This window comes from Physcomitrium patens, chromosome 19 (assembly GCF_059467195.1).
Source record: "Physcomitrium patens ecotype Gransden chromosome 19, ASM5946719v1, whole genome shotgun sequence".
Taxonomy (NCBI): Eukaryota; Viridiplantae; Streptophyta; class Bryopsida; order Funariales; family Funariaceae; genus Physcomitrium; species Physcomitrium patens.
Genome location: NC_143428.1, coordinates 8,086,774 through 8,158,862, shown reverse-complemented (window position 1 = coordinate 8,158,862; position 72,089 = coordinate 8,086,774). Strand labels below are relative to the sequence as shown.

The window sequence follows — 72,089 nt, the reverse complement described above, 5'->3', positions numbered from 1 at the left end:
TTTCTTGTCTTTTGGCAATAGCCATTCCAGTTTCTCTTTCAATATATATACTTGTTTATATATATTTTGTTACCTCTCTTTGAGTGATGGCTCACTTGTCTGAATTGTTTTTTCATCGAGTTCTTGTCCTTGACAGATTGACAAGAGTACACTTACAATATCAGAGCTTTGTCTTTTCTTGATTAAGAGTGGATTACCCCTTTTTCTTGATAAGACATAAGCGCATTAGAAGTTGCGGATTACCCTCTTTTAAACTGATATTGTTCTTAGTATTTTCTTTGTTATCAATTCCTCTCTTCTATTTGTTTTGAGCGTTATTAGACATCTTCTCTTTTCTAAGTGCTACTATGGCAGAGCTTGTTGAAATGAAGAGTGCAATGGCACAGATGCAAGAACAATTGAGGGAGTTAATGCTTGCGATGCATCAACTCAATTTACCACCACAAGGAGCAACAAGAATGGTAGGAAGTGAAGATATAGAGATGATTGGGGCTGCTTCAAAATCTGCACCAAACCATGTCCCTTCTCCCAGAATGGAACACCCTTCGAGTGTTAGAGAACCGAGAGTTGCCTTGCCCGAGAAGTTTGATGGTACCAGATCCAAGTTTCGAGGATTCATCAATCAGGTCCAACTAGTGATTGAACTTCAACCCCAGAGCTATCCAACTCCAGGGTCACAAGTTAGATTCTTTGGTACACTTCTTTCAGGTTCAACATTGTCATGGTTTTCATCTTTTCTTGAACGACGAAATCCAATATTGGATAATTTGGAGGCTTTTTTGGCGGAGTTTCGATCCATGTTTGGAGAACATGATGCAATTCGTGTTGCAACCAACAAGATCCGTATTTTGCGGCAAGGCAATCGATTAGTAACATTATATGCTTCGCAATTTCGACAACTTGCAACTGATATCAAGTGGAATGATGCCGCACTTGTGAGTCAATTTCTCTACGGATTACAATATGAGGTAAAGAAATTGATGCTTAATTTACCTGATCCTCAGACATTGAGTCAAGCAATTGACTTTGCTGTGAAATGCGACAATCAACTTTTTGAATTTCGATCCGAGAGTCGCACAAGTGGGCCTCAACGTTACTACAATTCAATGGCAACACCGACGTCTCCTCAACACATACCTTCAGAAGTAGAGGATATGCAAATTGATGCGGTACGTTTCAAACCTCTTACTGAGCAAGAAAAGTCTCATCGTCGACAAGAAGGATTGTGCTTATATTGTGGAGAACCTAAGCACACTGCTCAACATTGTCCAAAGAAGCGACGTAACTACAAAATGAGGAGTACGGCTGTCAAAGAAGACAGTATGTCGGAAAACGAGTACGTCCAGCTACAATAGGGACCGTGCAGCTGGAATCTTGTACAACTTCTAATGAAGGTCCTATCCTCTCCTCAGAACCATCTCCTTGTTTTATAATAGATGTGCATTTAGGACCTAATAATTACAAAGCCTCTGCCTTGATAGATTCAGGAGCCTCATCTTGTTTTTTAGATGAAGAATTTGCTAGATGTCATAGAATAGCATTAATACAAAAAACTAAACCTGTACACATAGAAGTCATAGATGGTCGTCCGTTGTCTTCTGGAGATGTAACTCACGAAACACTTCCTGTAGATGTACTAATAAATGGTCATAGTAGTTGCGTAATTTTTAATATAATTAGATCTCCCTCTAATCCAGTAATTTTAGGCTTATCATGGTTAGAAAAGTATAATCCTCGAATAGATTGGATTTCTCGTAAACTTGATTTTTCTCAGAGCATTAGTAACAGTTCTATTAATCAAGTAAAAAACCATGAGTCTAGTATAGTAAAACTCGCACTTATAGGTGCAAAAGCATTTATACACGCAGCAAAAGAAGGATCAACTTTTGCTATTTATGCTGCACCTATTTCTGAAAGCGTAAAGACTTCAAGTGGCATTCCAAGTCAATATCAGGATTATCAAGACGTTTTTGAGAAAAAGAATGCAGATATTCTTCCTGAGCATCGCCCATACGATTGTTCAATCGATCTCAAGGAAGGAACTCAGCCACCATTTGGACCAATTTACAGTTTATCGCAAGATGAGTTGGCTGAACTCAAGACATATATTAACGAGAATTTAGCGAAGAATTTCATACGCCATTCAAAATCTCCAGCAGGAGCTCCAATTTTATTCGTAAAGAAAAAAGATGGATCTTTACGAATGTGTGTTGACTATCGAGGACTCAACAAGATCACAATCAAGAACAGGTATCCATTACCTTTGATATCATGACTCCTTGACTAGTTGAATCAAGCTAAGATCTATACAAAAATAGATCTAAGAGGAGCATATAATCTAGTACGGATCAAAGAAAGAGATGAATGGAAGACTGCGTTTCGAACCAGGTACGGGCATTTTGAATATAATGTCATGCCTTTTGGACTCACGAATGCACCAGCTGCTTTTCAACATCTCATGAATGATGTATTTCGTGAATTCTTAGACAATTTTGTCGTCTGCTACCTAGACGATATCCTGATTTATTCTAAGAATGTTGAAGAACATGAAATACATGTTCGTCAAGTATTACAAAAACTCAGAGATGCAGGATTGTACGCCAAGATGGAAAAGTGTGTATTTCACACTACTCAAGTTGACTTTTTAGGATACATCATTTCAAATGATGGTCTTATGATGGATTCTAAGAAAGTCCAAACAATCATGGATTGGAAGATTCCAAAGACTGTAAGAGATGTCCAATGTTTCTTGGGATTTGCCAATTACTATCGGATCTTCATCAAAGACTTCTCACGAGTTGCAGCTCCACTTATACGCTTGACTAGTAAAGATAAATTCCAATGGAATCAAGAAGCGGAAGCAGCATTTGAAGCCTTGAAGACATCGTTTGTCTCTGCACCAGTCTTATATCGTGTTGACTTTTCCAAGGTATTTTTTATGGAAACAGACGCATCGGATTTTGCCTTGGGTGCAGTTTTATCACAAATGGGAACAGATGACAAACTTCATCCGATAGCTTTTCATTCAAGAAAATTCTCAGCAGCCGAGATCAATTATGAGATCCACGATAAAGAACTTCTTGCAATCGTGGATTCCTTTCAAGAATGGCGTCATTATCTAGAAGGTGCTTCTAGTCCAGTCACTGTGTATACAGATCACAAGAACCTCGAGTATTTCATGTCAGCATGCATGTTGAATCGTCGTCAAGCTCGTTGGAGTATGTCTTTGTCAAGATTCGACTTCATTATCACTTATCGGCCAGGAAAACAACAAGGTTTGTCCGATGCCCTGTCTAGACCTTCTTATTTTGCACCAAAAGAAGGAGATGCAGCTTTTGAGCAACAAAGAACGGTCCTCTTGAAACCGGAGCAATTTCATCTCCGAGCAGTGAAATCAACATTGACTGTTGATTCAACTTTTCTCAAGCAAATCCAGTCCAGTATGTCCTCAGACCCTCTTGTTCATGATATCGAGAATAATTCTTCCAAGTCTCATGATTCTTCTAAGTTTGAGTTCAAGAATAATCTATTATATTTTGAAGGACGCCTATATGTTCCAGAAGGAAAAGCACGTTTGTGTGTTCTTCAAGCACGTCATGACTTTCCAGCAGCAGGGCACTTTGGATATAATAAGACTCTGGAACTCATATCAAGAGATTTTTGGTGGCCACAAATGTGGAAGTCAGTCAAAGACTTTGTACAATCATGTGATATTTGTTCAAGATCAAAAATTCCTCGACATCGACCTTACGGACTTCTTCAGCCATTACCTATACCAGAACAACCATGGTCTTCTGTTTCTATGGATTTCATCACAGATCTTCCAAACTCAAGATCTTATGATTCTATATTTGTGATAGTAGATCGTTTCACCAAGATGGCACATTTTATGCCATGTACAAAATCTATCACAGGTGAAGAAACAGCTAAGCTTTTCATTGATAATATCTATCGCTATCATGGATTACCTAAAGATATCATATCGGATAGGGGAACTCAATTTGTGTCGAGATTCTGGAGGACTCTTTTCAAGATTTTAAAAGTGGACATAAAGCTATCTTCAGCTTTCCATCCTCAAACTGATGGACAAACAGAGCACGTAAACCAAGTCTTGGAACAGTATTTAAGGTGTACCATCAACTACCAACAAGATGATTGGACAAACCTTCTGCCATTGGCAGAGTTTGCTTATAATAATATGGTACATTCTTCCACGCAATAAACACCTTTCTTTGCCAATTATGGCTATCATCCACGACTTGATACTTTTGATTTTTCAAAAGTTGATAATCCTGCAGCAGAAGATATGGCAAATCGGTTGTCAGAGTTACATGCAATAATGAAGACACAATTGAAGGAAGCTCAAGAACGACAAAAGATAAACGCAGATCTATATCGTATGGAGCAACCACAGATCAACGTCGGTGATAAGGTATGGCTACTTCGTCGCAATATCAAGACTACTCGACCTTGTGACAAGTTGGACTATCGTAGGCTTGGTCTCTTTTCTGTTTCTGAACAGATCAACCCAGTTGCATATCGGTTACATCTACCAGAGTCAATGAAGATCCATCTTGTATTCCACGTATCTCTTCTTGAACCATATAAGACAGTGGATATACAAGGAAGAAGACAAATGCCACCGCCTCCTATAGAAGTAGATAATAATGAAGAATTTGAGGTGGAAGAGATATTAGACTCAAGGCGGCGCCGAAATAAGCTAGAATATCTTGTTCATTGGCGCGGATATGATATTAGTGAACGCACATGGGAGCCATCCAGGAATCTAACAAATGCATCAACTAAAGTCAAAGTTTTTCATCAACGACATCCATCGAAACCAAGATGAAAATCTCTCTTACAAAAGAGACAAGATTGAGACGAGACATTACGATTATCACAACCTTCAAGACGATGCAATCGAGATGAAGATCTTCAAGAATGACATGTTCTTCTTCGAATAGATGGTGAGATACAATGCATTTGGTATCACGATTTGGGAAGGGACTCTCGATGTCTGGTGATTTTGCTAGAGGTAGGAACAACTCCTGATGGTGTTCCGAATATTCTATTCGAAGAAAGTTACAAAGGCCTCAACAATGATCAAATAACTGGGTGGTCTTCCCGCCCTGGTATGGGACACTACCGATGGTTGAGAGGCCCTATCAATCATCTTCGAAGAGAACAGAGATCAAAGTATGTGGCGAATATAATTCGTCGCATCATAGATTTCCTCAACATATGATGACCGCTCCTCGTGGAACTCGTCTCTAGAAGGGGGGGTAATGTCACGGCCATAATCATGTAAGCTAATAATTACATATAGAAATAGGTAGAAGTAAGTAAAAGTAGATAAAAGTAAGTTAATTCTATAATATTTAATATAGAAGCTTCCTAGAAACTTCCTAGACGCTGCTTTGACTTCATAGGTGTCTTTAATTGACTTTTTGGATTAGAAACGTGGTCAACAAGTTGGCCATGTGCCACACATGTTGTTAGCTTGAAGATCAAGCTAACTATGTGGCCCACACGTAGAAAAACTTGCCTTGTAAGTCAAGGCATGTGTCCTACACAGTCAACACATATTGGAGGTCCTATAGAACGTCGCCACATAGCCCCTAGTTAGATAGTATATATAGAGACAAGAGTGAAGGCTTCTTCACTCTTGTCAACTCCTTTCTTGCTTCTAGTCTAGTTTCAAGGGTTTCTAGTTTTCTTGTCTTTTGGCAATAGCCATTCCAGTTTCTCTTTCAATATATATACTTGTTTATATATATTTTGTTACCTCTCTTTGAGTGATGGCTCACTTGTCTGAATTGTTTTTTTATCGAGTTCTTGTCCTTGACATTTTATCACAAAGCTTCCAATCTCAAATTTGTATGATTCTAAATTTATGATGGTAGATCATTTTATCAAGATGGCATAGTTTATACTATGTACAAAATATATCACAAGTGAAAAAATGACTAAGTTTTTTTTTAATAACATCTATCGCTATCATGGATTGCACAAAGTTATTATAGTAGATAAGGAGATTCAATTTGTATCAAGATTTTGGAGAACCCTTTTTAAGATTCTAAAGGTGGATATAAAGCTTTCTTTGGCTTTTTATATTTAAATTGATAGACAAATAAAATGGATGAATCAAGTTCAGGAGTAGTATTTGATGTGTTTCATTAATTAACATCAAAATGATTGAATAATTCTCTTGCCATTAGTAGAATTTGCATACAATAACTTAATATATTTTTTTATTCAACAAACACTTTTTTTTGCCAATTGTAGTTATCATCTATAATTTGATATTTTTGACTTTTCAAAAGTTGATAATCCTATGATAGAAAATTTGGAAAATTCTTTGTTAAAGCTACATACAGCAATAAAGGCATAATTAAAGAAAGCTCAAAAATCAAAAAAGATCAATATGAATGTCTATTGTAATAAATAATCACAATTTATCATAGATAACAAGGTATGGCTATTTTATTATAGTATCAAGACTATTTGTCATTTTGATAAGTTGGACTATTGTAGACTTAGAAATTTTTCTATTTCTAAATAAGTCAATCATGTTGCTTATGAATTACTTCCATCAAAGTCTATAAAGATCCATCTTGTATTTTATGTATCTTCTTTTGAGTCATATAAGATAATAAATATCTTAAGAAGAAGACAAATGTCACTTCTTCCTATAAAAGTAGATAATAATTAAAAATTTGAGATAGAAGAAACCTTAAATTTAAAGTAATGCCAAATAAATTAAAATATTTTGTTCATTGGCATGGATATAATCTTAATAAATGTATATAGGAGCTAGCAAAGAATCTTGTAAATATAATAAAGAAGGTTGAAGCTTTTTATTAATGATATCTATCAAAACCAAGATAAAGAATAGCAAATCTTTGATATAAAAGAAACAAGTTCTATGAAAGATAATATTCTACTTTCTAATCTTCTTTGTAACTTTTATTTATTTGTGATGCTAAAGAGATGAAAAACCAATAACTAGCAATTTTATCATAAGAACTATTACTTACTGACTTATCAGATGAGATATCATGATTGTCACAACTTTTAAGACAATGTACTTGAAATAAAATTCTTCAAAAAGGACATGTTCTTCTTTGAATAGATGGCAAGATACAACATGTTTGATATCACAAATTTGGAAGAGACTCTCAATATTTGGTGATTTTATTAGAAGTGAGAATGAGTCTTGACAATGTTTCAAATGGTTTATTTGAAAGAAATTACAAAGGCTTGAATAATGATCAAATAATAGGATAGTCTTCCGACCATGATATAAAATACTATTAATGGTTAAAAGGACCTATCAACCATCTTCAAAGAAAATAAGGATCAAAATAAGTAAAAAAATAAAAATGAAATACAAAATAAAAAATTGATTTCTATACGATCATTTATACAATTGTAAAAAAATAGTAGTAGATTTAATGTACTTAAATTAAACACTAAAATATTGTAGACATGGATTTAAAGTACATAAAGAAATATTTTAGAAGCATCATATTCTTCATTGAATAAGATTACTCAACCAATATGTTGACATTGGAATAATTTCTAGTATTTAAGTACATGTAAGCATTAGCTATAGTGCGCTAAGATACATACATCTATTTTGTATTCATGTAATACAGATGATATTTTAATATTTTTTAACATTTAAACATATAATATAAAAAACATATCTATAATACAAATAAAATATCTATTTAGGATGAAATATTTAATTATTTATAAAAATAATAATAAAAATAATTAATTTTGGCTTCTTCAAATTTATATATATTTTAAACTCAAAAATCATTTAACATTCATATATTTTGATTTATTTAATTTTCACATGATTGTGATTTTTAAATCAAATACATTAATCCTAGTAAAGAATTAATAGTAATTATTGATATGTTTATAAAATAATATCATTTTTTAAAATAAGATAATGAATTTGTTGTAATATTTTAGAAATAATTCAAGTTTAAAAAAATATTTTTATAAAATAATAACCAAATAAAAAAGACAAAAAAAACTAAACAAAAAAAAACAAAAGAAAAAAAACAAACAAAAAAAACTAAAGAAAAAAAAATAAAATAAAATAAAATAAAATAAAAAATCAAATATTTCATGTATGAGTGACTTGTAAAATGTGTGAATGGTACTTTTATAACAAGCTCAGATTTTGTCAAAGAATATGAAAAATTCCTTTTACTCTATACAAAGATTCATCAAATGTGAAGTGTTGTATTCTTAGAAAGAAAATACAAATAATCTTACAACACAATCTTTTTTTCTCAAGCAAATCTACTTATTTTAGAAAAACATGCATTTTCTTAAGAAATCTATTCAAGATCTTATGTCTCACTACTATATTCAATGGCCTCACCCAAATTTGACCAATTTTCTATTATATATAGATACATCTAAAAATGCATATAAACACAAATATCTACGGATTGTGTTGAGAGCATTAAATGTAGCCAGTGCTCTCCATAATATTTATTGTAGACTACAGTAAATACTATATCTATACTATTTAGAGTCTATTGGAGAAGAACTGTTTATCCTCTCTCATTTTTCTTCTTGTATACGAGACACAACTACATCAATAGATTTTTATAAGTGAAGTTCTCTCTGTTTAGAAACCCTCTTGTATATATGACCTACTACTACTCTTGTGTGTGTGTATTACTTACTACTATTCTTATCTCTTTCTAAATATTCTCAATACATTATCAGCATGACTCTCTTTTACACACTATCACAATTTTTTTTTTTTTTGCTCTAGTCTTAATTCTTCAAACCAATTGCTACTCTTGCTCAATTTCTGCCTCATGATCTTAATGATCTTCTTGCTAGTCCTTCACACATTAGCTGCTTACTTAGAGCACTTGTTCCACTCTCTGCCCAACTTGCTTAGAATACTTGCTTAGAATACTTGATCCAACTTAGCTCCAGCCCATGTAGCTTCCTGTTGTGCTTTGCGCCTGTGTCAAGGACAAGAACTCGATGAAAGCTAAAGAGTAAGTGAGACTATTCTCAAAAAGAAATAGGACAAAATAGAAATATGTATATTAAGAAAGAAACTGGAATGGCTATTGCCAAAATACAAGAAAACTAGAGACCCTTGAAACTAGACTAGAAGCAAGAAAGGAGTTGACAAGAGTGAAGAGGGCTTCACTCTTACCTCTATATATACTATCTAACTAGAAGCCACATGGCGATGTTCTATAAGACTTCCAATATATGTTGACTTTCTAGGCCACATGCCTTTGCTTGCAAGGCAAGTTTTCTATGGATGGACCACGTAGTTAGCTTGTTCTTTAAGCTTCCAATATGTGTGGCACATGGCTAACTTGTTGACCAAGTTTCTAACCTAAAAGTCAACTATAGACTCCTATAAAGTCAAAGCAGCGTCTATGAAGCTTCTAAGAAGCTTCTCTAGAAGATATTACATAATTAACCTACTTTTATCTACTTTTACATACTTTTATCTATTCATATAGGTAATTATATGTATGTCCGTGACATAACCCCCCCTTCTAGGGACGAGTTCGACGAGGAGCGGTGATTATATATTGAGAAAATCTAATATGCGGCGAATTATATTTGCTACATAATCTGATCTTTGTTCTCTTCGAAGCTAGTTGATGGGTCCTCTTAGCCATCGATAGTGTCCCATTCCAGGGCGAGAAGACCACCCTGTTATTTGATCACTGTTGAGGCCTTCATAACTTCCTTCAAATAATACATTTGAAACACCATCAGGAGTCGTTCCTATCTCCAATAATATCACCAAACATCGAGAATCTCTTCCAAGGTCATGATACCAAACGCGTTGTATCTCACCATCTATTCGAGGAAGAACATGTCGTTCTTGAGGGTCTTCATCTCGGTTGCGTCGTCTTGAAGGTTGTGACAATCGCAATATCTCATCCGGTAAGTCAGCAAACAAAGGTTCTTGAGTTGAATCCACTGGTTGTTGGCTCTCCATCTAATTAGCGTCACAAAATGCAAAGAAGTTACAAACAAGGATAGGAAATTGAATGTTATCTTGCCTCAATCTTGTATCTTTTATAAGAGAGGTTTTCATCTTGGTTTTGATGGATGTCGTTGATGAAAAACTTTGACTTTAGCTGATGCATTTGCTAGATTCCTGGATGGCTCCCATGTGCGCTCACTAATATCATATCCGCACCAATAAACAAGATATTCCAGCTTATTTCGGCGCCGCCTTGAGTCTAATATCTCTTCCACCTCAAATTCTTCATTATTATCTACTTCTATAGGAGGCGATGGCATTTGTCTTCTTCCTTGTATATCCACTGTCTTATATGGTTCAAGAAGAGACACGTGAAATACAGGATGGATCTTCATTGACTCCGGTAGATGTAACCGATATGCAACTGGGTTGATCTGTTCAGAAACAGAAAAGGGGCCAAACCTACGATAGTCCAATTTGTCACAAGGTCGAGTAGTCTTGATATTGCGACGAAGTAGCAATACCTTATCACCCACGTTGAGTTGTGGTTGCTCTTTACGATATACATCTGCATTTATCTTTTGTCGTTCTTGAGCTTTCTTCAACTGCGCCTTCATTATTGCATGTAACTCTGACAACTGATTTGCCATATCTTTTGCTGCAGGATTATCAACTTTTGAAAAATCAAAAGTATCAAGTCGTGGATGATAGCCATAATTGGCAAAGAAAGGTGTTTATTGCGTGGAAGAATGTACCATATTATTATAAGCAAACTCTGCCAATGGCAGAAGGTTTGTCCAATCATCTTGTTGGTAGTTGATGGTACACCTTAAATACTGTTCCAAGACTTGGTTTACGTGCTCTGTTTGTCCATCAGTTTGAGGATGGAAAGCTGAAGATAGCTTTATGTCCACTTTTAAAATCTTGAAAAGAGTCCTCCAGAATCTCGACACAAATTGAGTTCCCCTATCCGATATGATATCTTTAGGTAATCTATGATAGCGATAGATATTATCAATGAAAAGCTTAGCTGTTTCTTCACCTGTGATAGATTTTGTACATGGCATAAAATGTGCCATCTTGGTGAAACGATCTACTATCACAAATATAGAATCATAAGATCTTGAGTTTGGAAGATCTGTGATGAAATCCATAGAAACAGAAGACCATGGTTGTTCTGGTATAGGTAATGGCTGAAGAAGTCCGTAAGGTCGACGTCGAGGAATTTTTGATCTTGAACAAATATCACATGATTGTACAAAGTCTTTGACTGACTTCCACATTTGTGGCCACCAAAAATCTCTTGATATGAGTTCCAGAGTCTTATTATATCCAAAGTGCCCTGCTGCTGGAAAGTCATGACGTGCTTGAAGAACACACAAACGTGCTTTTCCTTCTGGAACATATAGGCGTCCTTCAAAATATAATAGATTATTCTTGAACTCAAACTTAGAAGAATCATGAGACTTGGAAGAATTATTCTCGATATCATGAACAAGAGGGTCTGAGGACATACTGGACTGGATTTGCTTGAGAAAAGTTGAATCAACAGTCAATGTTGATTTCACTGCTCGGAGATGAAATTGCTCCGGTTTCAAGAGGACCGTTCTTTGTTGCTCAAAAGCTGCATCTCCTTCTTTTGGTGCAAAATAAGAACGTCTAGACAGGGCATCGGACAAACCTTGTTGTTTTCCTGGCCGATAAGTGATAATGAAGTCGAATCTTGACAAAGACATACTCCAACGAGCTTGACGACGATTCAACATGCATGCTGACATGAAATACTCGAGGTTCTTGTGATCTGTATACACAGTGACTGGACTAGAAGCACCTTCTAGATAATGACGCCATTCTTGAAAGGAATCCACGATTGCAAGAAGTTCTTTATCGTGGATCTCATAATTGATCTCGGCTGCTGAGAATTTTCTTGAATGAAAAGCTATCGGATGAAGTTTGTCATCTGTTCCCATTTGTGATAAAACTGCACCCAAGGCAAAATCCGATGCGTCTGTTTCCATAAAAAATACCTTGGAAAAGTCAACACGATATAAGACTGGTGCAGAGACAAACGATGTCTTCAAGGCTTCAAATGCTGCTTCCGCTTCTTGATTCCATTGGAATTTATCTTTACTAGTCAAGCGTATAAGTGGAGCTGCAACTCGTGAGAAGTCTTTGATGAAGATCCGATAGTAATTGGCAAATCCCAAGAAACATTGGACATCTCTTACAGTCTTTGGAATCTTCCAATCCATGATTGTTTGGACTTTCTTAGAATCCATCATAAGACCATCATTTGAAATGATGTATCCTAAAAAGTCAACTTGAGTAGTGTGAAATACACACTTTTCCATCTTGGCGTACAATCCTGCATCTCTGAGTTTTTGTAATACTTGACGAACATGTATTTCATGTTCTTCAACATTCTTAGAATAAATCAGGATATCGTCTAGGTAGCAGACGACAAAATTGTCTAAGAATTCACGAAATACATCATTCATGAGATGTTGAAAAGCAGCTGGTGCATTCGTGAGTCCAAAAGGCATGACATTATATTCAAAATGCCCGTACCTGGTTCGAAACGCAGTCTTCCATTCATCTCTTTCTTTGATCCGTACTAGATTATATGCTCCTCTTAGATCTATTTTTGTATAGATCTTAGCTTGATTCAACTAGTCAAGGAGTCATGATATCAAAGGTAATGGATACCTGTTCTTGATTGTGATCTTGTTGAGTCCTCGATAGTCAACACACATTCGTAAAGATCCATCTTTTTTCTTTACGAATAAAATTGGAGCTCCTGCTGGAGATTTTGAATGGCGTATGAAATTCTTCGCTAAATTCTCGTTAATATATGTCTTGAGTTCAGCCAACTCATCTTGCGATAAACTGTAAATTGGTCCAAATGGTGGCTGAGTTCCTTCCTTGAGATCGATTGAACAATCGTATGGGCGATGCTCAGGAAGAATATCTGCATTCTTTTTCTCAAAAACGTCTTGATAATCCTGATATTGACTTGGAATGCCACTTGAAGTCTTTACGCTTTCAGAAATAGGTGCAGCATAAATAGCAAAAGTTGATCCTTCTTTTGCTGCGTGTATAAATGCTTTTGCACCTATAAGTGCGAGTTTTACTATACTAGACTCATGGTTTTTTACTTGATTAATAGAACTGTTACTAATGCTCTGAGAAAAATCAAGTTTACGAGAAATCCAATCTATTCGAGGATTATACTTTTCTAACCATGATAAGCCTAAAATTACTGGATTAGAGGGAGATCTAATTATATTAAAAATTACGCAACTACTATGACCATTTATTAGTACATCTACAGGAAGTGTTTCGTGAGTTACATCTCCAGAAGACAACGGACGACCATCTATGACTTCTATGTGTACAGGTTTAGTTTTTTGTATTAATGCTATTCTATGACATCTAGCAAATTCTTCATCTAAAAAACAAGATGAGGCTCCTGAATCTATCAAGGCAGAGGCTTTGTAATTATTAGGTCCTAAATGCACATCTATTATAAAACAAGGAGATGGTTCTGAGGAGAGGATAGGACCTTCATTAGAAGTTGTACAAGATTCCAGCTGCACGGTCCCTATTGTAGCTGGACGTACTCGTTTTCCGACATACTGTCTTCTTTGACAGCCGTACTCCTCATTTTGTAGTTACGTCGCTTCTTTGGACAATGTTGAGCAGTGTGCTTAGGTTCTCCACAATATAAGCACAATCCTTCTTGTCGACGATGAGACTTTTCTTGCTCAGTAAGAGGTTTGAAACGTACCGCATCAATTTGCATATCTTCTACTTCTGAAGGTATGTGTTGAGGAGACGTCGGTGTTGCCATTGAATTGTAGTAACGTTGAGGCCCACTTGTGCGACTCTCGGATCGAAATTCAAAAAGTTGATTGTCGCATTTCACAGCAAAGTCAATTGCTTGACTCAATGTCTGAGGATCAGGTAAATTAAGCATCAATTTCTTTACCTCATATTGTAATCCGTAGAGAAATTGACTCACAAGTGCGGCATCATCCCACTTGATATCAGTTGCAAGTTGTCGAAATTGCGAAGCATATAATGTTACTAATCGATTGCCTTGCCGCAAAATACGGATCTTGTTGGTTGCAACACGAATTGCATCATGTTCTCCAAACATGGATCGAAACTCCGCCAAAAAAGCCTCCAAATTATCCAATATTGGATTTCGTCGTTCAAGAAAAGATGAAAACCATGACAATGTTGAACCTGAAAGAAGTGTACCAAAGAATCTAACTTGTGACCCTGGAGTTGGATAGCTCTGGGGTTGAAGTTCAATCACTAGTTGGACCTGATTGATGAATCCTCGAAACTTGGATCTGGTACCATCAAACTTCTCGGGCAAGGCAACTCTCGGTTCTCTAACACTCGAAGGGTGTTCCATTCTGGGAGAAGGGACATGGTTTGGTGCAGATTTTGAAGCAGCCCCAATCATCTCTATATCTTCACTTCCTACCATTCTTGTTGCTCCTTGTGGTGGTAAATTGAGTTGATGCATCGCAAGCATTAACTCCCTCAATTGTTCTTGCATCTGTGCCATTGCACTCTTCATTTCAACAAGCTCTGCCATAGTAGCACTTAGAAAAGAGAAGATGTCTAATAACGCTCAAAACAAATAGAAGAGAGGAATTGATAACAAAGAAAATACTAAGAACAATATCAGTTTAAAAGAGGGTAATCCGTAACTTCTAATGCGCTTATGTCTTATCAAGAAAAAAGGGGTAATCCACTCTTAATCAAGAAAAGACAAAGCTCTGATATTGTAAGTGTACTCTTGTCAATCTGACAAGGACAAGAACTCGATGAAAGCTAAAGAGTAAGTGAGACTTTTCTCAAAAAGAAATAGGACAAAATAGAAATATGTATATTAAGAAAGAAACTGGAATGGCTATTGCCAAAATACAAGAAAACTAGAGACCCTTGAAACTAGACTAGAAGCAAGAAAGGAGTTGACAAGAGTGAAGAGGGCTTCACTCTTACCTCTATATATACTATCTAACTAGAAGCCACATGGCGATGTTCTATAAGACTTCCAATATATGTTGACTTTCTAGGCCACATGCCTTTGCTTGCAAGGCAAGTTTTCTATGGATGGACCACGTAGTTAGCTTGTTCTTTAAGCTTCCAACATGTGTGGCACATGGCTAACTTGTTGACCAAGTTTCTAACCTAAAAGTCAACTATAGACTCCTATAAAGTCAAAGCAGCGTCTATGAAGCTTCTAAGAAGCTTCTCTAAAAGATATTACACAATTAACCTACTTTTATCTACTTTTACATTCTTTTATCTATTCATATAGGTAATTATATGTATGTCCGTGACAGCGTGCCATCAAATTGTTGCCAACCCTATCATTGTTGCTGCCGCTACCACCTTGCTACCCACCTTGCCGCCGCTGCCACTCTATTGCTCCCTATCATTGCTGCTGCCATCCTACTATTATTTTGTTACCTTAATCTACAACATTGTTAAAAAAAACTTTAAAAATAATAATAATAATAATAATATTTTTGATTTTCAAATTCAAGTTAATCATTTAATTTGACTTTATATTTTAAGATACATTTTATTCAACTTTTCTACTTGATCTTATATTTTCTTTATAGATTTATTTATAATGAAAGCTTCAACATCTTCAACTACTTCTACTATGGTTTCAACTATTACCAGTGCATCACAACATTTTCAAGCTCTTTTATTTCCACCATTGATTGTGGATGGAAACAATTATCTATTATGGGCAAAAATGGCAAAAACAAATTTATTTGCAGAACAACTCTCAAATGTCATTATGTTTAAAGAATCTCTTACAATAAATATTTCTAATCTTCTTGCTATTTGTTGGAAAGCACTTCTTTTCCTTTGTCGTCATCTTGTATCGCATTACAACATCAAAATTTGAAAATAGAAGATCCTGCAAAACTTTGGAAGAATCTTAAATCTAGTTTTGATCATCAAAAGACCATTTTCCTTCCACGTGCATGTCATAATTGGATACATTTATGTGTCTTGGATTTTCTAAATAAAAATGAAATATATAGTATTGTTTCATAATTATAATTATATGGACAAAGCATCTCTAAAGAAAAAATGATTGTGAAAACTCTCTCTACATTTCTTCTTGTATCTCCTATGCTTGCATAACAATAGAAGAACATGACATTTCAGAGTTATTCTGATCTTATGTCTTATCTACTTCTTACAGAGAAGCAAAATGAGCTACTCTTATACAATATAGAAGCTTATCCTATTAGAACTACAGTTCGAGAATCTCATGAACTTAATATTTCAAAGTCTAAGAAAAAATTATATAAACATGGAAAACGTTGTCATGATATAACATGACTAATAGGTGAAAGAGTGTGGAGATTATTGTAATTTAAGAGATCTTAGTTCAAAGTATTAGAACAAATTATCTTAGAAATATAGTTAATAGTCAAAGGAGTAGAAAAATTAAAAGGTACCAATGCTACCTTTTAGAGAAGTAACTTCTACTTACTTTGTAGCACCATAAGTAAGGCAAAATAAGGTAGATTAGAAAAATAAATGATATAGACATCTTTATGATGAAATTAAGAATAAATTCTAGAAAAAAATTACTTAGAAAAACTAGATATTGATACCCGGAGAGGGCCGGTTATGAACCAGGGTCGAAATCAGACCCTGAGGAACAAAACCGAGTCTCGATGACAACTTTGGGACTCTTTGGTAGATCGGAGAGTGGGGTTTGATAGAAGATTGGATAAGGTTTCTATGGGCATTGATTTTGGGTGATTTGGAGTTGTTATAACTTTTTAAGAGCTTTGCAAAGTAAAAGTTTGTTTTGGATGACTTGGATTTTATGAAATTAAATAGGATTTACATTTTGGATAATTTTAAGAGTTTTGTAATAGATATATGGGTGAAATTTTGTAGGTTTTTGGTTATAGTTGTGTTTAATATTTTTTGTGAATTTTAGCTCGATCTAACGATTGAATTAAGGAATATTGAAGTTTAAGTGGGTCAAGGTCTCAAAAAGTAGAATTTTAGATCTAGTGAGGATTTTAAAGATTTCTTACAATCTACTAAATGGATTGGAGTGAAACTTATGTGAGAGGATATTAGACTTATTTTTTTATGTACTAGAGAATTTTGATATCAATCGAATAGTGCAATAGAGAGATATCGGCTCTGGAAAATTAGCATTAAGATTGGAGAAGGAGGCCGGCCAATACCTAAGCACATTTTTGAAGTTAACATCAATTTGGTAACTCCGATCCTTTTCAATTTTTTAGTGCTTGTTTTTAACCTAATTTTTAAGAAGTATAAAAAATTTGAGTTAAGATCAACGGTTTATTCATTAGTTATTAAAGTTTAAATCTGTTATAGGAATAACTAGGGTTTGGTTTAGGATTTGGTTAGAATTTGGTTTAGGGTTTAGGATTTGGATTAGGGTTTATTTTAGGATTTAGGATTTGGTTAGGATTTGGTTTAGGATTTAGGGTTTAGTTAGGATTTGATTTAGGATTTAAGGTTTGTATTAGGATTTGATTTAGAATTTAATTAGGGTTTTATTTAGGACTTGGATTAGAATTTGATTTAGGATTTGGTTTAGGATTTGGGGTTTGGATTAGGGTTTGGTTTAGGATTTGATTAGGATTTCATTTGGGATTTAGGATTTGGTTAAGGTTTTATTTAGGATTTAGGGTTTGATTAGGGTTTGGTTTAAGGTTTAGGATTTGGATTAGGATTTGGTTAGGATTTGATTTAGGGTTTAGGATTTGATTTAGGGTTTGGTTAGGATTTGGTTGAGGATTTGATTGGGATTTGATTTAAGGTTTGTTTAGGGTTTGATTCAAGGTTTAGGATTTTATTAGGATTTAAGATTCAATTAGTTTTGGCCTAAAATTTGAATGAAGTTCAATAGAATTTTAACTAAAATTAAATTGAGATTGAATTGAGATGTATTTGAGTGATAATTGTGATCATTCTAATATTTCTTTAAGAATTCTTATTATTTGTTTGAAATTTCTTTGAGGTTTTTTTGAATTTGATTAAGCTTGCTTAGTATTATTATAGTCTAATTAGAGCATTGTTAGTATTCTATTAGAATTAGGATTTTGTTATTGTAATTTCCATTCTTCCTTCTACAGTTAGGTGCGCGGAGCATTCTCAAGCAAGACTTCACATATTACAACAACGTGCTTATAGGTATTAGAGTAGTCTTAGTCATGACTATTTCTATCCATATAGAAAGAATAAATGTTCTATTATTAATTATAATAGAAAACAAAAATTAGAGATGCATTCTTGTCATAAGTGTAGAATGATTGGACATTTAGCACATGCGTGCCGTACTTCAGAATATTTTATTAAAATATGCCAAGAAAATAAGAAACTACGAGTTGAGGCTAGTGAAGTTCATACCATGGATGCGTCCATGGATTCAATTGGTGTTGATGACTTAGAGGCTTATATGAATGAAAAAACCTCTAATGATGAATCAAATGATGTGCTCATTGATTCTGCAACAACACATACTATCTTACAAGATAGACGATTTTTTATTAAAAAATCTTCAACTTGATAAACTAAAAATATGATAACGGTTGGAGCAAATACATTTTGTTTCCAAGTGGGCATAGCGATGGTAAAATTACATGCATATTCTATCATAAAAACATAAACATGCAATATTTATACCTTCAGCACCTCGAAATCTGATCAGCTACTAAGATGTGCATAGTAATGGTTATCACCTCTTAACCACCATTTTAAATAGAAAAGAAGTTTTGATTCTTGCGAAGAACCATAAAATTATTGAAAAAGCTTTTGTATAGAAAATAGTTTATATCGAATTGTGATTCAGTCTTCTATTATATATAATTTTACATCATCTATCACAGAGAGTCATGTTTCTCTCTGGCATGGACGATTGGTACATCTACGATCTATATTATTTAGAAAGATCATTCCATGTATAACTGGGTTTAATTTAAAGCCTACAGATGTAGACTCTATAGAATTATATCATGCATGTGTGCAAGGTAAGATGATTACTCGACCTTCAATTTAGAAATTCCCATAAGAATTACTACCAATGCTTGAAAGATTGCATGGTGATATTTGTGGTCCTATCAATCCAATATCGAGACTATTTCATTATTTTTTGGTCCTTGTTGATGCATCAGAAAAATAATCATATGTTTCATTATTATCAAATCGAAATATGGTGTTTGCCAATCTTATATCTATGCTTATTTGTTTTTAGGCATATTTTCCTAATTAACCTATAAAAACATTACGTATAGATAATACAAAAGAATTCACATCAAAGTCTTTTGAAGATTATTTTTTTGCAATAGAAATTGAGTTGACATATTGTATTCCATATGAACATGCTCAAAATGGACTTGCAGAGTCATTTATAAAGCGTATACAACTTATTACCCAGCCACTCTTCCTTCATGCAAATTTACTTGCATCTATGTGGGGTCATGCAGTTTTATATGCTACAACATTAATACACCTTTTCCTTCTTTTCTTGAAATTGTTTCACCACATTAACTCATTTTGGGTCATGTTCCAAATGTATCTCACTTACGAATATTTTGTTGCTGTGCTTAGATTCCAGTACTAGAACTTCAATAGCATACCAGTGGAGCTCATCGAAAAGAAGGCATATATGTTGGTTTTGATTCACCAAGCATTATTCGTATTGTTGATCCATCAACTGGCACATTATTACATGCACGTTTGTAAAATTTCTATTTTGAAGAAAATGTATTTTCATCTCTTCAAGGAGGAGTATCTAATCAACAAAGAAATAAAGTACTTGTATTTGAAGCACCAGAAATATTTACAATGAATCCGAATCCTAAGACATCTTTGGCAGAAACTGAAGTTGTTAAAATTTTTCATTTAAAACAGATTACAGATGAAATACATGATGGCTTCAATGATGCACTTAGAATTACAAGAATTCCTATTAATGAGGCTCAGCATGTACTTGCTCAGATTGTAGTGCCATTGACTACAATACCTTAAGTTATAATAATAACAACTAAAAGAACTCGTGGACCAGATAAGCAACCACGTAAAAAGAAAGCTATAATATTGACTAATCTTGGTATTATTTCTCAAGAAATTGCCATTCATCCTAGAGGACTACCAATTCATGATGATATATCCATGCATAATGTATCTTCAATTCCTATGAAAAACAATCTTGGAATTGGAAGGAATAAGAACAAATTGAATAAAGAATTATCTATTATGTATTGAGCTACAAATGATATTTGGGACAGACCATCTATTATGGTAGATGAATCATTTGCATGTATGATTATAGAAGCCCTTTCTTGTGAGAAAGATGATCTTGAACCTCAAACCATTGAGGAGACAATGTATCGCTCTGATTAGTCAAATTAAAAAACTGCTATTGAGGAGGAGTATGCATCTTTGCGTAAGAGGAAAGTCTTTGGTCTAATTGTAGACACTCGTACATCTCACCCTATGGGATATAAGATGGTATTAATATGCAAGCAAGATGTTGAAGGTCAAATAACATGCTATAAAGCTCGTCTTCTTGCTCAAGGATTTATTCAACGACTTAGCATTGATTATAAATCCACATATTCTCCAGTCATGGATTCAATTATATTTTGATATATTATTGGAATGACAGTTCATGCCACCCTTGAGATGCATCTAATGGATGTGATAACTGCATATCTATATGGTTCTCTAAATGCAAATATTTATATGAAAGTTCCATCTAGCTTAGAAATAGGAATTCCAAATAGACCCGCTCTAAGACAATATCATGGTATTAAATTATGTAAGGCCTTGTATGATTTAAAACAATTTGGATGCATGTGGTATCAACATCTTCAAGATCATTTAATTACAAATAAGTTTGTAAGTGATCCACTAATTCCTTGTTTGTTTATCAAATGAGATAAAATTGGTTTTGTAATCATCGATGTATATGTTTATGATCTTAACCTAGTGGGCACTACATCTACATGTGTTAGAACTAGTAACCTACTTAAATATGAATTTGAGATGAAAATGCTAGAAAAAACAACTTTCTGCATTGGTCTTCAGATTATGCATTTAACAGATGAAAGCATTTTTTTCTATCAACTAACGTATATTAGATAAATCTTGCAAATATTTAATATGATTGATACTTATCCATTGTCCACACCAATAGTTGGACGTGGTCGTGATAGTCTTGATCCATACAGTCTATGCAAAGAGAAAGAAGAAATATTGGGAGATCAATATCTATACTTCACAGGAGTTGGAGCACTTTTATATTTAGCTACATCTACAAGACCAGATATTGCATTTGTAATTAGTATTCTTGCAAAACATAGTGCACATTGTCGTATGGTGTGATTTACTATCTGGATATATACTAGATATCTAACTGTAGAGAGTTTAGTTTAAACCTTTATATGAATCTTGTCTTAGCTTCAAAAACTCCTTTGATTTGCATAAAATTCAAAATATAACAAAATCTCTTCAAAACATATTTTTCTTGCGAAAAGTTTTCTTATTTTGAACTTTGGAAATTTATAACTCTTGATCTAATTGTTTAATTTGTTTCAAATTTATAGGATAGATAGAATTCACTCTTAAATTTTATTACAAAAAAAACCAACTACAAATTCACTCTCAATCATTTGGCATCTAAAATATCCTAGCAGATGCTCTAAACCCTAATTTACAAGCACCTAAGTACTATTTTCTTAATATCTCAAGAACCCAATACTGAAATGTCATTAAACTTATGAATAAAGTTTACTAACATGAAATTACACATTTTCTAAAATTTTGAGCCAAAACCTTGTCAAATTGCTCAAGATACAGCTCAAGACACAACCACTAGTAAATCAGGTCACTAACTACCCTTAGATTGCATGCACTGACTTCAAAATCCAATTACTCCTTTATTTCAACTTGTAATCCAGCAAGCAATATGTAAAAAGTGTAGTTGCAAAATTTCTCTCTCTAATTGCAATTGCCGATTCTTAGTTTTCATCCGTACGCGTGTGTTATGTCAAAAAGAGTGACAGTAGCTCCCAAATCAATACCTTAACTTTGAGCGCCTATATCTCTTTCATATAAACTCCAAATCATACAAGATTTGTACCAAAACCATAGCCAAAACTCTAAACTTACTGATCCTAGCCTTCAAAGCTCGAATGGCACCGAAAAACTAATCCTAATCCCTAATATGGCCTGGGGCAACCTCCTCAAAGCCTATTGGTCATGATTTTTGACCAATAGAAATGGCGACTTTCATCATCCATCTCCATTCATCTATATTGGTACCCTAATTACTCCCTTTGCCACCAAAACCCTTTCTTCAATCCTTTTTCTTACAATATTTACATAATTTATAATCTAAACATCAAATAAAAGAATCAAAATAAGTTTTCAAATGTCACCAATGTCTAACAAAGGTGATTCTAAATATTTAGAAGTTACTTTCAACCAAAACCAATCTTAAAAGCCACTATCAAAAAAGAAATTAAAGTTATCCAAATTCTATAATAATGTCACGGACATACATATAATTACCTATATGAATAGATAAAAGTATGTAAAAGTAGATAAAAGTAGGTTAATTGTGTAATATCTTCTAGAGAAGCTTCTTAGAAGCTTCATAGACGCTGTTTTGACTTTATAGGAGTCTATAGTTGACTTTTAGGCTAGAAACTTGGTCAACAAGTTAGCCATGTGCCACACATGTTGGAAGCTTAAAGAACAAGCTAACTACGTGGTCCATCCATAGAAAACTTGCCTTGTAAGCAAAGGCATGTGGCCTAGAAAGTCAACATATATTGGAGGTCTTATAGAACATCGCCATGTGGCTTCTAGTTAGATAGTATATATAGAGGCAAGAGTGAAGCCCTCTTCACTCTTGTCAACTCCTTTCTTGCTTCTAGTCTAGTTTCAAGGGTCTCTAGTTTTCTTGTATTTTGGCAATAGCCATTCTAATTTCTTTCTTAATATACATATTTCTATTTTGTCCTATTTCTTTGAGAAAAGTCTCACTTACTCTTTAGCTTTCATCGAGTTCTTGTCCTTGACAAATAATCTTTTTAAACGACCTCTTCTCAAGGTAATAATCAAATTATATTCTACAACCAAGTAAAATCTACTAACATGGCTCTCACCATGTTACTTAATAAATTATATATTAAGTACATAATTACATTATTTTCATATAGTAGCCGAACAACAACACGACAACGTCCAACACTACGACATTGAAATGGCATCAAATATTTATTATATTATTTAAAAGGTACTAAAGACTTAGGATTATACTACACACAATTTGCAGATCCAAAATTGGTTGGGTATTGTGATGTAAGATATAAATTTGATATTGCAACAACTAAATTTCAAACAAGATATATATTTTTAAGGCATGGAGCTCCAATATCATGAAAATTTGTGAAACAAACAATAACTGTAACTTCATTCAACTATGCAGAAATTATTGCCTTATATGAAGCATCTCGAGAATGTATTTGGTTGTGATCAATTGATAAATTCATTCAAACAACCTCTGGATTTTCATGTGATGATTCTCCAACTATCTTGCATGAAAATAATAGTGTTTGTATTACACAGATGTAAGTTGGTTTCATTAAAGGCAACATGACAAAATATATTGATCCAAAGTATTTTAGTTATACCTATGACTTGATTATTGATCAAGCAATTATAATTAAGAAAATTGAATCTGCAAATAATCTTGTTGATGTCTACACCAAAGCTCTCCCATTGTGCAATTATTGTTGACTTACTTATGGTATTGGTATGCGGTGACTTGCTTTTTTTGAATAAGAAAGTTAATGAGCTCTTTAAATAATTAAAGAAAATGATATTTTACTCTTTTTCCTTCATCTATGGTTTTATCCTTAAATACAATAAGGTTTTCCTAAATAAGGTTTTAATGAGGCAACAATTATTGATCTTGCAAGATCACAAAAAAGTATAGATTATAATTCTATACAAATTTTATATTATGTAAATATTATGATGAGCGAGGAGGAGTGTTGAGAGTATTAAATGTAACCAACACTCTCCATAATATTTATTGTAGACTACAGTAAATACCACAGCTATACTATTTAGAGTCTACTAGAGAAGAACTGTTTATCCTCTCTCCTTTCTCTTCTTGTATACGAGACACAACTAGATCAATAGATTTTTATGTGTGAAGCTCTCTCTCCTTAGAAACCCTCTTGTGTGTATGACCTACTACTACTCTTCTGTGTGTGTATTACTTACTACTACTCTTGTGTGTGTGTATTACTTACTACTACTCTTGTGTCTTTCTAAACATTCTCAACAGATTGAAAATTCAATAAGTAGCAATGTACCACAGAGGCCCATCCTCCCTACCCAACCGCCGTCCACGTGGCGACATATGATTGTCCTACGGAATAACGGGTTTTCATAAAGCGGTCTGACACAGGAACCGGGGCGGGCCCGTTCTGGAGGTTTCGGCTTGAGCCCTACACACATGGTGAAACACGTGGCACGTATCTGGAAACCTCATCGGGCGACCACTGGTCGCCCAGTCAGTCGGTATGGCCATTTTTTCACGCAGTGTGTGTTGAGTCACTTCGTCGAAAATATATTTTCAAGGTTTTACTGTATTATTGAGTTGTTTACTACTACTGGATTGAGCTGATGAACATGTGTTTTTAAAGAAAAAAATGACCTTATCGTGATTTATTTTTTAAATAATAAAAATCAAAATATTTGAAACAAGATTCAGAAGTAGGTTAGTTTGTAAATTCATTTCATTTTCATGAATAATAAAAAGTGTATAAGTAAATGTTGAGTGTAGATGGCATTTCAAGTAAGTTTGGAAACCATTTTTATACTTTTCTACATGTATTTTATACATTATTTATATTATTTCTCTGATTTATACATTTTATCTTAGTATAAATTTTATAGGATGTGTGTTTAAACGTAGCAATCTAAAAGCTACATTCGATGTGTAATAAGCACTATAAGATTTACCATTTTTTTTATGATAGCAGTCTGACTAGTTTAAGATATAGTTGATACCTTTTCTTTTGTGGTGGATAAAATTATAACATATTCAACACACACACACACACACACACATATATATATATATATATATATATATACACATATACGAAAATAAATTGTATATCAGTGTTATATATAGTCTGTAGATCTTACAGTATTTTTTAATTAGTTATTGTTTTTTACATTTCAAGAACACACATGAAAGTGTACACATTTTTTTCATTACAAAATTTTAATATTTGTAGTATTTTCATGGTGGATTTTAAATTTAAAGTACACAAATAAATTCCAAAGAGAATTGAATGATATGAATAGCAAAGGTATCTTTTTGTTCAGTGATTTCATGAAATATCACCTTATGCTCATGAGTGGCAATGAGCAGATGTACATTCATGGCAAGTTTTCTTGACAAGACTGCTTTTTTAGAGCCAAGTCAAAATACTTTGGACTTCACATGGAATGATATCCATTGTTCCAATGGGCTCTTTGGACATTTCATTTATTATTATTATTATTATTATTGTTTTTAGATATTTTGAAGTTACATGATTCGGTTTGGATCTATGTGTTGCATTATGTGAATTATTACTTGACACTGACACTTTTTTTCTTACACATTTATTTGTGCAATTAATTAATACATAAACAAAAAGAGATATATTACATGTCAAATATAGAAAATAAAATATAATAATGGTAATAATAATAAGTTATAATTACATTGAATCATGCATGTGGTGAAATAAATAATGTCATGTTTGTGACTGCAGAAACTCTAATAAAGAAAAAGACAACAAATAAAATTTTGGAAAAAAAAAAATCTAAATTATTTTCTTCGCATTCTTTTTTTGGAAACGATATTACAGTTTTAGCAAAATTAGAAGGAATAAATGATAATCGGGATGCACTATATAAAATTTTGTTAGATTACCATGTGGTTAACTTCCGCAATCGATCACAAAGTTCTAGACATACTCCATTTTTTATGTTCAGAAACATTACCTCAGGTTTTCTGCATGCACGGAGAAGGCCGAACACATGTGCAGGAAACAACTTTTAAGCTCTGTGTAACAGGCTAGCTTCGGCGTTGAAGACACGGACACAGTCTCTCTCACACAGACACACAGTCACACAGCGAGAGAGCGCGAGATGGAGCCCAACAGGGATTGAACTTCGCTGCCGGCAGGATGGGATAGAACGTGCCACCGTCGAAGGTGTGGGAAGCATGAGGAAATGCCATGCTAGTGTGGTGTCTCAGGATCCGTATAATCCCACTGTAACTATACGTCGTTGAACCAGGTGTAACAACGACGCTGAGCTCAGAGAACTGGACAATGATCCGACGGGGAGGGAAGGGTGGAGGGGATTATTCGCCATCAGCTTGGTGGGTCGTATTCTCCTAGACATATCAAGGATCGCAATTGCAGGCCGCAAAGCACATGGAAATGAGTGATATGCCCAAACTTGCACCAACTCAGGTCGTCCCATAAAGCACCAACCGCCGGCCTGGCCCTTTTCAGCATTGCCCTACACCACCCCAGGATCGGTACCCCGGAAAAAGAGTTTCCGTGCGGAGTGAGGCAAAATCCCGTTGGCCCACCGAACAAGGAGCTTTTTGGGGTACGGACCCAATCGGGTGTTGAGGCACCCTACTTTACGCTCCCTTCTGGATGAAGCGCGTTGGCCTCCGGGGGATGCCAAGCCAAGCCAACGCAGAAACAGAAACAGGAAACAGAGCCATAGATTTCCCACGCCACTGTGGATGACGCCAGGATTCGCCAGCGCCTCTCGCAACCGCTCATCGTTCACGATGCAATCGGCAACGCAATTTGGACCGCCAACTCAACTTGTGGCCTTCACGTTGGTTGCATCACGGCCATCGGTACACGGCGCAGATCTCCTGGAATATCTCTCTCACACTGTGCTTGCTTGTGTGGCCCCACGGCCATACTCCGCCCCTATCGCCGCTCTTCCCTCTCTCCTGACAGGCCCCTTCGAATGCCCTCCCCTATCACCGTGCTCCCCCCCCCCTCCTGACACTTCCAACTTCCGAGGCCATGTTCAGATCTTGGATTCGGCAGCACTGCCACGTAGACCCGTCATTTTCTCTTCAGAGTTTACTCCCAGTTTCCAGGGTAAGATTTGAAGAGTGGATGAGTGGAGGAATCTTCTGACATGGATTTACAAGATTTGTCTGTAAGTCGTTATCCGCTACAAACACATAAAAATGCGAACTCATTGTAAAATTTGGGGTCACTTATCTTCTTCTCCGTCTAAATATTGTTTGCATGACTTTTGTGTTTTACTCAAACACATGCATTTGTATCTGAAACTTTTCTTTTTTTCTTTTTTTCTTTTTTTCTTTCACCCTCTCTCTTTAAAATTGTAGCTGGTTAATATGATCATAAAATAATAGTTCAAAAAAAATATTTGTACTAATGACATGTATTTTGGGGGGACAATGTGAGGTATACGTCACATGGATGTTTATTATTAGTATAAAGTTACTATATAATTGCCATTAGAGTATTGAAAAGGTGCAAAAGTAAAACTTTCTTAGATAGTCCATTATAATAATACGTCGTTAACAACAGTGCAAAGCTAATAATAGCAACTTAGACTTTTGTTTGTATTGCACTGCTTTTTACAATATGAACGCAACAAAGTTTATTTATTTTTAAAATTTTAACCTTGATATTTTAAAAATAAGTGATATTACTTGAATGAGCTTTCATAGTTATAGATTTTGAATTTTGCCACTTCAATGAAGCAATCTATGTCCAACAGCGACTATGTCATTACCTAAATTTTCTTGCACATTGGGTGATAAGTATAAAATCATAATATAAAAAAATAGTAAAAAGAAAAAAACTCGTTCTAATATTAGACATGCTCCTGCCGAATAAAAACGATTAACCAAAAAGTAAAAAGAAAAGCAGGATTCCTCTAATAAGTTGGGTGATTTTGCACCCCGTCCCAGAAAAAAAGGCAGGCGAGAAAAGTCAACAGGTGGTAAACGGAAACGTTCAGGAAAGTTCTTTTATCCATATAAAAGCAAATCGATGAAAAGTCTGTTAGTCTGTTGTCGCGTTTTGTGATTTTTGAGAAGCAACAAACGAAGTTCGGTCCCCACATAAAATCTTCACTCCCCCTCCCCACACCCCTTTGTTTAGCCCGCAATGAGAACCACTGCCGAACGAATGTCGTGGGTCTTAATACACATCCGTGAATGCGGTTCTCATCCACTCATCGCTTGCTGCTGCTTTACGCCCTTCCCTTGGTGCCCTGCGCCCCACAGTTTGCCCCGACGCTCGAACTTCACGAATCTGATTTCAACTCACAGCTATGGCGCACCGCCGATGACCATCATTTCACCACGATGACTAGGTTTGTGACGTCCCTGCGGAGAGGAGAGGAGAGTGCGGCGTTTTTCGTGCGTTTGTTGCAATGTCGTCTTTTATGCGCTGCTTTGGAATTCGGAGAGGAGGCTGATTAGCGAGGAGACGGTGTGCATGAAGGGGTAAAGTGGAGTGGGAGGAGTATTTTGGTTATGGTGTGAGAAGGCGGGCAACGGAGAGGACGATTTTTATTCATTTCTTCAAAGACTTGTATGTTTTATTTTATTTTATTGTAATTTTTAGACGGCAGGGAGGTTCCAGAAGGGCTGAGAAATGAGGCGAAGTGGTGGTTGTCCTGTGCGGGGGTGAGGATTGGGGGAATGAACTGTAGTAGTGCTCGCTCGGGCGAGTTTTCGGATGATGCCTGCTGCCTGTATTTCGGCATTAGGTTTTTTTCGATAGTGTAATTTTTGATGAATGTGAGAGGGTTAGGAGAGAAGGTGGAAGAAGTAGAGGTGTGAGATCGAGGATCATGACGAGTTTGTAGAACTCGAGGTTGGTCGGAGGGATTGCAGCTATTAGAAACGTCGCGTTCGAATTTTCTTGGTTTGTCTTTGGACTTAGTTCTTTGTTCCTTGGAATGTGGAGAGGGAGAGAGTTGGTTGAGAATGAACGATGCAGAGATACTAAACCACAATTCCTACATTGATTGGCCGTGTGGCTGATGCACTATCCTCTCGCCTATGTGCATAATTGTAGGAAATCACGTGCACTTTGATAACAGTTCGAGGAATGGTGCTTGCCTTTCAATCGTACAGGGCTGCTCGTAAGTATCGTTTGGATGTAGAGTTGCATGCTCATTGCCCTTAGCCCATGTGACTATTTTTTAGTACATTCTCTAAACATCGGGCGTTTTTAGGCCCGAGCGGAACGATCAGTGCCATCCAATTTCTCTCTCAATCTCCAAAACGTCACTGAATTCAGGTGTTAGCTCAAACTCGTAGTATGCTTCTCTTTTACTCTTTGTTCTTTTTTTCGCTGTATTCTCCTTACGATTTGGATGATTGTTACTGAGTCTCTGGTAGGATCAGGACTAGGGTGGCTGATGGGAATTCACATGTGAGAGTGCCGCGACTATGTGGTGCTTACATCTTCGCTTTAGTAGCGGATACTAAATTGTGCCCGAGTGAGATGACCTATCCGGAGTGTCGCTATACTTTCGCCGTTAGCCTAGCGTGATCTTTGCGGTCACTTCACGCGGCAGCGTGTTTAGTCTTTCATTCTACACTTCGTCCTCAGATAGTTGGCTTGCCGTTGTAGAACGTCGTTCTGGAGTGTTGGTTGAATAAGGAAGGCGATGCGTAGACTCATAAGACTTTAAACAAGGCAGTTTTGCGTCTGCAGCCGTATCACTAGAAGTTCTCTCCCTTTCTTCTGCTTAATGTTCAATTTGATTTGTTTTTTTCCCTCTTCACTTGGCTGAGCCCAGCGACGCTGAAATATCTCTTGTATCAACAAGGGGTTATTGCAAGTATTGCAGCCTCTGTAATTATTCTTCGCTGTTATCACTCCTATGCGCTTTGTGCATTTCGATCTTTCGCGATTGTCCTTCTGTGTTCAATTCTTCTAGATGCCTAATATTTCTGATATATCTTTAGACGTCTCGGGTGGATACAATTTTGCGATAAATTTTTGCATTCACTCTTCTCTTATGAATCTCCATTCAGTGCATGCACAGGGCACCCTTACTCTGATTGTATCCAAGTCTTGTACGATATCCTCGTCGTGCATGCTTGTAATTTTTTTGAAAGTGTTCTGTACACTTTTCAGACTGTTTTTCATCCTAGTCGGTTTATCTTGCATGTACCTTCACATCTTGGTACCCAATGTCGAGAAGGTCCTTGATTTCTCTAGGAACTTTCTGTTAATCGATATTCACTTCAGGTAACTAAGCTCCTCAGTTACCTTAAGCGAATAGCATCTTGTGAAAGGTTGTGCTTTTCCATGAATATCTTTTACGTGGTTCCTTCCGAGCAGGAGCCAGTCCCTCGGATCTGAGGTGGAAAGTGGATACATGGACCGGTTTGGTCTTCTTTAGAAACGCCGTCCTCCTCGTCAGAGATTGGAGGTAGAAGATAGAGTTGAGAGCGGATTTAAACACCACTTCCGAAAACTTCTGGCGTTTCCTCACCGTAATTACCTAGATCTAGTCTAAGTAGGTATTGCTAACGTGGTTGTGGCGAATCGTGGGAGTGTTTTGTACGTCGTTGGTGGTCTGATTTAAGCAAGACACTAGGGTTAAAGTGATTAGAAGATCTGTAGTTGAGGTTCGATGTGTATTTCAGAGAAGTGCCGTAGGGATGTTGGACAGATTGATGATCAAGTTTTGTTATTGATTCTGTGTGGGTGACCTTGCAGGAGTTTTGGAAGTAGCAGGTGATTACGAAGCGTGGTTTCTACGTACGTCTTGAAAGATATGGTCAGTCAGTTTGCATGGAGCTTCTTGCTGAAAATCAGCAGAGCCCGGACAGTAGTTTTTCTTGTCGACTGAGGCAGATAGAGCGCGAGAGAGGTAGATCTGGTGGAGTAGAATAATCTACTGCATATCTGCGAGGTGGGCTCTTAAATTGGGTCAAGGACAAAGGTGAGATTGTAGTTCATCAATTGAAAGGGTTTGCTCATCAGACACGTCAAGATGTTGATCCATGTGGCTGAGAATGGCCAGTCCTTTGACCTGGATTGTCAGCCCACGACGAACGTAGGAGTTATACAGAACACTCTCGTGTCTATTACTGGTATACCTCTTCATGAGCAAATTCTCTTTTGTGGAGACACAAGTTTGAGGGCAGACCATGCACTAGTTGCCTATAAGCTACCAGATGACAATCGGCATGTCTTTCTGTATAATCGTTCACGTCTAATAGCTGATTGCCCGCCTCCTCCGCCGGAAGATCCTGAGGTGCCCCCGCGGGAAACTCCTCCTCCCCCATCAAGTTTGAATGAGGGGCATCCGTTGGATGATGCTAGTGACCCTGCGCTAAAAGCTCTCCCGTCTTACGAGCGCCAATTCAAATATCATTTCCAGAAAGGTCACGCAATTTTCTGTGCGAGCCAGAAGAAGTTTGACATTTGCAGGCGACTTCTGCGAGAGCAGCAGGTTCAGGAAATGGCTCTTGAGACTGCTCGGGGGAACATTGCTTATTATTACAAGGTTATAGATAATCAGTTTGGAGAATTTTTGAGGCAGTATGCGCGTCAGCACAAGCAGCACTCAGACCTCCTGGCTAATTTCGAGCGCGATTTAGAACGACTACGGGCGTGCAAACTGCATCCCAGTCTTCGGACTGAAACTCGAAAAACGTTACTGAATTGTGTGAGGGAATCCAGCCTCAGGGAAAGGGCTGAACATTGTAGCTTTTCCCACAAACAGTTTGGGTCTAAGGTAGCTGAACTCAAGGTTGTGTACCTTGATCTTCAACGAAATGTACAATATTTGTTTGGCTCTCCTTCGGCTGTGGATGTTCACGATCTTGAGAGGACCATCGAGGAGCACATACAATTCACAGACGAGCAAGCCAGTATCGTCCAATCCCTCAGGTAAGTAATGAACACTTCGATTCCTGGACTTATAACTTTGACTTGGTGGTGGAAGGTTGCGTGTTAATCATATTGGATTTCGGACTCTGCGGTTGCATTTGGGTTAACAGCAAGAACCGTATCAGAATTTAAATTTTCGTAAAGAAGCTATAGATTCCAGATTACAAGTTCTTAATTATCTTTTTCTCGTTTCAGCAAGGATGTGAATACCGTGAAGAAGCTGGTGGACGATTGTGTTTGTGGTCAATATTCCGGAAACCTACGCCCACATGACGCAGTCTCTGCACTCGGCCCAATGTATGATGTTCACGATAAAAATCACATTCCTCGATTGGAAGCATGTGATATGGAACTTGAAAATCTTTTAGAGTATTGTAAAAAAAGTAAAAATAAAATGAACTTGTGCGTACATACTCGGCTTCAGAATGTAGCAGCTCTGCAGTCTAATATAAGGGACATGCGCAATCAGTTGGCGGTCTTCAAGGAAGCATTGGTTCGTCAAAGCGATCATTTCGCAGAGTTGAAGTTACTTCGGCGGGTTGGTCCTTCTTACAAGGCTTGCCTTGCTGAGGTTGTACGACGCAAAGCATCCATGAAGCTTTACATGGGCCAGGTAATAATTATGATCTCTCGCGTAATATCTGGTCAACTGTCTCAAACTTGCCTGCTAAAAGCCTGAGCATTCTTACACAAGGTTTGATACGGTAGAGGTAGAAATTGTGTCGCGTAGGAACTACAGTCGTCGTCACGCTTCTTGTGTGGGTCAAGTTTCCTGCTAGTTGTGACTTGTCATTGTGACAACTATTCGTTCTTACGTAGAGTCGTCTCACTTTATGGAATGGTTATCATGTGGGTTATGGAATATTTAAATGCGAGGGAATTGTCGACGCGAAATGTAACTATTTTGAGAGGTACTAAATACTTGGCGACTGGGCATACCACAGGCTGGTCAATTGGCTGAGAAGCTGGCCAGGAAGAGGGAAGCGGAGATTGCTAGGCGTGAAGAGTTTCTTCGAGTACAGAGTATGTACATTCATCGGGAGGTACTGCAAGCGATGGGGTTGTTTGAGATTCCTAGTCAGTGCATTGTAAATATTGCCCCCTTTGACACTAATCTGCTGGACATTGATGTTAACGACATCGAGCGCTATGCTCCTGAGTCCTTAGTTGGACGGCTGATGAAAGGACCAGACCAAAATCCTAGGGGAAGCTCTCGATCTCTTTCAAACAGTGGCTTTCAATCATCAGGTGAGTTTTTCTGTTGAGTGCATTATTAACCCATTAATTGATTGACCAGTTTTCCTCCCTCCCAGTTACGTGTCTATTTTTTTGTGTGCCTTATATTTCTTGTTCTTGTGACGAGGTCAGATAAATGTTACTTGTATTTTAGTTGGAGTACTAAGAGGTGATAAGGTTGTTGTAGCATGTAGGTTGATGTATGTTTCAGCTGTTGATGTATTAGTCACTGTTTAGCTTTATGGGAGTGAAAAACAATTGCATTTGACTGAACTCCACGTACATGATACGATATTATAATTCCTTTGTGTGTGAACTTGCGCACGTTTCTTTAGAACTCGTTCGAACACTAACGATTGCATAGAGCTGATCTGCATTACAGGGGGTTCTCAAGGTACTATGGACGCCCTAGATGAACAAAACTTGGACGCTAATGAAGACGACAGTGGAGGTGACGAGATAGCTGGTACCAGCAAACTCGAAGTGGAAAATGCGTGGTTGAAGTCTGAGCTGGCGTCAGCTGTAGCCATGCTTTGTAACCTAGACCCAGGTTCTGGACTAGAAGAAGGGGCTGGTGACAGCCAAGACCCTGGGAAGAGTGCTGAGATGGAGAGGGGTGGAAGGGCTCAAAATGCTGCTCAGAAAACTGCAGAAGCTTTGCATCTGAAAGACGAGCATGCCAAACATTTGAAAAGCATGTTAGCCATGCTGAAGGTATGTATCAAGCCTGATTACATTGCTCTTGAGCTATGTATTATCAACCAAATATTTTGTGAAGTTTGAAGCAGTCGAGAAAAATAAGCTAATTTTCAAATGTATCTTTTTTAAAAGTTTCCACTCATTGCACGATGTATCTTATTGATATGGAATGCCCTAAGCCGATCAATCATTTTTTTTTGATAGGTGCAATGTAACTCGTATGAAAAGCGCATAAGAGAGCTGGAACAGCGTCTGGCTGAGCAGCACATACAACTGCAAAAGTACAGATCTATGGAAAGGCATGATCGTCGAAGCCATGTTCCAGAGGAATTCGACCAATTACAAGAAATAATAGAACCCGAACAAGGCACTTCCGAGACCTCTGGAATTACTGGTGATGGGACAGGAAGAATGCAGGGAGGAGTAGTAATCCCCGAGCCAATGGATGAGGGAATGACCAGCAATATTCAAGCCAGCTCTACCACTAGTATTAACGCTAGAACAGATGCAGATGGGGGCCAAAGAAGGAGCACAAGGGAAGGAGGGGATGAGGTCATGAGTGACGTTTCAGGTATGCTACTTTTGCAGATGTTGTTAACTTTTAATCTGATGTGAACTTTGTTATAAACATGTGTGATAATTTTCATCCTTCTGCATCGTTTTTCTTTCGATAGGCATGAAAGAAGATTGTTTTCGTATTTGATTTTTGATTCATGTCGGCACCCACGATTTGTAATTTTGTGTTCTTTGTCATCGACTTTTTTCTTCGTAATACTGTTTTACGTCAGTTGGAAAGATAGACTTAACGTACGAAAAAATTGTAACTCAATTTAGGAGGAATTTCCGTTATGGATGCTGGTGCGGTGGACTCAAGAAAAGAGAGTTCTGCAGGAGGTGTTAATGGGAATGAAGGTACATATAATTTTTAGCTCTATTTATCAGCTTTTACAGGTCACAATCTTGATTAATCCGTTTGAGCTCGATATTTTGCTAGTTTCATTGCAAGGCACATTGTTTTCCCACTCATATTTTTTTCGGCGATATCATAATCATACTTAAAAAGTTGAACTTGAATTTCTTGTAGGTCTGCTCGAAGTGCCGAATGATGTCAATGCTGAAAAAGAGCAAAGAGACGATGATGTGGAGTTGAATGGAAATTTAGTTGGTGCTGGCGCTGATGAAATTGCCTTGAAGGAGCCTGTTGTGGGAGGAAATGCCTCGTTAAGGGAGACAGAACAAGAAGTTTCTGCTTTGCAAACTGACCTACTGGAAAAGAACGAACAATTAATGGCCACAGATGATAGACTCAAAGCTGCTATGGAGGAGGTTGCTCGCTTAACTAGCGAGTTGGATGGGAATGCCGAACTTCTAAATGAATGCCAGGTTAGTGTGGAATATCGAGTTTTTCTCAATTGGATGTTTGAGGCTTATTTGGAATGAGACGTTACGACCATGCTGTGTATTTGCTGATACTTTGTGGAGTCAAGGTAAAGGTTTAGTGCCTCCGTTTTGAAAAAGCTTAATCATATTGCAGATGAATTGTGCCCATTTGGAGAACCGACTGCACGAAGCTAGAGAAGAGGCTCGGACCAACCTCTGTGCAGCTGACCGAAGAGCTGCTGAGTACAGTGCATTGCGTGCTTCCAGTGTCCGTCTCAGAGGATTGATGGAACGTTTACGGAGTTGCATTACTGCACCCGTCGGCAATCCGAGCAGCTTTGCGGAGTCCCTCCGTAGCTTGGCTGTTTCTCTCTCCAGGTAGGCCTTAGTTCAATTCTAAACCCGTAGAGATGTCTTGAGTTTAGTTAATTTTTAATAATTGTAGACCTCTCAAAGACATATAAATATGTCATGCAATGAAAATGAATTCCTGGTTTTCCTTGGTTCAAGCAGTGTGAACGTCAACGATGGAAGTGAGGACAGCGAGTTCAGGAATGCAATAAGAGTCCTTGCAGATAGAGTTGGGAATCTGGCTCAGCAGCGTGCCGAGCTTTTGGAGCGTTGCAACATTGCTGAGACCAATCAAGCTCATCTAAAGAGGGATCTTGAGAATCAGGCCGAGCTTCTGAAAAGTCTTTATTCAAAACGCAAGTTTGATAAGCAGGTACAATTGGCAATACGTATTCCTCAATTTTGTTGATTTCGGTTTCCTCTGTTGTAATTGTTAGTTAAGTCTGAATCTTGCTTTAGTCCTTATGATGTGTTGTTGGAAGCAATTGTGCATAACTCAGAAATTAAGGATACAGATAGTCCTGTTTACTGGCATGCACGATGGAGTAGTTTCATCACCTTGATAAGGTGTCTACTAGAGGTCTTTTAACTGATGCGAATTATATGGTTCGTACAAATTACATGTTTTTGGTTTGTGGGGACAAGTTTACCCGTGTCTTCAGCATACCAATAATTTTCATGTTACTAGCAAAATACTGTAAGAGCATGTGTTCAAGAGTTTGTAAGGGTGTTTTCTTTTGATCGAGTTGTACTGAAAGAGATGTAATGTCTCTTTGACCTTCAAGGAACACATCCATGTTCAAGAACTTAAACATATCATCATGTCTATACTCACTATCTGGAGCTGATGAAGTAGTGGGGAGTGGTGGCAGCTTTGCCCCCCCTCTCCTGATGACGTTGATGCTCCAAGACTTTGTGATTGACATCACAAGGTTATAATCGCATCCGAAAAAATACCATGATTTGAGCAAAATTGCAGTTTTTAACCGAATTTGAGTTGTGACCTGCACTTAATACAAGTTTTCAGCCTTGGTGGGTTTCTGAGTCTCAAGTGTTCTAGGTCAACAAGCGAGTGGGAGTCATCAAGTGTTCTATTTTCTTTTTTTTCTTCACCAATGCAAGCTGCATTCGGTCACCTTTGCGTTTAGGTTGGGAATGCGCTCTGCCGATTAGAAGCTCATTTCAGGGTGTGGGTTTCTAAGATCAGAACGCGGCACTTTATGTGCTGGCATCTGCCAGTTAAGTCACAAGGATTTCTTTCACAAGCATAAAGGATGGGCCGTTTACAATATGAAGAAATGTACTAATCAAATTTTATTTGCTCTGTAGGCAAGCAAGGAGAAGATTTGCTTTGCGCGATTTGAGATTCATGGACTTGCCGTCTTCTTGCGCAACGCCAATGGCCATTTTGAAGCCATCAATCACAACTGTCCTCATTACTATTTGTCTGGGGAATCCATCGCCCTTTTCCAAGAGCAGGGTCTACCCAGTGGGTCGCCTTACATAGTGGGTCAGATTGTACACATTGATCGGAAGATAGTGATTCCTGCACCTCCTCCTCCACCTCCCCCTAATGGCACATTGGATGGAAACCTTCAGGGAAACGAACTTGGTGCAGGCACAATGTTGGTACCAGCTCGGGCAAGGGCATCTCACAATCCTTACGGATTGCCTGTAGGTACAGAATATTATGTCGTGACTGTCGCTATGGTTCCTGATTTTTAGATTTAGAGGTTAATTTTGTTTGATTGTGTTCAAGATACCTCTTCCAGTGTTTGGCGGTTTAGGCTATTGAATGGTGGTAGTAGGTATGGGTGTTCTATGTAGGTTTCTGGGATTCATTGAGTGAAGGGTAGTTGCTACATCTTTGTTCTCAACATCATCTCGCTCAAGTGTGAATAAGATGTGAGATGGAGGGGAAAGTTGGAGCTTCATTGATGTAAGCGGTTTCAAGTCCTGAGGACATTGTTTAGTGTCAAAAACTTGGCACTGCATTTGTAAATATTACGATAGTTACATTTTTTCTCGACTGCTCTTTTATCTCCTGGTCTCTGGTGAACCATTTGGACCTACACCTCAGGTTCACCGACTTTTGATGATTTTTTGCAAGATCCTTGCTGAATTACCACCGTGTCACTGCATTCTCTTTCTGCTTCTATTACAAATGAGAAATTGTTTTTACAAGTGGAGGTGTTCACTCATTCTTTTGCTTGTCAGCGAGTTTCTGAAATTTGGGCAGAAGCTAATTCACAGTTCTGAAAATTTGTAGAGATTTCTGAACTGTCTAGGTTTTGATGTTTGTGAATCATGAACAGAATCGTTTGAAAAAATAATTAAATCTCTATTTCCTACATTACGTTGCTTTGAGATATTTCATCTAATTAATTTGTAACATGACTGAAAAGACACATGCATGTATTTGCAATGGTGGATGTGGGACAATGTAAGCTTTAGCTTTGTCATGGCTTGTACAAAAATCCTAGCATAAGTAAAACCGTGAACTGAGTTAATTTATCTGTAATTATTAGTGATGTATGCAAATTTTCTAGGTTCAATATTAATTCAACTTCTCATTTCGGAATCTCTTGTTACAAAACAAAATTCTCCTAAATGTAAAACATTATGTTCTTAGTGGTATTGTATTGTATTGTTTTATGAATTGGCATTGAGGAGAGGATGTTCCAATGACTTGTTGGTTCATAATGAGCTTTATGCTTGCTATTAAATTGATATGAAATGTATGCTATTAGTTTGTGTTTTGCATGAATTCTCCTATTGACAATAAGTTTTATTGCTGACGAAATAAGAGATCGTGGCGTCGTGTGCATTTGGAGAAATAACTTTCATCACATCCTGGAAACCCCAACGTACGTCGACCTGCGACCTGCTACGATAATATATCCAGAACCTTGATAATCACTCTGAGAAACACAGCTCTGTTGCTCTCGGGCGAAAAGGGAAGCACGCATTCGCAGCTTTCAGACCGCTGCCGGAGGTCAATTGGGTGCAAACCCAGAAGCCCGTTGGTGGTGTTCCTCAACATCCCCCGCGAGGATGAAATCACCGTTGCATATCTTTGTCATTTTGTCCTTCTTCAACTGTGCAGATGCTTGGCTGGCTGGCTGGCTCTGAGGCCTTCGGGGAACTTTCAATGAAGTGGCTCTGCCTGAGTTTGTTTGCTTGTTTGATAGATAGACAGATAGTGCCATTCTGGAGGTCCAGGTGACAGTTGTGCTCAGGTCTGAGCTAAAGCTGAGTATTCTCATTCCCTGCTCTCTCACTCACCCACTCTTTTTATAAATAAATATATATCAAAGTATGTATTCATATTCATGTGTTCAAGGATAGTTAGAACACGGAACACTCGTTTACAAACCGTACTAGAAGCCTACTTCCGAACGCCGACAGTCCATTCAACGCAGAAACATATTGTCTAACAGTGACCCACATTTCTATGTATGTATATTTGTATATTTTTGTCACATCCTCATCATGAAAGAATCAAATGATGTGCATCTTCATTCTCTGCAAGTGAGAGAGAGAGAGAGAGAGAGAGAGAGAGAAAAAGAGAGTGACTGAGAGCTTCAGCATTTGTGTTACTTGTTGATGCGTTTTTTCCTTCGGATGAAGGTCGTAATCCACACATGAACTGAAAGTTTACCGACACCGAAGCTTAATACATTTGGATCCTTGATTGCATTCCCTCATGCATAAATCTTAATTACTACAAGTGGTTGTTGAAGCATGGCAAAGGCATTGTTGAGGTAATTACTCCATTATTAGATTTGCAACCAATAAATAACCAACTACATTTATGTTAATTACCATATTCTTTATGAAATCTATTTAGTAAAAGCATGGGTCTATTTAACATTCTCCTATATATAATAGTTACTATCTTTCAATTATTAATAAACAAAAGTAATAACTCGTTCATGTAGTTTTGTTTTGTTTTGTTTCTTTTTTTTTTTTTTTGTAAGGAAGAAGAAATAAAAAGAGAAGAAACAGAAACAAATTCTCTTGTAATTAACTAAAATATAAAAAAGTAAAAAAAAAAATAGCTAGAAATGTTGACAGCATAACTTAAACTTAAATATAATCCTAGTTGATTCATTTTTTTTAATAAAAATAATTTTAATCAATAGTTACAGTTATAGTTGAATTATATAAAGTTAAAAAATTGAATATGGTAGAAATTGTAAAAACTTATTCAATGTAAAATTCTGGTCTTAACATTCATTAGTATACATTTTATTCTAAATTAAGATTACTACAAAATTAATTCAAAAAATATTTAAGATTCAGAAATGAATAAAAGATATGAAATGAAATCATTGAATAGTTAATAATAAATTTTTAAAAAACTTAAAGTTAATTGTTGTGGATCAATATCATTGAAATTTAAACTATTTAAAAAGTAAAAATTCTTTGAGCTTTTTTTCAAAAAATATCAACATTCCTAGATTTAATCGCAAACCAAGGTGTAAACTAATCAACAGTAAAGCTGTAATGACCAAACAAATATTATCATCCATATCTTGGACTTCTGTATCTATCTTATTCGAATCAATACATATACAATCATGTACTCAATATATTTACAGCAAGGTAGTGTCGGAATAGGGGAGAGAACCTACATTGTCAGCTAGAATGAATGATTGTGAACTACAGCAGGAGATCTATTTGATTTTGTATCAAGTGTAGGATTCGGCATAATCCTGAAATTCAGACGTATAAATTTTACTCAGAAGGAGAGTAATCGAGTATAAGACAATGGTCGCACGTATTTCATTATATTACAAGTGTAACAGTCGGAGTTACTTCGCACGTGTCATGATAAAGAAAAATTTAAAAAAATTCCCTACAACGAGTAAGCATGGAATTCGGTGATTTCTGCGACAGTAACTGTGTTCGACTGGCATGGATGGCAATGCTGGTGCCCTTCGATTATTTTTGGATAACGGTCTTTAGGGGCTGCTCTTTCGGAACTTTTCTCAATAATTATAGGTTGATGAGCATTAGCAGAGGTTCTAGATTCAATAAAGTGAATCCGAACAATATGGAAAACATAACTTCTAATAAGAATCGCGCATGAAGCTCTAGCAAATCAGCGATCACAACTAATCTTTCATTATGCTATCTATCACGCGAACCTGTACAATTGAACTGCAGGTAACTGTAGCAGAAGAACACACCTGCGATGGCAATAATGAGTGAATGTCGCCAAACACGAACTGGCAGCCCTAGTCATGATCAATTTCCACAAGATTGATCTGTGCTTCCGAGGTAAAACTTATTCACGTCTAAGACGAGCGCATATAACATAGAAGTTCTATCCACGGGCTTCTGAGGCCACCATTTCATGAATTAAGTATCTATAGTCGCAATGATGCGTCTGCTACCACATCAGCGGACTAACTGCTCAACTCCAACGACCACAATCACATCAACTGTATGCGGAAACGGCCACAGTGCAGTTATTTCTAGGAGATTCCTGAAATTGCAATTTGACTTTACACCATGCCTCGCCTTCCTCCGCAGGATTCTCCGTGCTCTCCAACTGAAACATATTCTCACGCTTACTCACTGAGAAACTCAAATTTAAAAACATATGAAAATTTCTACAAATCTCCACTGGTCTAGAAACAAAATGAAGCTAATAAATTAAGAAATAAATAAAAAGGTAGGATAATCTTACTGAATTCTAACAACGACCTGCATGCGCGAGAATGGCTGCGCTCTATTGACGCCAAAATAAAATAAAAAAAAAAAAAAGAAAGAAAAAAGAAAAAAAAAGAAAGAAAGAAAAAAACTTCAGAGTGAAAAGCTTCCCAGCGTCATTCTCGCAGTGTGGCCTGATTATATAGCGGTGTCATCCATTGGATGAACGAAGTTGGTGATTTGTCGTCCGATGGATGGATGTATAGTTAGATTCGTGCATTGATCAGGTTCTAAAGTTTGATACTAAAGTTTGAACTTGGTCCATATGAGCATAATCAATAATTTCCTTGTAACTAATAATTGAGAGAAAGAAAAATCGAGTATGTATTACATGTACTTATACATGTATGTGTATATGTACAATGAGTGAAACCCAATAAACTATTAGGAAATAATATCCATTATAATCATGTGACTATTATTATTATTATTGTATCATTATTGTCCTTATTTCCATGTATTGTTTTGCTTTTTCCCCAGTCATTTTAAGTACGACCACCCACAACAGCAAGTCAAATACAGTGCTTGGTGGTTGTTTGACCTCAGTTAGAAGAGAGGCGGTGTCAACGGACCCCCAACGGGTAACAGATCGACGGATTGATGCCCGGTAATGTGATGTTCCCCTTAATAGCAGTGCATAGACTTCAGACACCCAAGCAGGGTATCAAGTGTAGTGAAGCTGAATGGGTGGGTGATGCTACCATTCCGTAACGGAATCTGAAGGGGCTTGAAGAGTATTTTTGATAATTAAGAACAGAGAAATTTGGCAATATATATATATATATATATATATATATATTTGTACTCCACTGTTAACATAAATTTTTTCAAAAAAATATTTCACTTGTAATTGAAGTATATTAGATTTTTTTACAATATTAAATAGAGCCCCAATCTTTTTTTTCTTTCTTTTACTTTTTTTTAATATATTAATCAACAAGAAAACCATATCAAACCATGTTAAAGCTTTACAAAATCTTGAGGATTGTAAGATTTATATCCAAATTGTGACATACTTTCATAATAGTTTATAGAACTAGATTGAATTTATCTAGATTGAACTAAATTGAACTAGATTCTAAAATGTTTTACAAGCATATATTATCTATGTACTGTATATTTGTTTATTTCTATTTATCTTGATTTATTTAAAAAAATCCTCATGTTGAAATTACTCTAATCTAATTATTGGAAGATAGATAGTATCTTCCAATAATTATTTTTGGAATATCAATAAGATAGCCAAACAATAGAAATAAAGTTAAGATAAGTTTTTATGTTTGATGCTTATAGATTGTAAATATTCAATGTATGGATAATTAAACTTGAAGTTTGGCTTACATCAATTACATGGAATATAAATTTTATTATTAATAAATTCATGATATAATGATATATAACATAATAATATCACAGCATGGTAATATAATTATACAAGCTTATATACACACAAATTTATTTGATAAAAATTCTTAATAAGAAAATTAAACCATCTTTCATAAATGTTCTTTGACAAGTTTTTATTATGATTCAATTACTGATTATCTTCTTATCAATACACATAAAACTTGTTTATTTTATACATGCCAATACTAGCAAATAATATTTTTTACTTGCAACATATGAATAATATTTTACTATTAAGAATATAATTTATGCACTCTAAATTTTCATGGATTAACTTTCTAACCTACTAAATCACAATATAAATAGACAGTTTTAAAAAATAAAACAAAATAAAATAAAATAATTTAGGTTCTAAGAATTTTCTTTTAATACAATATTGATTACAAAATCCATGAAAGAAAGATAGGTGTTTTCTTAGTGTCTTTGTTGTAGATAGTTTATGTAATATAATAAACATTATATATATATATATATATATATATATATATTTTTTTTTCTTGTTGAGGATTTCAACATCCAAAATTTATAAATACATAATATTTATTAATAGAGTGTGTAACTCCTATTAAAAATAAAGTAGAATGGGCAGTTAGCACCGCTTTGTTGGTTGATAAGTTGGAGCTGGCATTTGTTGGTGGTAATACTATTTAGTTGCCGTAGCCTACCAAGCCATTATATGGCCTAAAAAGACAAGTATTCATATGTTAATTGGATATTCTTGACTAGGCTAGTTGTTTGTGTATTCACATTAGAAAGTCCATGTGATTAGACCATGGACTTATGCTATATAAGGAGTAAAAGTAGAGATTCATTTCAAGCATTTGTTCTCTTGAATCTTTTTATAGTAAGGTAGAGAATTCTTCTATTTTAGTAATACAATTCTTCTTTATTTTTTCACATGGTATTAGAGCCTTAGTACTCTAGATTTATCTTTTGATGGATTTAAGTGAATAAATTGAGGTTGTTTTCTAGGACTTGATCTTTAGATCAACTTTGAGGAGATTTTATTTTTTGTATTAGCTTGAAAAGAATTGAACCTCTAATGAGTCTAGAATTCAAGCCACTAATATTTTTGGTAGATCATAATTGAAGCAATAAGGCATTAATTTTGAAAGAAAAAGAGAATTTTTAAATTTGAATCTAAAGCATTAGGTGCTAAAGCTTGCAGCTCTTGATTTGATCAGACCAACAATGGGGCCGATTAGCAATGGCGTGACCTAGCAGCAGTAGCGGTAGGATTCAATAGTAGCGACAAGATCCAACAGCAGCAATGGTGGAATCCAACAATGGAAGCAAGGCAAGCATAGTCCAAAGAACTCCAGCAAGACTACGGAGCTATAAATTTGATTTTTTTTTAAAGTATTTGGATATAGTTTCACATAGAAAGCTCTAAAAATCACAATTTTTGGAATTTCGAATTGAATATTTTTTAAAATACTAGTGATATAATTTTACTTATTTTAAATATATTTTATAAATATTTAGAAATTCTTTAAGATTTTTTAATTACTCAAAAAAATCTATAAGTAGGTATAAAATCTTATCTAGATTTCATTTTTATTCATCTTCTATTTCTTCTTCTTTTTCTCTAATTTCTCCTATTAAAGGCATATTTCTTGTAAGATGGCAACAAAATAATATATTATAGAGAAATTTAATAGAGACAATTGATATTTATAGAAGAAAAAAATCTGATTTATTTTTATTGACAAGGATTTATAGAAGGTTGTTTATGAAAAATACAAGAAACCTATTGGATCACCGATAGATCTAAAAGAGTAAAAGAAATGGGAGGATATAGATCAAAAGGCATTATTTGTAATTTTCCTATATCTTACAGGTATAAAAGTTTTGGCCATGAGTAAGGCAAAAAAACATACAAGCAGCATGACAAGGTTTGGAAACATCGTACGAGGTAAAAAATACTTCGAGCCTATTATACTTGATCCTCAGATTTTAGACCATACAAATAAGTAAAGGTCACAACATTGTCACATATATAGGCAAGCTACAAGAGATGGATGAGAAATTTTTTTTACTGGTGAGAAGGTTTCTGATACACTTTGTAATGGCATTACTAGAGTGATGCTTGAAATCATAGTAGACATTGATGATGATACTAAGAAGAAGATCTCTAGCAGAACTAACATTACAAATAGTCAAAGTTTAATTATTATAGCAAGACTCTTACAACAACAATGTTGAATCAACCTTTAAAGTAGCATTGGCTGTAGAAAGAAAATCCAAGTGACATTCTCATACTCATACTCATGCAAGGTCTTCACATGATCACAAAAAGAATATCAAATGCAAATATTGTGGCAAGAAAGGTCACTATGAGAGAAAGTGTTGGACCAAGGACAAAGATAAGAAGTCAAGAAAATTAAATAAGACTTTTCAAAAAGAGCAAGCTAATACAATAGACAAAAAAGATCAAAAAGATGATGAATTTGTCTTTGTAGCTATGCTATCTATCACTATGAATAACAAAGAATGGTACATTGATTCTTATATTTCTAAACATATGACAAGAAATCAAAGTTGGTTTTTAAATTATAAAAACCTACCACAAGCCCTAAAGTCTAATCAGGCTATGATAATGGACTTGCCATCAAAGAAATAGATAAGACCTCTTTTCAATTTTCAAACAACATTTGCAAGGATATACATGATATATTGTATATTGAAGGATTGGCCAAGAATTTTTTTTTTGTTAATAAAATCACAAATCAAGGCTACAAACTCAATTTTAACATTCATATATATATATATATATATATATATATATATCTCATGAAATAAGATAATACAACTATCAATAGTATTAGATATGGTAGCTTATATAAGCTATTGAAAACTTTAGATGAAGATAAAAAAAGACTTCTTTTGTTATTGAGACAAAACAAACTTTAAACAAGGCTGATCTCTAGTATCAACAATATGGTCATCTTGGCATTTTGGGCTTAAAAAAACTAAAAGTAGGTGATATGGTCACTCATCTGGGTATAGGCAAGGACACAAAGTTAGAGTTTTGCAAAGGATGTTTTTATAGAAAACAACATTGTGATAATTTTCCAACAAAAAGTGATACTTATACAACAAAATTCTTAGAATTGATACATTCTAATGTAAATGTTCATATGAAGACATCTCATGGAAGAACTAAATACTTTGTTATTTTTATTGATGATTTTTTGAGAATTTTTTTAAATTTTTCATGAAACAAAAGTCTAAAGTCTTGGATAACTTAAGGATTTTTGAGGCTCTAGTTGAGAAACAAACAAGCTTGAAGATTCAAAAATTACATAGTGACAATGGTAGAAAATACATATTTAAGGCCTTCAAACAATTTTGTGAGCAATATGGCATTGAAAGACAATTTTCAATGCCTTATATACCTCAACAAAATGGAGTTGCAAAATACAAGAGTCAGACATTATTTGAGAGTCCAAGGTATATGTTACAACACAAACAACTTTCAAATGCATAGTCAGCAAAAGCCATCAATATTACAATATATATCCTTAATTGAGCTCCTATTATAGCTGAGGAAGGAAAATTATCCAAAGAAGTTTGGTCAAGTATAAAATCTTTAATACAACACCTTTGTGACTTTGAATGTAATGCCCATGCGCATGTTTCAAATGAAAAATATACAAAATTTGATTCCTAAAATATGAAATGTATATTTTTGGACTAAGTTGAAGGTATTAAGTACTATTATTTATATGATATTAAAAATAGCTCCATAATTAATAGTCATGATGTTAAATTTATTCACTGTAAAGATTCTAAGAAAATAGAAGAGACTTTGGAGGTTTTTATTAATAAATCTTAAAAAATAAGGATTAAAATTGAGCCTATAGAATCTTCATTAGATTCAAAAAGTAATATTGAGGATATAATGAGAGATTTAGATACTAGTAAAGATCACTAACAACCAACTATTAAATCTTCATCTTTTATTTGAAACATTTAAACACAAGCTTGAGTACTTTGACAACAATATGTAGCTTTAAATCTACCTCCAATTCCACCTACATGTCCACCTTCACCTATAATGATGCATGCAAGAACTCGATTTTTGGCACAACAATAAGTAACTAATGAATCAACATTGGCTTGGATTCCTTCCAAAACATTTATATCTTTGGCGTATATGGCACATGCTTTTCACATAAGCATTGAAGAACTAACTATTATTACTAAAACTATAAGAAGGGATGATACTTAGAAGTAGAAAAAAAAATGATTCAAAGTACCAAACTCTTATTGACAATAAGACTTGGACTTTGACACCATTACCAATAAACAAAAAATCCATTATTTGCAAATGGATTTTTAAGATCAAATATAATACAAATAGTTTAGTAAAGTGCTACAAGGTAATTCATTGCAAATCTTGGCCCACAACATTGAATAGCAATAAAATGCATTTTGTGATATCTTCAAGGCACATCAAATTATGTGCTTCAATATAGTGGAAGCTCTTCAAGTTTGTAAGAGATTGGTTATTGTGATACACATTATATAGGAGATATTGATACATGATGTTCAACCACTACTTATACATTCTTATTGGCTAGTGGTGCAATTACTTGGAATACTAAGAAGCAACTAATAGTTACATTACTTACCACCAAAGTTGAATACATGGCAGTTGTTCATACTACATAGGAAGCAATTTGGCTTCAAATATTTTTTAAAGACATTGGATTTTCACAAGATAATTTTTTGACTATTTTTAATGATAATCAAAGTTACATTTTTTTTTCAAAGACTCTTACATTCTATGCTTGTACTAAGCATATTGAAATTCAACATCACTTTTTTTGTGAGAAGATTGAAAGAGGTGACATCAACTTAGTTTTTTGCATGACTCAAGACATCGTTGCAGATGTTTTGATCAATGGTCTAACTCATGAAAAATATTATAAATTCAAGAAAAATAATGGACATCATCAAATTGAGTTAGTCTAATATATAATTAAGTGTGAGTGTGAAACTCTTATTAGACATAAAGTAGAATGGGTGGTTGACACTACTTTGCCAACTGACAAGTTATAGTTACCATTTGTTGGTGGTAATACCATTTAACTGTTATAGCCTATCAAGCCATATACAACTTAAGAAGGCGAGTGTCCATATGTTAATTGGACATTGTTGAGTAGGCTAATTGTTTGCGCATTCACATTAGAAAGTCCATGTGGTTAGACCATGGACTTGTGCTATATAAGTAGTAGAAGTAGAGGTTCATTTTAAGGGTTTGTTCTCTTGAATCCTTGATATTAAGGCAAAGTACTCTTTTGTATTTGCTTCATAAAACTTCTATGTAAATAAAAAAAATCGTCTTCATTTTTTCATAATATTTTATATCTATTCTACATTGTATAAAATTATATAGAAAATATTCTTTTAAATTAATTTTATTTGTAGGTCTTGATGTCTATTATATATATTTTTTCTTCAAAAATATATGCATAAGATGGGACTACAACCTATATCACATGCAAATGTATTTCAAATGTGTATCAACTCTATCTTTGTTAAGATTATATTTTGTAATATTATTTTAACTATACTATGCATATCTATTTCTACAAACTAGAGAAAGAATTATCATTTTTTGATATGCTACTTCTAGTTCAAAGTTTTTCTTTTTAAAATCACTATTAATTTATTTTTGTGTTTATATTTCTCGTGATAAGAGTCAAGTGTTTGCTGATTGAAATTAATCTTATCTTGAAATAATTGTTTTTAAATATCATTTATGTATTTAATTTTTTTTTTAGAATATCTTATATTTTATGTTTTGAATATTATCCTGCTAAATTTAGTAGTATCCATATTATTTGCTTCCTTTTCAATCACTAAAATGACTAAATTATTTAAATTGGTTCACAATATGATATAAAATACTTGGTATAACTCAACTTTTAATAAGAAAATCGATTTTTAAATATCCTTGAATTTTTTTTTGTGAAATCAATAAAATCAAATTTGAAAAAACCTTACTGCTAAGCCTAATTACATTGTAAGCTTGTTTTAGCATTTAACAATGTTTTTGGCCCACATGATACTCTACCTTACCTTTTTAAACTGCAACCTTCTAGGACCTTAATAACCTATGCAATAAAAAAAGTACCACAAAAAAGAATTTTTTATGGAATCAATCATATTAAAAAAAATATGAATAAATTCAACAATCAAAATAAATATCAAAATAATTAATTATCATTTTAATTAATAGGTTCACAAGTCATACACATTACTTTCATATCAATATTGTATGTTAAATAAACTGAACATTTTTATTTTTATTGAATAATGTTAATATAAAAACAGGAAAGATAAAGTAATTTTACATATAATGTTTTTAGTACTGAACAACCTCAGAAGTACATTGCATACCAAAATACCTGGTATTCAGTCAATGATCCAAAAGTTTCATTTTGTTCTAATTGTGAATCCGATGCAATTTATAACTCATTGCAAGATTAGCAACAAGTCAGGATGATTGTTCATTGCCAAATATACCAACACTTTGCAGGAACATTTTACAACTTAATGAAATTCAACTGGATTATTCTAAATAAAAATCTACATTGACAAAAACGAAGTGTTTGAAGTCACATGTAACAGCATGAAAATGAAAAACTTTGGTTTTCCTCCAAATTTTTCCAGCTGGATAGAGTCTCGGTTGATATAACAAAAAATCAAGGCAATACCACTGATGTTCATGAAACTCACTTGAACATCTTTAAAAGACTTAACAATGAAGAAATTTTTATTTTAAATAAATTATTAGTATTACATGAAGAATCCAAAATTAATAAAAAATAAATGCCTTTAAAATGTGAAGAAAAGGCTGCATAAAAGACATCCAAGAATCATGATGGCGCATAACTGTAATAGTTCCTTCAGCTCCTTGGGTATCTTAATATATATATATATATATATATACATTTGTTGGTAACATGTCACAAGTTTTGAGAAGAGTGAGAAGACACCTTGGTATTTGTGAAAGTATGTATGTGTCTATTTCTCTTCTTCTTATGAAGCGGAGTAGTAGGTATAATAGTAATTATAATAATCATAATAAATTAAGAAGGGTGTTTTTTTGTTTGCTTATTTTCTATTTTATTTGGTAATCAAAGTGCACAAAATGTCTCTTCCAAACCCAAAGAATCTTGTGGAAGTATTGGAACATTATTGGAAAATCAAATGGATGGATATTTCCAACTCTCATACATAAATCATATAAAATGGAATCAAGTAAAACAAAAGAAAACGGAAGAAAAATAAAAGATATCTCCCCATGAATGTGATGATGAGGAGTACTTCTACAAGTGGCATGTCAAGTAAATGTGTCAAGACTTATTTTCAAGACTTTGTAAGTAATTATTCACCAAATCATTTATTATTATTATTTGTATAGATATTACTTCCATGGGTAACACTACAAGTGGGGCTTGTCAAAGAATCATAAGCACCACTTCATAGGCCACTCTATATTTTTACATTAATTCTCAATGGGATCAACACCAACACCTTTGTTGGGCTTCACAAAGGCACAACAAACACATCAAATTTTGTGTGCCAAGATCTTGAGCGGGATTTGGGGTGGGTATGCAGTCCAATGAAATGGGTTGCAGTGTATGTTGTTGAGTCTATATAATATTCCTTATACTTCTTCCTTCCTCTTTTATAATGTTAAGTTACTTGACCAAAGGGGGATGAATATAGGATGGAAATTATCAATTCATCCAGTGGAACCCAGTGCTGCTTATTTGGATTCTATCTCATGGAAGTGTCCTTTCTGGACAATGCAAGAAGAATAAGTAGAGTGGAGATAAATTTATTAAAAAAGAAAAACAAAACAAAACAAAACAAGAATTCAAGTAAAAATAAAACTGCAAAGATGTAGTTGATTTATTTGTCCAAGGGGAACCTCACAAACATATGTTGCTATTATTTGTGATTTCAATAAAATAATATAATAATATCTTGTATAACACAAGTAAATACATCAAAAAAATTGATTTATACTCACTCAATTCAACCTTACATAAATTAATAAATTATAAAAAGTATCCTTTGGACACTTTTTATATTGATTCTGTAGGTCATGGAACTCAATCTCACTATTTCTTTAAATTTTGTATTTTACTGTTAGATTGATAGATTGGACTATTGACAAACCTCACAACCTATTAGTTTTGAGGCACACATAGTTTTATATATATATATATATATATATATGCACTTTGTTGCAGAGTAACAATATTTGGAATTGAGTTGCTGAAAAAATGATTGAGGAGCAAAACAAAGATACACATCACATTTATCTATACATTCTGAATGCCATCATTATTTCACCCAACAAATCATACAACTAAATAGTGCAAGCAATCAAAACAACAAATATTGAAGACACACAAGAAATAAAAACATTACATAAATAATTTAGCACTTTTATTTATATTAATAAGTTACATGTTCTGTCTGACTTCTGCATGCTATGACTAACAGGCAGCAGACACATATCACTCTTGTCTATGGAGAAGCCAAATTGAAAAATGATCAAATTTAAATGTCAAATCTATTCATGCTATTCATGCAGTGATAGCAACAAACTTACAGTCTGAGCAATGTTGAACATGGGGTGAATTGTTTGAGGCATGGGGCTTATCCCATCTGAAACCCTATTTTAGGACCAAAAAAATTTGCATCCAAAATTTGACCAACTTAATGCACAAGCCATGATGTGTGGCGCCCCTCCTCCCTGCTGCAAGGCCCTCTGTCTGCCTTAATGCATGGCTTCTCATTTTTTCCAATTAAGATAATCTATTTATTTCTAAATTCACTGGTATGATTATGTACATTATTTTATAATAATAAAGGGGGAAAGAAGAAGGAGAAGAAACCAATCAATTAATATGATGAAAAAGTCTGCACCTCAAAGGGTGAGCAGGATTACTACTTGCTCTCAAATCAGGAGGGTGGTGGGGTCCTGAGGGAGGATGGCCAGCTCCCCAGAACAACAACCCAAGACCAGCAGCAGCAGTGTATAAAAAGGCAAAAATGCATAAATGAATGTGGTGTGTGTTTAATGGGTTGGAGGATTACACTATGTACACCAATTATCACTAATTACCTGCCTGAGAGTACAGGATTTGATTTTGCCATTAGCAGGGAAGCTTGGGGGATTTGAAGAGTTCCTCCCTCCCTCTCTCTCTCTCTCTCTATATATATATATATCTCTTTGCTATTGCAAGGGCATTGGTATTGCACTTTCATTACTCATTGGACTTTGATCCATATGCACTCCTTCTATGTAATGCCTGCAAGTGGGGTCAAGAGTGGCACAGAAAGGACTCAACACAACATCAAGCCTGAGCTACAGTCCATTGCCATCCCATTTTTCTGTCTTTCTGTCTGTCAATGGGTCCGTCCCATTTCCTCATCCCTCTTCTGCCCCCCATCAAATCCTGTGCTGCTTTCAGACCTTGTCGCTGTGAGATCTTCACAAAGTCAGATTGATTTTATATTTTATATTTATTCTCTTTTTTATATGCAATGTTTTTTTTGGGTTTTGGTTGTCCCCAAGCAGGCTGGGTCACTCTTTCCAACTGCCTCCTCCACACTTAGTGATTTCATGCTTTTCTACAGTTCCCTAAGTTGAATGCTGGCATCTGAAAATGACCAGCTGATGTGTTTGTTGTTGATGTGTGGGCTTCAGCTCAATATTGACCTTTATATTATCCAGCTCATAGAGCTACTGAGAGATTGGGTGTGTCATGAGCACACTTGAGAGATTTGAAGGTCAGATCCCTCACAACAAAACCCTGTCCAAAAATGATCCCCAATTACAGCTTTCCCTGGTCATAGGTCTATAGATCATAGATGGATAGATAGTTTACTAAAATAAATAAAGAAATACACGAGAAAAAACAATTTAGCCGTGGAACAGCTTACGTGCTTTGGGAGATCGGACTGCACCTTATCAGTTTCCCTACCATGGACTGCTAGAATGTCCGCACGGCATGCTGAAAACGGTAAAGGGAAGATGTTGGCCACTCACAGCTTTACAAGGTTTTTGGAATTTTGCATGTAATCATACTGGCAAAGTTTGTTACAACTGCGAGGACAACGTTAGTGCTGAGGTGGAAGAGCCTCGAGGGAGAGAGGATATTGCAATATATTTTAACACAAAACGCCGTGGTTTTAGTGAGATCGCGTTGGACCTCAGATATGATTTCGGGTGCACTGTTGCTTTGGTGTCTAATGCATCGAGACCCACACCGATCCCGTAGGATAAGAGAAGGTCAGCTAACAGAAACAAATATATTATTTCACTATTAGACAAATTGTTTACCTGAGAGGCTACATTTGAACCAGCGTCTGGTTTCTACTCAAGAATGGGGGCTCCGATCTAACCGCTGGATGGATCAAGGCACTTGAATTCATGAATTCTATTGACGTTTACCGCCAAAGCTGCAAACAAAAGCGAGCAAGAAGAGGCAAATGAATGGTACAAACCATGGATTTCTCGGTGGGCGTCAATGGCAGATCGATTGGATGTCGCTGCATCTTGGACAAAGAGATGAACAGTGCGCTACAAGCTGTGTCATTAACACCAACTCCTAGGAGTCATAGGCTTTTCTATGAAGAAACTCAACCCCACATTGCCCAGAGTCTGCGATAATGTACGATGATAAATACGGGAAATTGAGAAACTACAACTTCAGAAACCACTCGTGTAAAATTTGGAACAGATTACACAAATCAGGTCACGTATACTATAAAGCTCAGTGGAGTTGTCCATTTGGAAGTATAATTCAATCACGAGACCATCGCAAAAAAAATTAAATTTTAAAATTGAAATGCCACAATCACTTTCATAAATGAGTAGAGAGCATTCTGCAATAAGACTCAAAGAATCAGTAGACATAAAACCAAGCACGCAATTTGATAAAAATATGATACCAGACAGAAAACTTGAAACCTGAAGTCCAGAATTTACAAGGATCCAATTGCGCGCATGTCGGAGGTAGAGCAGCATAATTTTTGTTAAAAAAGCCGTGTGACAGCGCACGCAAGTGGAAGACTGGCCAGAGCCAAAGCGAGAATGAATTGGAGTTAGCATCCGGGGGTTGGGGTGTTTACTTACAAGAAGGGGAGTGAAAAAAAAAGAAAGAGAGTAAAGATCCTCATTGAAGAGATTGTAAACTAGGTCCGTAACAAAATGTGGCCACATCTACCTTGGTATTAAGGGGGCATTTGGGCAATTCATGCCACGATCTGCGCACCATATCATAAACCGCAACCGAGAGAGTCTTTTTAGATGCCACACATATCTTGTCGCCAAACGCCACAGGCTTCCATCCGCCCCTGCATTTGAAAACGTCCAGCATCACATTCTGAGGCATCTCAGTGACCTCGAGAAACCGTTTGGAAACAGGCTCGAATTCCACGATTCGGATACTCGTGAGCCGGCCATTCGTATTTTTCTGGGCAGCGACCACAAGGACTCGACCGCCACATGACAGCACATAAGGATCGTCCCTCATGCCCCTGGGAAGCCCATGCACATCGGTCCACACGCCGGAATTAACATCGTATGCAATGAGTCCTTCCATGTTCATGCCGCCAATTTCCAGAGCCACGCAGTAAAGAAAGCCTTTGCAGTACGCAGAGCTTCGCCTTCCCCAGAGCAAGAAGTGCGGGGGTAAGCAGCTCGTAGCTTGCCACGAATTTTTCCGTGACTCAAAAACATGCGTACTTTCCAGATAATGGGTGAGTGTAACAATCATCTTGAAACCCTGGCTCTTCCCATTCACTACCATGTGCGTGATTCCAGGCTCGTAGTCCTGGGATAGCGATGGCACTCTCTTTAAGCTACGGGTTACGGGATTGCATACATAGTTTAATGCCGTGGATGGCGATTCACTCAAGCATAGAAGCCCGCCATCGCCGGCCAGGATATGCTTCGCTTCTTTCGGGAGGAATGTGAGCGGTGGTAGGTACAGCCACTTACGCTGCACATGATCGTAAGCGCACCATCGCCGGTCCTCGCCCTTCGACAAAAAAACGGGGAAGTATGGGGGCGAGACGGGCGCTTCTGCCCGCAGCTTCACAAGATTGTTCGAAAAGCCCACGCTCTTCCAACACTTACACACGCATCGCGCTTGAAACAAGCTGTGCAAGGGCAGGAATGCAAACACTTTCTCAATCAGATCCTTAGGTAACATGGTCCACAACGGCGTCTCCGCGCCCTGTGCAATCGCCCCCGTCTGTGATTCCCCTTTCGCCTTCATTCGTTCCACCTCGTCCGTACCCTTACTCTTGTGAATAACTCCTCCGGTCACCATCCCCTTGGGTGTCCCCATCTTGTATGAGGCATAACTAGTCTCGAATACCGCACCTCCGTCGCCGACATGGTGATGACGATGGTGCTGGTGCTCCCTCCCGGAAGCACCACCCCGCCCCGCCCCGCTCTGCTTGATCTGGCACCTTATCATACTCTTTGTCCTCTTCTCCTCCCTCTCCCTCCGCCCTACGCTAAACATTCTCGTGTGCGGTCAAAACTTCACCAAAACCCTCACTCTGTCAAACTGAAACGGGACCAAAACCACGGCGTCGCCTCGCCGACACCAAAACTCATACAACACTCCTCATATACTCCCAGACCGCTACATTGCACTACAAAAAAACCATTACGGTCGGCCACCTCTCCCTCATCTCAAAATCCTGCTCCACATCAGCCTCCCACGACCATCACCGATCGCTCCCTCAAATCGTCCCAGGACTGTCGGCTCCAATTCGCCCCGGCTACGACTATTTCCTCGGCCTAGCACCGAATCTCAGGCGGTTTTAGAAGCCGAAGGAAGCAGGGCAGGAGGGCCATGGCCGTGGGCGGACCGCAACACGAACTCTCTCTTTCTCTCTCTCCCACTCTCACACTCCCACTCTCACTCACGCTCACTTGCTCGCTCGCTCGGGGGCTGGCTCACCACCAGGCACGCGTAAGTAGCAACGGGGGGGGGGGAGGCTGTGGGGACGGGGGGCCTCTTCCTCACACGACGACCTCGCCCTTCCCTAGTGCAGAGGCATATGACTGACTGACCACTACTACCTCTACTACTACAACTGCACCTCCCCTCGCTCGCTCCCTCCCTCGCCGCTCCCTGCCTGCTTCCTCCTCCAAGCCCTGCTTGAACCAGCCAGCCCCCTTTCCTTCGCAACGGCGATGCCTGTCTGCCCGTAGGTTTAGAACGTTCGTCATCCTCGTCATCGATCTCATCTTCTCGTCGTCGTCCCCGTTGTCGTTCTTGTCGCCGTCACTGTCGTCGCACCTGCTCCTGCTCCTCCTGGCGAAGGGTGAGTCGGTCGGAGCAGCTCCCCAAGAGAGAGTTGGCATCCGGGCACTCCGCTCAATCTGCCCGCGCCGGGCCCGCTGCGATGTGGGAAGCTGAGGTAAGCAGAGCGGGCTGATGAGATAATATACATAATATAAGCTGGAGGAGAGTGCGAGACCTCGGAAGGTTCCTAAAAACAGGCTGTGTCCTAAATACAGAGGTGGAGGAGGAGGAACCCACCCAGTGAAGTAGCCCATCCCCTCAGCTCCTCACTTTAGGGGTATGGGTTCGGGGTTTCTAGAGAATGTGTGCAGAATATGGGGGAGAGTCCTTCGGGGAAAAGTAACACACAATAAAATAAAAAAGCATGGAGGCAAATAATAATAAATAATAATAAGATAGATGTGGCCTCCCTTTTCAATTCCCTGTTTGTACCCCACTCATACCCTTCCCCTCTATTCCTGCTTTGCTTTGTATTTGTGCCAATCTTGTTATTGTATCTCTTCTTTTGATAAATCCCTTGTGATAGTGGTTTATATATATACATATATATATATATATATATGAATAAATAGACATGACTTCTCTTATTTCCATTGTTACATCACTTACATATATTGGCATTTGTAGGTTTTGTGAATCTATAATAAATTAACGGAATACCCACAAATCAAAGGTTGTTTTTTTTTTAATCTTTCCTTCCTCTAGAAGTTTCTCACAATATCGTGTATCTATATATAGATATGCATATAGAGATAGAATAATACCTCGTTTATTTACATCACGTCAATAATTAATGTTATTTATAATATCATCAACTTGAACTCTTATTCATTGAATTTATGCATCAATTTAAATATTTGGATAAGGATTATCAATAAAATATTAAGTGAAACAAAAATTGATACATTGAAGAAATGATTTTTAAAATACTGAGGTTTTTCTTGTATTGTGTTGATCTTCACCTTTAAATTTTTAATATAATTTATTTTAACACATGTCAATTTAAAATATCATCAATGAATCAAAATCGAGATTAACAGCTACTTTAATTGAGATTAATGGAACAATTTAATTAAAATTAATGTAGCAGTTTGACATACAATTAACTAAGCTATGAAATAAATGGATTGTTCAACATATTGTTTGGTTTAGGTGTATTGCACCCTGATCTATTGTTCAAGATTCAATTATAATGTGATAAACTATCATCAAGCTGTTGTGCTTGAATAGATTGAGGTCATTGCCAACATGTCATTTGTAAAGATTAAGACAACAAGTGCTTGAAGAACTATCAAGTGATGTTTTGATTGTAGTTGTGAGTATATTCCTCTTCCTTTCAAAGTCTCTCACTGCCTTTTTGACCTCAACGGTGGGTTTTCAGTCTAATGATTTTTTTTTGTATGCTAGATGTTGGCATTTTCTTTGTTGTGGTCCACTAAAATGGAATGCAAAAATCAATACAAATTTTAGAGCAAGAGTACATGTTTTTTCATATCTTTTTCGCTCAAGGAAAGACTCGCTGAATGAAATATGCATGATTCACAACTTAATCTTCTAAAAGTGCAGCAAAGCATTCAATGTGACTCATATTGATAGGCTCACATGATCCATGCAGTCTTTTAGTGATGGCTCTTCATGTAAATGTGATGTCTTTTTAATGTGCTTTTGCACATATCCTACACCATGGATAATGATCCAAACTCAATATCTTTTGTTTCATAAGTTTTGATTAAAAAAAAATTACAGTATCAATGCTTGCAATGTAAGAGATGAAGGAGATTTTGTCCCTAGTATTGCCAAACAAGTATTTTGTTCATGTCAATTTTGATTTTTTGCACCTTGGTGTCTTTCAATATGTCTTATTTGATTTACAATTCTAATTCAAAACATTTCAATGTGGATCCCATAGCACATAATGAAGCAAAGTTTCAACCCCAAGCTTTGGCCTCATTGGATGTGTAACTACACCTCGTGCTCACAAACATTTAGAATATTAAGAAGGTTCAGTGCATGGGATTTCAAAGGTTTAGCAAGTACAGATGACCTTAAGATGTGTGATTTTGAAGTATGTATATTTCCTTTGTTGGATTCTCAAGAATTATTGGATATCCATCACATTGTTGTAAGAACCCGTGCCATTGAGGATTATGCATATGTTTCTGTTTCTAGCTGAAACAATAATAAAAGTTGAAAAAGAACATGAGAAATAGTAACTTTTTTTATTTTTTTTTTATTTTTTTTGTAATGTCAAGCAATGAGAAAGCATCAACATTCATGATATGCTGAGCACTTTCAATTTTGAATATTAAAAAAAAAAAAAAAAAAAAAAAAAACCATGCCAATTTTGAGCTTATACTAGAACTTGAGAATAGCAAGCATTGTTGACAGGATTGTGAAGATCAAGCATGTAAGCCACCTCATAAACAATTTCTTCAACCAAGAATTTGATGACAACAAAAAATAGTTTTTGGTAAAACTGCACAAGTGCTCAAGATTTATTTATGTGTAATTGCAATTATAATTGGAACTGACAGACTCAACCAATATTGATTTATGCCATTATTGAGTTCCATCATTTCATAGATTATTATTTTGGACCAATAATTTTAATTCCAATAAATATTGAAAGCAACAATTTCAATAATATGATAATATGATAATTTATTGAAATAATTTTTAATTTTTTTTAATAATGATTCAATAATTTTAATTATCTCTTCAATTATTTGATGAAATCAATTATCTTGCATATTCTCCTGGAAGATATTTCATATTTATTAATACATAATACATTTCATATTAGAAATTTTAGAAACCATAAAAATGGTTTTTGAAATGTGTTATAATAGATTTCAAAAACTATCATTCTATTGTATATTTTACTTCTTTTTTTCTAAAAAAATTATAAAAAATATTTTTTGGTTTTCAAATATTCATAAAAAATTATAATTTAAGGACTTCATTGTTAGGTTTTTTCTAACCACAAATGCATTATTTATATTTACGATGTAGCATTTGCACTAAACTTTTGTTTCTTCTAGCATCTAAGAAAGAAGATTGCAAGTGAATAAAAAGCCAACAATTTTTACTAATATAGAATTGCCATGCAACTTTGAATCTAACTTTCGTGGTACTATTATATGCCGCATTTATTCCAATATTGTTGGCTCCATACAAAACACTATAAGCTACTTACTACTTTCTTTTGTACAACTATTCTTAAGATACATGAAGCACATTGAAGAAGACCCATCTGCTAAAAGAAGATGAAGCTCAAAAACCATTGAATGCAAAGCTACCATTTCCAGAGTTTCTACAGCTTTATAAGCCTCTTTTATAAGCTCCTATATTATGGGATTGCAATCTACTAAAGCATGTGTTTTCTTTTTCATCTATAATATAATAAGCATAATCTAAAAATTAAAAATCTGATAAAAAATCTAAGGTACCTAGCTAAGAGTAACTTGGTTGTATAGATATGGCGGGATTTGGTACATATGTTTTACTTCTATTTGATTGTGTACTTCAATTTTGTCAAGTATTGGCCTCAATGCAAGTTTCATGAGTTTATGAGTGAATTCCTAGAGATTTGGTACTTGATCCAATGAGATTATTGGTACTATGTAATACCAAGGTTGAAGATTGCTTATTAGAGGTGGATTAGCATTGAGATTGTGTTAACATGGAAGATGATATTGCCAAGTAGATGGTATGAACCAAAGTAAAATAAGAGCAAGGAGAAAGTGTAGTGTGCGAGGAGGACTCAATTTAAAACACAAGTAATAGTTTAGCAAGTTGTTATGTTTGTGCAAAATAAATTCATATATAAATTATTCTACCATTTATTAAAAATATATGGCAATCATGACATTAAGTTTGTAATTATTTTCTAGCACAATAAATAGAAAATTGTATCAGAATTATTCATTTTGAACCATGTTGAATTTAATTTTTTTTTCTTTTTTTATTATATTTTTAATATTATAATAATTTAATTATTATTATATGAAATAATTTTAAATATATATATATATATTTAAAATTATATTATATTAAAAAATATAATTTAAATAAATATTTTTAAATAAATTGATGCTGATTTTTTAAAAAATAATAATTTCAAGATGAATTATTTTAATTACAACAAGTGATTGAAAAAATCAAGTAAATTTTTTCAATTGTGATAATATCAAAAGACACAATGTTATAAATTATATTCAAAATATAACAACATTCACCTAAATATTTTAAATTCAATTTGTCTATTTTCACTTAATTTCTCTAATTACAACAATAATAATACCTAATATAATATTATGATAAAAGTGGATATAAGTTTATTAATTAATACTTTTTACATCATCAATAATAATATATTATTTATTCACAATATGTAAATGAATAAATATAGTACATTGGATTGTTTTACATGTGCAAGGTAAAATGCTTAAGAAGCTAAGATCTTGATATTGACAAACTGAACTTGCTAGAAATCCATAACAACAACACATGTTCAACTAGTCTATGTGTATTAATGATACTAAATATTAAACTATAGTGGAATTTATTTCAATCTAATGCTAATTCATCATTTTTTAGAATACAATATAAAAAATAAAAAATAAAAACACTTTCAAATTATTAACCTCTAAAACACTTAGGTGTAGATATATACACATACACACATTAAAAAAAATAGGGTCATATTTAGGTCTATAAGCTATACAATCCATCCATCCAATAACGAAAGAAGTTGATAATACACCCTCATTTTGAATTCAAACATTTAGAATTGTGGCTATTAAGCCCCAATTCCACAATTATTGATACAGAAAGACTAAGAAAGTAGGCAAATTAGGTTGCAAATCAAACTCTCAATGTGGGATACCATTCCAAAGTCAATTTTTTGTGCACTATGACTTCTTCTTTGAGATTCACTGAAGAAAAAAAAAAAAAAAAAAAAAAAATGTCCATGGCTAACACATAAATAGCACACATGGTAACCATCCAAAATTCAATTGTGATTGAAACTATGTGTTGTATCTTTCAAAACATAAAGATAGGTTCAGTCAGCATCAAAGGTAATTTTGATGAATTATATAGAAGTTGTATTCGGATACTGTTTGGGAGGCAATTGGGCTACAAAATATGGTTTGGGTGATTGGTACCATGACCTTTTGGGAATTGATAAATACAATATTGATTCCCTGATAGGATTTTGTATGATGGTTTTTTTTTTTTTTTTTTTTTTTTTTTTGTTAATCTATCAGACCTTGTATTATAATCGCTACTTAATTCATTGGATATATGATATGTGTATAGGGCACTATGTGAAATAGAATTATCATCATACATATACACATCCATTCATTCATTCAAGACTAGTTAGTTCATAGTAATTTATTGATTCAATTTTTTTTTTGTAATGTGTAAACCATCAATTCATATAAATACATCCTCTCAACTTGTTATTTTAAATTATCTGGGATTTTTATTATTGTGGATTTTTTAAGTTAATTTTTTTGAATTGTACATCAAATGTAATAATAATAATAATAATTCATTAGTTGATATTGTAATTTATACCAAAATATTGGTTTAAAAAAATGCTTTGACATATTTGATTTACATCAATTGATTGTAAATCTAAATTAGAATATTGTCAAGGATATGAATCTTGAAGAAAGAAAATCCTCAATATACTATATATGTAAAGAAAGTTTTCTATATATGTACCACATAGTTAACTTGTTTTACAAGCTATCAATATGTGGTTAACTTGTTGACCAAGTTTCTAATCTACCAATCAACTACAAACACATGTAAAGTCAAGCAATGTCTATAAAGCTTGTAGGAAGCTTTTCTAAAAGGTCTTATGAAATTAAACTATTTTTATTTATTTTTACTTATTTCTACTTAATCATATAAATATTTATTAGAATTTTTTTGTATGTCCATGACATTATTCCACCTTCAAGAGACAAGTTCTATAAGAAACAATCTTCATATGTTGACAAAATCAAAGATGCGACAAATTGTATTTGACACATATTCCAATTTTTGTTTTCTTTGAAGATAGTGGATAGGCCCTCTCAGCCATCGATAGTGTTCCATATCAGTGCAAGAAGACCACCCTGTTATTTGATCATTGTTAAAGCCTTCATAACTTTCTTTAAATAAAATATTTGAAACATCGTCAAGAATTGTTCCTACTTCTATTAAAATCATCAAACATTAAAAGTCTCTTCTAAAGTTGTGATATCAAATATGATGTATCTCGCCATTTATTCGAGGAAAGATATGTTATTCTTGAGGATCTTTATCTCGATTTTATCGTCTTGAAGGTTATAACAATTATAATTTTTTATTTGATAAGTCCGCAAAAGAAAGCTCTTGAGTTGAATCTGCTAGTTGTTGATTCTTCATTTCCTTAATTATACAGAAATTATAAAGAAGGATAGAAATTAGATAATTATTTTCTTTTGGTCTTATTTCTTTTATAGTAAAGATTTTCTATTCTTCAATTTAGTTTTGATGGATGTCGTTGATGAAAGGATTCAACTCTCTTTATTATATTTGCAAGATTCTTTGCTTACTTCTATGTGTATATAATAATATCATAATCATGCCAATGAACAAGATATTTCAACCTATTTTGGTACTACCTTGAGTCTAAGACATCTTCTACCTTGAATTCATGATTATTATCTACTTCTATAGGATGAGGTGGTATTTGTCTTCTTTTTGAGATATTCATTATCTTATATGGCTCAAGAAAGAACATATAAAATACAAGATAGATCTTCATAGACTTTGGTAGATGTAATCAATAAGCAACATGGTGGATTTGTTCAAAAATATGAAAAGGTCTCAGCCTATAATAGTCCAACTTATCACAAAGACAAGTAGTCTTGATATTATGACAAAGTAACCATACCTTATCACCTATATTGAATTGTAATTTTCCCTTGCAATAGGCATCCTTGTTGGTCTTTTGTTGTTCTTGAGCTTCATTTAATTATGTCTTCATTATTGCAGGTAGCTTTGACATTTAATTTGCTAAATTTTTCTTCATATTATTTTAAACTTTTGAAAAGTCAAAAGTATCAAGTCATGGATGATAACTATAATTGGCAAAAAAAGATGTTTGATTAATAGAAGAATGTACCGAATTATTATATGCAAACTTTACCAATAGCAAAAGAGTTATTCAATCATCTTAATGATAGTTGTTGGTACACCTCAAATATTATTCCAAAACTTGATTCACCCATTTTGTTTGTTCATCAGTTTGAAGATGAAAAGCCAAAGAGAGTCCACTTTTAGAATCTTAAAAAGAATTCTCTAGAATCTTGATACAAATTGAATCCTTATATGTAATATAATATCCTTTGGCAATCTATAATAGCAATAGATACTGTTAATAAAAAGCTTAGCTATTTTTTTACTTGAAATAGATTTTATACATAGTACAAAATATGTTATTTTCATAAACCAATCTATGATTATGAATATAGAGTTATATGAACTTGTACTCAAAATATCTATAATAAAATCCATAGAAATTGAAGACCATAGTTGTTCGGGTATATATAATAATTGGAAAAGTCCATTGGATCAATGACAAGGAGTTTTTTATCTTGAACAAATGTCACATGACTGAACAGAGACTTTTATCACCTTCTACATTTGCGGCCACCAAAAATCTCTAAATATAAGCTCTAAAGACTTGGTGTATCTAAAATGTCCTACTGCTAGAAAGTCATGATGTACTTAAAGAACATGTAAATATTCTTCTCCTTCTAAAACATATAGGTGTCCTTTGAAATAAAATAGGTTGTTTTTAAACTCAAACTTTGAAATATCATGAAACTTAAAAGAAAGATTCTTGATATCATGAATAAGAGGATTAGAAGACATACTTGATTGAATTTATTTGACAAAGGTCGAATCAACAGTCAATGTTGATTTCATTGCTCAAAGATGAAAATTCTCTAACTTTAAGAGGATTATTCTTTATTGATTAAAAGATACATCTCATTCTTTTGGTATAAGATAAGAGTGTCTAGAAAGAGCATTTAATAAACCTTGTTATTTTTCAAGTTGATATGTGATCTTGAAAACAAATCTTGATAATGACCTGCTCTAAGGGACTTAACGACAATTTAAAACAAGTACCGACATGAAATATTTGAAATTCTTGTGATTTGTACATACTATGACTGGACTTAAAGTATTTTTTAGATAATAATTCTATTCTTGAAATGAGTCTATCATTGCAAGAAGTTCTTTGTTGTAGATCTCATAATTAATCTCAATTACTAAAAATTTCTTAGAATGAAAAGCTACTAGATGGAGTTTGTCATCTGTTCCTATTTGTGACAATACTACACCCAAGACAAAGTCTGATGCATCTGTTTTCATAAAGAATGCCTCAAAAAAGTGGATTTGATATAAAGTTGATGTAGAAGTAAATTCTTTCTTTAAAACAATCAACGATACTTTGGCTTCTTTATTTCACTTGAATTTGTCTTTATAAATCAAATGTATAAGTAGAGTTGCAACTTGAAAAAATTTCTTAATAAAGATTAACTAATAATTCACAAAGTCCAAAAAGCATCACACATATCTTATTATTTTGAGGATCTTCCAATCTATGATAGTTTGGACCTTCTTTGTATCCATTATAAGGCCTTAATTCGAAATAATGTATCCCAAAAAGTCAACTTGAGTGGTTTGGAATATATACTTTTTCATCTTTGCATATAATCCTACATTTCTTAGTTTTTGTAATACATGATGAATATGAACTTCATGCTCTTCTATATTCTTAGAATAGATTAAAATATTATCTAAATAATAGGCAACAAAATCATCAAAAAACTCATGAAAGACATCATTCATTAGATGTTGAAAAGCAGCTTGTGCATTTGTGAGTCCAAAAAGCATGACATTGTATTCAAGATTTCTATATCTAATTCAAAAAGTAGTCTTTCATTTACCTCCTTCTTTGATGCAGACCACGTTATAAGCTCCTTGTAGATCTATTTTTGTATAGATCTTTGCTTGATTTAATTGATCAAAAAGTCCTAAAATCAAAGATAAAGAATACTTATTTTCGATGGTGATCTTGTGAAGTCTTTGATAATCCACACACATCTGTAGAGATTCATCTTTTTTCTTCAATTGGAAATTTAGAATGGCATATGAAGTTCTTAGCTAAGTTTTCATCAATGTACTCTTTGAGTACAGCCAACTCATTTTGTGATAGGCTATAAATTGGTCCAAATCGTCATTGAGTTCCTTCTTTAAGATAGCTAGTACAATCATAAAGATGATGCTTTGGAAGAATATTTACATTCTATTTTTCAAAAATGTCTTTAAAATCTTGATACTAACTACGAATACTACTTGATATCTTCTCACCATCAGTAATGGGCATGGCATATATAATAAAAGATGGCCTTTCATTTGCGACATGCATAAAAGCTCTCGCACCTACTAATAAGAGTTTGGATATACTAAACTTATGGATTTCTACTTGCCTAGCAGAACCTTTGACTAAACTATGGAAAAAATTAAGATTGTGAGAAATCTAGTTTATTTAAGGGTTATATCTTTCTAACCACAATAATCCTAAAATAATTGGATTACAAGGAGATTTAATCACATTAAATATTACTAAACTATTATGACCACTACTTGCTACTTCTGCAGAAATAATTTCTTATATAACATCCCCAGAAGACATTGAACATCTATCTATTACTTTTGCATGCACAAGTTTGATTTTCTTAATTAAAGATATATCTTGTTTTTTGACAAAGTCTTCACCTATAAAACAAGCTAAGGCTCTTGAATCCAATAAGACTAAGACTTTGTGATTTTTTGGTCCTAAATAAACTTCTATTGTAAAATAAGGTGAAGGATCAAATAGAGAATAGGACCTTTACTAGATATTGCATCTAATTCTAGCATCACAATCTCTACTATAGTGTCACGGACACAAAATACAGACTTGAAATCTAACAAGAAGTTCAAGAAGAAGTGGCAGAACTAGATTAAACAGATGAGTACAAGAAAAACACCAGAAAGGTGAGCTAGAACTCCAAGAGATGTGTTGTCGAGACTGAAGAACTCTTCAGCCTCGATCCCTATATATACTCCTACTTAGGAAGCTTCTCGAGCTACTTCTATTAACTAGGAAGCTTCTAGAAGGTTCCAGAGGCTTCCTTTCTAGAAGGTTTTAGAAACTTCTCCAGCTACTTCTATTAACTAGGAAGCTTCTAGAAAGTTCCAGGGGATTCTTTTCTAGAAACTTCTAGAAACTTCTCTTCTAGAAGGTTTTAGAGACTTCCTTTCTAGAAGCTTTTAGAAACTTCTCTCTAAAAGGTTCCAGAGGCTTCTCTTCTAGAAGGTTCCAGCAGCTTGTTTTCTAGAAGGTTCTAGAAACTTCTCTCTAGAAAGTTCTAAGGAATATGTCCCTAACATCAGCCTCTCCTTTAGCTTCGAGGTCTCTGAGAAGCAATATTGTTGATCAGTACCAATGCAAGAAAATGAAGATCTGTCGCATAACTTCTGCTATGAACTCCAACTGTTGTTCACGAGGCAAGTGGTTCATCGACCCTTGAAGCCAACGGTAGTGGCCCACGCCTTCGACTTCTGACCAAGCATGAGCTTCCGTGTCCTCATTGTGAAATTGTCCTGCAAACACGCCTTCTGGTTGACCATCGTAAGCAGGCTCGATTTCAAATACGATTACCAGTGAACGGTTACTAGGTATACTCCGTCGTCGTCGTGGTACATGTAGTTCTTCATCTCGGGGTCACCTTCGTGAGCTACTCGGTTGCGATACTCTGACTGGCATAGTATCTATCTCTTGGCTATCCATATCAAAAGACCAAACTACGATCTATCTTGGAGAAAATAACTACATCAACTATGAATTTTGCTGGTGCTCTCCCCTTTTCTTATATTGTTGGGAGAATAAGCTTCAGAAAGAAGCTATCATCGAATTGATTTAGGTTTATCAGGATGTTGTTGATGAAACTCATATACCTTTTGTGGCGCATTCGTAAGATTTTCAGCTGGCTCCCACGTTCGTTCATTAATGTCATAGCCGCACCAATGAACAAGATATTCTAACTTTCCCCACCTTCGCTGTAAATCCAATACCTTTTCAACCTCGTATTCTTCGTGGTTCTCGATTTCAATACTAGGTGGCGGACATTGCACTCTTCCAGGAAAAGATGACTCTCGATAAGGTTCCAACAGAGAAACATGAAAGACTGGATGTACCTTCATAGAAGCCGGTAACTCCAGCCGGTATGCCACTAGATTAATTTACTTCTGGATGATAAATGGTCCCAATCTTCGATAGTCCAACTTATCACATGGTCGCTTAGTCTTGATATTTCGTCGAAGAAGCCAGCCTTTGTCTCCAAATTTGAAAGTAGGTGCTGGATTCCGAAATCTATCTGCAGACGTCTTATAGGATTCTTGAGCAGATTGTAATTGAAGCTTCAACATAGTTTGAAGCTCTGATAGTTGCTTCGCAAATCCTTCAGTTGCTGGATTGTTATTTGTTAACGGACTCAATAAATCAAGCTTCGGATGATACCCATAGTTGAAAAAGAATGGTGTTTGTTGAGTCGACGCATGGAGGGTGTTGTTATATGCAAACTCTGCTAGCGGTAGATATGCAGTCCAATCGTCTTGCTGATAGTTGATGCTGCATCGTAAGTACTGCTCCAAGACTTGGTTCACCCGTTCTGTTTAGCCATCAGTTTGAGGATGAAAAGCTGAAGAAAGCTTGATATCCACCTTCAATATCCCAAAGAGAGATCTCCAAAACTTTGATACGAACTGGGTACCTCGATCTGATATGATATCATCTGGTAGTCCATGATATCGATACACATTATCGAGAAAGAGTCTTGCTGTGACTTCACTGGATGATGTCTTCTTATAAGGAACAAAGTGTGCCATCTTCGTAAGCCGATCTACCACGACAAAGATGCTGTCAAACGAGTTTGATGATGGCAAGTCCGTGATGAAGTCCATAGAAATTGAAGACCATGATCGACGTGGAATTGGCAATGGCTGTAGAAGTCCATAAGGGCGATGCCGAGGATTCTTAGATCTTGAACAGATGTCACAAGAGAGGACAAAATCTTTCACATCCTTCCACATTTGGGGCCACCAAAAATCTCGGGAAATAAGCTCCAAGGTCTTGTTGAATCCAAAATGTCCCGCAGCTGGAAAATCATGGCGAGATTGAAGAACTCGGAGTCGTGCTAGTTCTTTTGGAATGTACAATCGCTCTTCAAAGTATAAAAGATCTCCCTCCACCTTGAACTTGTCATCATTGGTACGTTGCTTGATATCAATGGCTACTGAATCTTTAATAGTCATAGCACGTACCTGGTTTAGGAAGTCAGCATCAAATGATACAATAGTAGCACAAAGTTGAAATCTCTCTGGCTTCAATAACGTTGTACATTGTTGATCAGATGCTGCTTCTCCAGCCTTTGGTGTAAGATACGATCTCCTTGATAAAGCATCGGATAGTCCTTGCTGCCTTCCAGGTCGATAAGTGATAACAAAATCGAATCTAGATAGCGACATATTCCACCGAGCTTGACGCCGATTTAAAACTCGAGCCGTCATGAAATACTCCAAATTCTTGTGATCCGTATATACGGTTACCGGATGTGCAGCTCCTTCAAGAAAGTGACGCCATTCTTCGAAAGAATCCACTATAGCAAGAAGTTCCTTATCGTGGATCTCATAATTGATTTCAGCAGTAGAGAACTTCCGAGAATAGAATGCAACTGGATGGAGCTTCTTATCTTCACTCATTTGTGAAAGCACAACTCCCAAAGTAAAACCTGAAGCATCAGTTTCTAAATAGAAGGCCTTTGTAAAGTCTGGATGTACCAAAATTGGAGCTGTAGTAAATGCTGTCTTCAAATCTTGAAACGCCTTCTCCGCCAAAGGTCCCCATTCCAACTTATCCTTGCATGTTAATCGAGTGAGAGGAGCAGCAACTAGAGAATAATTCTTGATGAAGATCCGATAGAATTTAGCAAAACCAAGAAAGCATTATACGTCTCTAACCATCTTCGGAACCTCCCAAGCCATGATTGCTTCTACTTTCTTGGGGTCCATCTTCAAACCTTCTGTAGTCGCAATGAATCCCAAAAATTCCATCTCCGTCTGGTGAAATAAACACTTTTTTAATTTGGCATATAGTCCTCGCTTGCGTAGTTTCTCCAAGACCAAACGAACATGCTCTTCATACTCTTCCTTGTTTTTAGAGAATATTAGAATATCGTCCAAGTAGATGACAACAAAATCGTCGAGGTGTTCTCGAAAGATGTCATTCATCATATGTTGGAAAACCGTTGGAGCATTGGTAAGACCAAAAGGCATGACATTATATTTGAAATGACCATACCTTGTACGGAATGCTGTCTTCCACTCATCTCCTTCCTTGATTCGTATGAGATTATAAGCTCCCCTTAGATCAATTTTTGTAAAGTTCTTCGCACGTCCAAGTTGTTCTAAGAGACTAGAAATCAAGGGTAATGGGTAACGATTTTTCTTTGTTACCTTGTTGAGGCCTCGATAGTCCACACACATCCGTAATGATTCATCTTTCTTCTTCACAAATAAGATGGGTGCTCCAGCTAATGATTTTGAATGACGAATGAAGTTCTTGGCTAGATTCTCGTCGATGTACTTTCGCAACTCTGCCAACTCTGTTTGCGATAGATTGTAGATTGGGCCAAAAGGTGGTTGTGCTCCTTCTTGCAAGTCTATGGCACAATCATATGGTCGGTGTTTCGGTAGTATGTTGGCGTTCTTCTTTTAAAACACGTCTTCAAAATCTTTATATTGCTCCGGTATAATTGCTGTTGAGATCTTCTCCTCAGTAGTTGGAGCCGCATAAATGACAAATGGACTACCTTCCTTAGATGATCTTATAAATGCTCTTGCTCCAATGAATAAGGATTTCTTTTTTCGAGGTTTTTTACTAGGTTTTTTCTTGGGTGGTTTTGTAGAAAAAGTCATCTTCCGCAACCTCCAATCTATCAATGGATTATGTTTTTCCAACCAAAAAAGACCAAGAATAATAGGATTTAATGGGGTTCTAATAATATTAAAAATAATATGACTACTATGGTCTTTAAACGTTACTTCTATAGGTTTTGATTCATGGGTGATGCTACCAGACAATAAAGGTCGCCCATCTATGACCTCAATATGAACAGGTTTTGATTTTTGTACTAAAGGGATCTTATGACGCTTTGCAAATTCTTCGTCTAAAAAACAAGCAGATGCTCCTGAGTCTAGTAGTGCTAAAGTTCTCAGTTTTTGAGGGCCGATAAACAGAGGGATTGTAAAACAAAGTGCAGGTTAGGCAAAAAGAAAGGAACTTGATTGTTGTTGGGATATTTCATTGTCCAGCCGCATGGTTCCTACTGTGGCTGGGCATCCTCGTTTTCCTGAATAAATACTCCCCTAGTCTTGACTATGCCTCGATTTTGCTTTTTGGGGCAGTTTCCGACTTTGTGGCCTTCTCCACCGCAATACAAGCATAAATTTTCCTCCATACGTCGCTTTTTTTCTTCTATAGTAAGAGATTTCATACGTACCGTATCAATTTGCATGTCTTCCACCTCTGAATGTAAATTCACACCGCTTGCCGACATAGTTGGAGCATGGTGAATTGTATGTTGTCTTGAGCGTTGGTCTTAGCGACGTTGGAATAGGCGATTATCGCACTTCACAGCTTGGCTAATGGCTTCATTGAGCGTTCGTGGATCAGGAAGAGTTAACAGCAAATCCTTCACATCATCTCTTAAACCCCAATAGAATTGACTCATCAACGCTTCTTCATCTCAATTGATGTCGCATACTAATTGCCTGAAATCTGAAGCATAGACTGATGTAGAACGCATCCCTTGTCGTAGCGACTGGATCTTTGTTGTAGCCCATTGAACCTTATCGTGTTCACCAAATGCTTCCGCAAATGCTTCCAAAAAGGTTTCGAAGTTGTTTAATATGGATGATCGTTTCTCAAACAAAGGAGCAAACCATGATAGAGCTTGTCCCGTAAGTAAGGTTCCAACAAGCCCAACACGTGACTCCTCCGTTGGATATCGTTCGGGCTATAAAACTGTTATCAACCTGACTTGATTGACGAATCCTCGAAACTTGGAACGTGTTCTATCAAACTTATTTGGAAGGCTAACTCGAGGCTCCTTATGTTGTAGAACTAGTGGTTCTTGTCGAAGCTGAGGTAAAGTTGTTTCTCCAAGTGCCAAAATTTGAGGCTGGTGTAGTTTAGATTGTGCTATCCCAGATACTCCATCATTATGAAGCCTAGCCACCACTCCTTCAATCTCTGCAGTTCTTTGTGATAACGTAGCGAGGGCATTCATAATAGCATCTAACTTAGACTCCGAACTTTCTGTCATACTAATGTCTTGACCTCCGGCCATTCTAAAAGAAGGACAAAAATGATCCTATAAGAGACAATATTGGTTAATAGGAGGGTAATCCACAACCTATAAAATGCCTTAAGAATTTCAAGAAGAAGGGTAATCCACTCTCTCCAAGAAGAATAAGACTCCAATATTGTAACAAAAGAAGTATCAGTTTAGAGGAGGGTAATCTGCAACCTCTAAAAAATGCTAGTATACCTTGAAGTAGAGGGGTAATCCACACTCTACTAAGAAAGAACTAGCTCTGATATCTCAAGTTAGTGTAGTCTCGACAAACTATCACGGACACAAAATACAGACTTGAAATCTAACAAGAAGTTCAAGAAGAAGTAGTAGAACTAGATTAAATAGATGAGTACAAGAACAA

General features: G+C 35.4%; 2 protein-coding genes and 1 long non-coding RNA gene across 6 annotated transcripts; 1 reads left to right on the top strand and 2 right to left on the bottom strand.

Moving 5' to 3' along the window:
* Positions 1–28,372: 28,372 nt before the first annotated feature.
* Positions 28,373–37,758, top strand: LOC112295874 (autophagy-related protein 11). 4 transcript variants are annotated; one of them, XR_002973774.3, is made up of 12 exons: positions 28,373–28,504; positions 30,874–32,052; positions 32,248–32,665; positions 32,997–33,300; positions 33,671–34,002; positions 34,192–34,558; positions 34,822–34,899; positions 35,072–35,370; positions 35,522–35,745; positions 35,881–36,091; positions 36,504–36,650; positions 37,048–37,758. XR_002973774.3 is itself a non-coding variant. In XM_024547893.3 (11 exons), exons 2-11 carry the CDS (start codon positions 31,151–31,153, stop codon positions 37,441–37,443), a joined length of 3,531 nt encoding a protein of 1,176 aa, XP_024403661.1. In that variant the 5' UTR covers positions 28,373–28,504; positions 30,874–31,150; the 3' UTR covers positions 37,444–37,758. The 4 variants fall into 4 exon arrangements, 3 of the variants coding, with proteins under 3 accessions (XP_024403661.1, XP_090100686.1, XP_090100687.1); XM_024547893.3 differs by lacking the exon at positions 36,504–36,650; XM_090244560.1 differs by lacking the exons at positions 28,373–28,504; positions 36,504–36,650 and adding an exon at positions 28,507–28,725.
* Positions 37,759–41,005: 3,247 nt separating this feature from the next.
* On the bottom strand, positions 41,006–41,500 carry LOC149987378 (uncharacterized). The gene is made up of 2 exons (XR_016498434.1): positions 41,417–41,500; positions 41,006–41,278 (listed from the first exon to the last, which is right to left on the bottom strand). It is a non-coding gene; the product is annotated as an uncharacterized LOC149987378 (long non-coding RNA).
* Positions 41,501–53,013: 11,513 nt separating this feature from the next.
* On the bottom strand, positions 53,014–55,888 carry LOC112272642 (F-box/kelch-repeat protein At5g15710). The gene is made up of 2 exons (XM_090244655.1): positions 54,111–55,888; positions 53,014–53,956 (listed from the first exon to the last, which is right to left on the bottom strand). Exons 1-2 carry the CDS (start codon positions 55,416–55,418, stop codon positions 53,594–53,596), a joined length of 1,671 nt encoding a protein of 556 aa, XP_090100781.1. The 5' UTR covers positions 55,419–55,888; the 3' UTR covers positions 53,014–53,593.
* Positions 55,889–72,089: the final 16,201 nt, after the last annotated feature.

Excerpts from the sequence above, each read along its gene's own strand:
- LOC112272642 (XM_090244655.1), bottom strand. The coding sequence starts at position 55,418 with ATGTTTAGCGTAGGGCGGAGGGAGAGGGAGGAGAAGAGGACAAAGAGT. Across the intron at positions 53,957-54,110 it reads AATGCCCCCTTAATACCAAG|TCTTCCACTTGCGTGCGCTG; the intron begins GTAGATGTGGCC and ends GGCTCTGGCCAG.
- LOC112295874 (XM_024547893.3), top strand. The coding sequence starts at position 31,151 with ATGTTGATCCATGTGGCTGAGAATGGCCAGTCCTTTGACCTGGATTGT. Across the intron at positions 34,900-35,071 it reads AGGTGTTAATGGGAATGAAG|GTCTGCTCGAAGTGCCGAAT; the intron begins GTACATATAATT and ends AATTTCTTGTAG. Across the intron at positions 36,092-37,047 it reads AACGCAAGTTTGATAAGCAG|GCAAGCAAGGAGAAGATTTG; the intron begins GTACAATTGGCA and ends TTTGCTCTGTAG.